This window comes from Dipodomys merriami, unplaced genomic scaffold (genome assembly GCF_024711535.1).
Source record: "Dipodomys merriami isolate MVZ:Mamm:240054 unplaced genomic scaffold, mDipMer1.0.p SCAF_261, whole genome shotgun sequence".
Lineage (NCBI taxonomy): Eukaryota > Metazoa > Chordata > Mammalia > Rodentia > Heteromyidae > Dipodomys > Dipodomys merriami.
The window spans coordinates 669,252-741,340 of NW_027204060.1; positions in this window are offsets into that span (position 1 = coordinate 669,252).

The following is a 72,089-nucleotide window of genomic DNA, read 5'->3' on the forward strand; positions in this document are numbered from 1 at the left end:
ATCAGGAAAACACTGAAGGCACAACTTTAAACCATTCAGCCTTTCAAACTCATTTGCAGAACCTCAGGGTACTTAGCATAGACTTCTATCTGTGGCTGAGTTGCTTAATTTTAGGTTCTATTTTGAATTCTTAAATAAAACTCATTAGCAATTAGCATGCCAATAAATGAGGCTGAGTAGATGCCTGTCAGGCAGACATTTAAATCAGGTTTTTTACTCATATTCTTTGATATGTTAGGTCTAATCCTATAATGACTTGTTTCTTTTTCCCAATGTGTGCCTTTTTAAACTAATGAGGACTTATGAGAACATACTTAAATATAATGCAGAATAAAAGGTCAAATAAAGAATAAGTGTAGGGGCTGGGAAGGTGGCTCAGTGGTAGAGTGCTTGCCTTGCATGCCAGAGGCCCTGGGTTCAATTCCTCAGCACCACATAAGAAAAAAGAAAAAAGCCAGAAATGGCGCTGTGGCTCAAGTGATAGAGCGCTAGCCTTGAGCTGAAGAGCTGAGGGACAGCGCCCAGGCCCAGATTTCAGGCCCCATGACCGGACACACACACACACAAAAAAAAGAAGTGTAAACATTAGTTTTACTGGTGGACCATAGATCTATCCTTAAATTTTAGCTCTTTCTAGAACTCTGTGAATTGAAAACATTGTAATAACATAGAAGCAAGAAACAAGGTTCTAAGAACTAGCTTGCACCAGATGCTTCTGAAATCAGTTTCCCGAGACACTTGGTATAATTCCATTCCTGTCTACTCTAGCAGCGGTCATAAGAAAACAAGTGATTGGTAACTGCTGACAGTAGCAGTTTCTTGAGAGAACTGTTGTGAGGGTTCACTGAGAAAGCACATGACAGAGACACAGATAAATACTTCCTGCTGGCATTCCGGTGGAAGCTGTAGAAGAAAAACCCCAATACAGTTGTTGACATTGTGTGAACATTCAGCCAAGGATGGGATCCACAGAGGACAGGCAGCAGGTGTCACAAAGCACCGGCTCCCCTGGGAGGGAGCGAGCATGGACATGGCCAGGCAGGGCAGGGTGGAGCCAACCAGGGCTAGGCTCAGGCCGGAGCCAGCGCTGGAGGACAGGACGGGTAGAGACATCAGGGCGGCAGCCAGGCCCAGCAGGAAGAGAGGGACAGCCAGTCACATGGGAAGACAGAGGGACAGCCAGTCAATCACTCAACTTCTGGTGGCTTCTCACAGAGCAAGACCAGGAAAGCTGCTGGAATTCCCTCATGGTTAGCTACCAAAATTAAATTAGATGTGGCAGTTTTCTAACACATGCATTTTATATAACTCTACTACATGAGGATAATTGTTCGTAAAAGTTTCATGGAAGGGTGGTAAGAAGTGATTATATTGTAATAAGCCATCTGGGAAAGCCACCATGAGGTAGATGTATTTTCAATTCAGATTCAGATTGAAGGTGGGAGGTTCAGAACTGAAATAATCTACAGTAACAGTAGCTCCACAAACATACTATACTTAGGGGTTGGTCGTGGAGTTTGTAGCACCTCTCGGGAACCATTGTCTCCCTGGGATTTCCCGTCTCCTCCCTGTCCCTTCAGAGAACACGGTGTGACCTGGGCATGGGTTGCTATGTGGAGGACAATGCTTAGCAGAGCAGGAGTTGACTTTGGCTTCCTGAAGAGCTGACATCTTGGGAACCTGTGGACAACCACTACTGTTCACCTGCACACGCCACTGTTCATCTAAACATACCACTGTTTACCTGCTCACACCACTGTTCATCTATACACACCACTGTTCACCTGCACACACCACTGTTCATCTATACACACCACTGTTCATCTATACACACCACTATTCACCTGCACACACCATTGTTCACCTGCACACACCACTGTTCACCTGCACACACCACTGTTCACCTGCACACAACACTGTTCACCTGCACACAACACTGTTCACTTGCACACACCACTGTTTACTTGCACACGCAGCCAGCTCATTTTCACAAAGCTAATTTGAAAATGAAAAAAGAATGATGAAATACTGATCTGATTTTTAAAACATTAAACATTTGGGAAACCTGTTGATACAGTTACTCTGTTGTGTCCTACCCAGAGATGAACAAGAGGGACAAAAGAACATTGTCAGATTGCTCCTGCATGCTTCAAACACAAGTATGGGAAAGAACATACCGGCGTGAGGCTCAGGGGCGGGACCTCACCAACACAGCCATCAGTGTGTCAGCTTAAAACCAATGTCAGCCATTCCCTGGGTCTCTGCAGGAGTCCAGCCAATCAGAGTGGTGGGGGGGCAGACATCTCTCAGATTCAGCAAGTTCAGCAACAAGGACAGGTGCAGGCATCTCCCACAAGCACACACACACCAAGGGAAAACAGCCAGCCCAAGATTCCTATCCACTCTTACTGCTGCTTACCAAATCAAAACCGACCTGCTGGCATATATGTGGTTAGACTCTGATTAACCTGCAACTTCCATAACATTAATGGGTGAATACGCTAACATCATATGCGGTATATCTGCCAGCTAACACAACACCTTCACACACATAAAATTTAGCCAACATAATGCTGTGGGGTCTGTATTACCTCCTGGAGGATTCCATGCAAGACAGAGTTTAACAGGGACTCAATCTCTGAACTATTCCGTGGCTTACATACTTCCATGTATACTGAACGTGTTATAAGGATGTGGTCACACACATTGTCACTTAAGCACCAGAATCGACTACCATTGCACCCATTTCACCACCTCTCAAGTACAGCCAGAGTTGTGAGTTATTTTACTTTAGCACACCTTCATTGCGGAAATAAAAGGGAAAGTCTCAAAAGGATTTTGAACTGGCTGGCAGTTTGCACAGTTGTGCAATTTCCACATTTGCACAATTCTCTTTGCACAATACTACCCAGGGGTCCCAGAGACCCTGTGGTGCTGCCCCAATCTCTGCCCCCTGCAAGGACATCTGCTTAGCTAGGCTTCAACACAAGATGGAGAATTGCAATAATTAAAAGTATCAAGGGTTGAAATTCAGAATGACAACTGAAAAAGCATGTATGCTTTATACCAAGTCCAGCAGAAGACCTGAACATAGACCAAGCCAAAACACATCACATATACCTGATCTAGAACTAAGCAGATGGAGTGTGTCCACACTGCAGCTAATCCACCAACCTCTCAAAGTCGGCGCCTCATTACATCACCCTCATTACGTCACCCTCGGGACACAGGAGAAAATCTGAAATGCAGCTCATTTGGGGAGGAGTCCCAGGGTTTGAAGTGAGAACATCACACTTGCTGGATGTGATGGCGTTCAGTGACAGCTGTGGCACTGTGGCACTGTGGTTTCTTCTGGTCAGTCGTGGGGTAGAGTCTCAGTTTTTGCATGGGCTGAAATCCTCTATCTGGGCTTCCTACCTGTCTGGCATGGATGGAGTTTTGCAATTTTTTTTTGTTGTTGTTATTGTTGTTTGTTTAGGCTAGGCTTGAAACATAATCCTCCCGATCTTCACCTTCCAAGTAGCTGAGAAATACGGTGAGATCCAGCAGCTCCCAGCTGAAATCTTTTTCCTTTACTTACAAAATTAATGTTAAAAATTCTGAATGTTGCATCATTTAATAATAAATGCATTAAAATATAAAAGACTAGAGAGTTATTTTAAACCTCTTACAATATAAAAATATAATTAGGAAAATCCAGTTGGGTAGGGTATTTTAGAGAGTTATACCTCTGTATAATAATCTGAAATTAGAGTATATGCACATCTTTATTATTAATACCATGAATATAGATCAGGAAAGATGCAATTCTGCTTTAATGTAACAAAATTACACATGGTTGCTTATTGTATTCAGTGTATTGATTTTACTTTTGTTCACTGAGATGTAGCTTTGTCGCCTTGATAATTAATCAATGTAAACATTCCTGTGCTTAGTGTTTAAGTTTATGCATTGGAGCTCAGTTTCTATTGTGATTCTTTTTAGTATGCTATTATCCAGAGAGAAAAAAAGAACACGTTAGAAATATTCCATAAAAATGCTAATATAAAGTCTGGCTTCATCAATTCAATATTTATGCAGTTTATTTCACGTTGACCGTACGTGGTTAAAGTCAGCTGAAAGATTTGATTTGCTTTCATCTTTCAAAGTTCCATTTCTTACTTAGAATTCTGAGCTATGATGGCAGAAGATGGCACAAATGGAAGCAGGGAGGGTGGAGGCCAAACTCTCCAGTCCAGGGAGCAGGGGTGGAGTGGGAAGAGGCCGGGCTCTCCGGTCCAGGACTCTGGGGCTGGCATCAGTGCAGCCTTGCGCCCCTCCACTGTTGCATCCTTCCACTGTCCTGGCGGCTGGGAGGAAATGCCCACTCTGGGGCAGCGGCTCCCACAGACCACCCATCCACCAGCAAGGCCGCAGGGTCGGCCTGTCCACCTACCCTGCCCAGGCCATGGTGGACACAGACGCCCATTGGCAGCAGCACTTGCAGGGTCCTGCTGAACAAGGCTGGCAGCTTTGGGATCAGCTACAAACTCCACAAACAAGCTTTGCTTTGTTTCCAACTAAGCTCGGTGACCATCTGGATCGAGTGCGGGGCCTCCACTCAGTCTGTTTGATGTCAGGGCTGTGAGCTTATTAGACTGGTGCTCTACTGCTTTCACCTCAAATCCAGCCTGCTTTTTTTCCAGTTATTTTGGAGATAGAGACTGCCCAGAATTTGAGCTCCTCCAGATGGAGGAGGAAGGATGACAGGTAGATATCAGTCTCCAGCATCTGGACTAAACCAATGGTTTAAGTAGGCCATGATTGGGAGGAGGAAGGAGGGAGGGACAGGGCAAGAGGGAGGGGCAAGGGCACAGAGAGTGAAGACATATCTCAGCTCCACCACTGCCTTACTACGTGGCTGGCGAGCTGGGGTTTTCTAGTTGGGGTTTTCTGGTTGTGGCAGTACTACCTCCTTCTTCGGGTTCAGCCTGTGACTTCTTTGAGGCCTGTGTGAGGGGTGATAATACCGCTGGTGTGGTGGTGTGTTAACACAGGCAGAGCGAGCTACAGCACACAACCCACGGTGACCAATGCTGTCCCCAGTGAAGATGGTTGAGTAAGAGACTTTGCTCATCCAGAGAAGAGGAAAGAAGGACCGCGTCCTGAGTGCCGGTGGCCAGGGAACTCAGGTAGATCCGCAGAGGTCTAGAAACCAAGGATTTTACCACAAGTTCATGCTGAGAAAATAATCACAAATAGGTCAGGTTGGCTGCCGGTCGATGGCCAGATGGCCTGGAGAGGAACATTACCTGGCCTCGGCCTCGCCCCAGCAGCTCAAACCAGGCCTCTCAGGACGGGGCCTGAAGCCCACACCTGAGGAGTTCAGGGGCCACGTGGAAGGCTCCACTGGGGAACCTGGGGCATCAGTGCGACACCGAACCAGGGTTCTCCGTCTGGGGTTCTCCATGCAGACCCCACGCTTGGGGGTTCTCCATCTGGGGCCTCCATGTTCTTGGGGGTTCGCCATCTGGGATCTCCTTGCTCTTGGGGGTTCTCCATCTAGGGTCTCCACTACGACCAACCAAAGAATTGATTAGACTTTATTCCAACAGCATTATCTAAATGTCCATAAACTCAATAAAGAAAATAAAAACAAACTCTTGCTCAGTACAATTCCATTTCCTTAGCTATTTTTCAATGTTTTTCTGAGTTGGTGCTGACGTGAGTCATATTTCAGTCACAGATTTCCCACCTTCTCCCTGCTAAAATATTAGAGAGAAGGAGGGGGAGAGAAAAAGAAGGAGAGAGGGAGAGAAAGAGAGAGAGGGGGGACTATTTGTTTGGTTGGCTAACAGCCTCCAAATGCTGTAGAAATGAGTAACTATGACAACGGCTACACCACCTCCCACTCACGTCTCCAAAGAAATACTGATAAAATATGTTGAAAAGCCAAAGAACAGAAGAAAAAGCAGACCTGACATTTGGTTGTTTCACATTTGAGCTAGTTAGTGAGGGCGAATAATCTCTTGAATTGTCCTCTATTCCTTTCAGTCAGGTGTGTGTGTGTGTGTGTGTGTGTGTGTGTGGTGTGTGTGTGTTTGTGTGTGTATGTATGTTCCTTATTTCTACAGTATTTTCAGAAACCTTACAGAGTTTTGTTAAAACACTGCTGGAACACTTGAGCCCCTAAGCTCACACCACTCTTGTGATTGTGATCTCAGGTTAATGTCTTTAATTCACTTACCAACCCAAAGCATCTCCTTTGCTTTGATTCAAGAAGAGGGAAGAAACTCCAGTGTTTTGCATAGAGAAGCCTCTCGTTTAATACCATTATTCATTATTTCAGACCGAGGACCAAGACAGTAGATGGTTTTCCTGTCTTTTTCAAGATCACATTGATAGTTTCCCACCGTGTTCAAGGACTTGGAAACGTGTTCGTGGCGAAGAACTCAGTGGCTCCTGGTAATAAAAGGCTCCACTGCAGCAACGCTCCAAGTCTGTTCAACCACTTTTTTTAAGCACAATATTCACTTTTATACCTGCACTCACGAAAACCACCTGAACGTGTCATTTCCCCAGACTTATGAGCTCTTATTATGAGGAGATATTAGAATAGATGGGGGTTGGGAGGATTGGGTGGGGAGGGGGGGGGAGGAGGATGGGAAGGGATGGGAAGGGGAAACAAAGGAGGAGGCTACAATGCCTTGATAAGAAATGTACTCATTATCTTGCCCATGTAATCGTAACCCCTCTGTACAGTATTTTCACAATTAAAAAAATTGCAAAAAAGGCAAAAGGACTATTGAATAAAATGGAAACTCATGTGACCTTGGAAAAAAAAAGAAAAAAAGAAAAGATGTACATGCGTCTGCTCCACCAGTGTTTAGAGAGTCCAGATTTCCTAAACCTGGGAGCTCGTTCGCTCGGATGTATCCTTAACGGCTAAAGAGGGAAGGGGTCCCCCTCTCCTCCGTGCTCCTCCCATGCAGATATGCTCTATCTGGGACACAGAATGCCCACAGCTCCTGGAAAGCCTTTCCTCCCTTTATTTCTCCTTTGCCCAGAGTGCCTGCCATCTCCTGCCTGATATATTGTCATTAGAGAGTCCTTCAGCCAGCCAGGCTTTGCATCTTCCCGAGTTCTCCATCAAAATGCAAATCGGCCCCTAGGGGCTGAGGCTAAGAGGCTATTTATTAGGAGACAGGAGGTGGGGGGTGGGCTTGGCGAGGATCCCATGCCTCTGAACACTTCCTTACATGCAGAACTGAATGTCTCCTGGGGGAGGCGGTGAGGAATGCTCTGCAGGGCCAGAGACCTAGCGCAGGGAAGCAGCCCACAGCAAAGGGGAGGCCAGCCGGTGGGCAGGCAGGCGGGCAGGCAGGCTCGGGACTCTGCCCTGGTCCCAGCAGCGTGAACACACAGGCCACCCCCAGAAGACACTCCTCTTTGAGGCTTGGGCAGTGAGGCTGGGTGGAGATGGACACCTGAATCCGCCAGACCTCAACTGTAAGAGCCGGGCCTTGGGGGTGTGAGGGAGGAGGTGTATGTTTTAAGGTAGCTTGCATTAATTTAATTGGCTGTACAAGAGAGTTTCACTGTTGTTCCCATACGTGCATTCAATGTGCTTTGGCCAAATTCACCCCTCCACCCTCCTCCTTCATCGGCCCGTGTTAAGAATAACACGGTTCCCATATGATTCCCTGTAGCATTTTCACTAGGCAATGACACATGGAACCCATCCACCTTCCCATCCTCTGCGTTCATCCTTCCTCTAGACCCACCCCAAACAGAGGCACCTGTGACCCACGGCCTGCTCACAGACAGCAGCAGGCTTCCCTGTGACAATGGTAAGAAAACTGGGACAGCCATAGAGCAAAGTGGGCAGTGAGGGCCACGGAGACCACGGTCCCACGACCCCAGTAGGGAAAGCCACACCACTTCTGCAGTTCGGCCTGTGGTAGTGACAGGCATCTACTCACCAACACGCAGGCCCTCGACCTCTGCCACCCTTCCTTCAGAAGTCTACAAACGCAGAGCTCAAAGCCAGCATCATCGATTCCTTCTCAATTCAATTCCCCCAAACCACTGTGCTTGTGATTCACTCACAGGCATGGTCCTTAAAAGCCTTCATCCATTATGAATCTACCTGCATTTTCATTCTAGGTAGTTCAATTTTGAGTATTTTTTAAGCATCATCTATTATTAATTCAGTGTTGAGTGATAATAAGACTTCATAAATAATAACTCAGACATCAGCTTTTAATAACTAATACCTGATAATAGGAGCCTGTCCCAGAGAAACTGAAACTATAGCGGACATTGGTCAGGGATTCCAATCCTGACTCAGCCCTAGCATTGGCCAGCGAAGCGGACGGGAAAGGGGCATGGAAGGTGATCTACAGCCACATGACCCATTCAGGACAAACAGCCAGCCTGGCACAAAAGACGGTCATGCTAAGATGAAATGAAAATGATCTGATGCTCTGGACTCGCCATGGTGCTTGTTACGAACATTTCACAGACGATGACGGCTGGAACGCTACCTGGCCTGGCTTGTCTCTGGGACAGAGTCTCCTTGTGCTCCTCTCCCTCTGCTGCATCTACATCTGTCAAGGATTGTATAGTGCTCAGTACTCACCCGCAAGTATTTGCTGTTCAGTGCTCACCCAGGAGCACACAATGCTCAGTACTCACCCAGGAGTACTCGGTGCTCAGTACTTACCCCGGAGCACACAGTGCTTAGTATGGACCCAAAAGTACTGAGTGCTCAGCACTCACCCAGGAGTAGAGAGTGATCAGTCCTCCACACATCTCTACCCCTCTTTATTATGCAGTCATTACCTCCTGGAACCCTTTTTGGCAGCTTGGATCCCAGGGTCACCCCACTTCTGCTGCTCTCTGGGGCAGCTGCTGGGTGCTTGTGTGCACACTGCCCTGCAGGGAGCCCTGTCACGCTGCCCATGCAATGCAATGAGGCCATCACTCCTGCTTCTCCACAAACTCTGGGACCACAGGTGCTGCACATCTCCACCCTTCACTCCTGGCTTCCTCTTTGCCCTGTGCCACACCAATCAAGATAACATAGGCATTACTGTAGGATGCACCATAAAGACGCGGATCTGCTGATCACATGTGGATAGAGTGAGTGATAACTTAGAGAAAGACGTGGGCAACAGAACCCAGAGCTGAGACACGGAGGCCCAGATGCCCACACAGCAGCTCACCCGAAGTCAGCCTCGAGACCTCTGAGCACATGCTAGTACCCACCCGAAGTCACCCTGGACACCCCTGGGCAGACACTGCAGGGCCTTCACACCCCCAGTCACAGCACCACGAGTATGAACTCTCAGGGTTCAGTTCTCACACATCAGAATATTTATCTTCACCTTCTCTTCTGTTTTCCCTTTATGGGAAACAGTATGTATCAGTCCCATTTCATTTTATGAAATCCCAGAGGCACTGTGGCTGCTTTTATAGTTTATTTGAAGAATCTTTTTTTTGTACTTGTATGTCTAGTGGCCCTATTTATTCTCACTAATAGTGTTTGCCCAATGTTCTACTTTACATCTTTTGTTTTCTGTTTGATGTACACACACGCACACTCACATACCCATATATATGTATATATATGTATATATATGCACATATATATGCACACAAATGACATATACACACACATGCACACACATATATGTATGTAGGTAATATTCTATCCATCAAAAGTTCTGTGCATTAGAGATAGTCTTTCGATTTTCAGCTTCCCCTGTTTACTATAAACCGGTAGGAAATTTGGCTTCTGCTCTTGTCTTCACATGGATGGCTCGAAGCACAGAAATGCCCAGAAATAGAACTGCTTGGTCGTCTAGTTAGAAGCTTTCCCATGCAGAGGCCTCGCAGGACCTTAGGCAGAAGCAAGCCTTGAAGATGACTTTCAAATGTCCTCCCGTTGCCTTCCCTGGATCTCCAGGCAAAGTTCCCCTGTCGAGTCACACGCAAGGCTTCCTAGTGTGCTTTTAGGGTAGTCTTTCTGTCCACACACTATATACGTGATATGAATGGCATGAAAGCACATTTAATAGTTAGAAAACCTGAATGTAATGCTTGATTCAGAGAACACAGAAAGCCTTTAGTATCTAAATATACTTTATGCTTGAGTTCAAATATTTTTCTATATTCCCATTTTATTTATATTTTACACTTAGAAAATCTAAAAAAAATAAGTATGCTATCTTATTGCATGAAATCATTTGCTATTAAACCTTCAATATATTCCTTATTCTGTTTCCATGACAACTGAAAACTCAAAATAAGGATCACTTACTTCCTGACTACTTCCTAGTCAGAGTCCACAGCTACTTAGCTGTCGATGCTCTGTAATTAGCTATCATCTTCTATCTGTATCATCCATAATAAAGATTATTTTACATCTCATTGTTGCAATGGGTCCAACCTTGCCCATGTAATTGTAACCCCCCTGTATGGTATCTTCACACACACACACACACACACAAAAGATTATTTTAGATGCTAATTAGCAAAGGGTTTTGTGGGGGTATTTTTTCTTTCATTTTCCATTAATGAAGGCCTTTAATTGGACAGACATTTGTATGTTTAATTGGATAGATGTTTCCTTGCTGTAATCACATGAGGAAAGGTTGTTCTAGATCTCCTTTCTAGACTACAAGTGATTCAGAGGCACACAGTCACTCCCAGGGTGACATTCAGGGCACAAGACTCACACCAGTCCTGAAGTTGACACATCCCTGGTACTTCAAAAGTCGATCTATAACATCCAGCAAACGAATGGTACGGGTTCCTGAGCAGGGGCAGGAGACAGGAAAATGCGGGGTGCAGGCAGGGACCTCAGATGGGTGCCTGTAGCTCAGGCTCTGCTCCCAGCCTGGGGCCAGTAGTTACCACATCACGATAAACAGAAGATGTCTATAATAAACATGGGGTTTCTCATAAGCTGGTTTGAGACAATAACATTTTTTAATATTCTTCTTCCCATACATATTCTTTGTAATTGTAGCAATCAACAGTCTTCTAGAATTATTTTGTAAATGAGGAATTGTTTATCTGGTATGCTTCAAGAAGACCAGTATACATGTTTTAAACTTAGGATATTTTACTTGTATCACTCATTTTATTTCTGTCGGTGGTAGCCCTGGGGTTTGAACTCAGGACCTCACACTTGCTAAGCAGGAAACCTACCACCACCACTTGAGGTATGCTCTAGCGCTGAAATTTATAGAATTTTTAACATTCTAAGTAATTTTGACTTCCTCATTCCACACAGATCTAGTCAGATTCTCCTGTATGCAACAGCTTAAGTTCATAGCAGACCAAAAATATTAACTCAACTATGGGCCAAAAGGCTTCCCCTCCTCTTTAGGGAGAGAGAGGAAGGGGGAGGGGGTATAATCCACACATACCAGGGAGACAAGAAGGTAGGTGGAGAGACAAAACTGTCCTGGTTTGAGGGAAGAGGACTAGAAGACCAGACCCCATTTATTAGCTTAGCTCTGAAAGTCTTTGCAAACTTTGATCAACTAATATGAACTTCTTAAAATATAGTTCATATAATTTGTGAAACAAAATGAATGAGCATCGTGCAGAACCACTCACAGAAATGAAAGCCTAAAGATTAAGAGAAGTATTGCCTAACACCTCTGTCCCAGAGCCTTGCTCTTGGTGCTTTTCAATGTTACATTCAGCACTCAAAACAAGACCGACTACGGGGAAAGGGAGCAGGGAAGACGTGCGGGCATGAGCATGTGCAGGCATGAGCATGCAGGTGTGAGCATGTGCAGGTGTGAGCTGTACAGGCGTGAGTGTGTGCAAATGTGAGTGTGTGCAGGCGTGAGTGTGTGCTCTTCTCCTCCAGGGCCACTTCCTTCCTTCTTTGATAACTTTGTGTCCAGACTGGCATGGAGTGGCCCATCTGGTCCCTCCCTTCCTTCCTTCCTTCCTTCTTTCCTTCCTTCCTTCCTTCCTTCCTTCCTTCCTTCCTTCCTTCCTTCCTTCCTTCCTTCCTTCTATCTTTCCCTCCCTGAGCGGTGGGTGGGATGTAGGAGGGAGAACACCGTTCAGTGAACTCTCCCCCAGACAGTCCTCATGTGAAGGACAGAGAGAGAGGCTGGACAACCCTGGGACTTGCCCCCAGAGGACAGGCACCCACACAGCCTGGGAGGAAGGGCTCCATGTGGCCAGAGGAAGACTGGTCCCAGGCGGCCAGGGAGGATGGCTGGGAGGCGACTTTCAACCCAGGCCAACACTGTACTCTCACAGACCCCTGCGCGGCTCTACACGATAAGATGACAAACTTTCCCTCGTGCAATCTCTCTCTGAGAGAAGCAGCGTAAAGGTGAGCTTCTAAGGAAGGGATGAGAAGAGTGCAAGTTTATATGACTATTGCTGAGACTCTCTTTCCATAAATTTGAATTTTCCTATTGGATATAAAACCAAGAATAATATCTACTGAATCTCTTGATTCTATGACACAAGATGCGAAGAATAGGATACCTAGGAGACAAGCAATAATCACATTGAGAAAAGTAAGCCCTATTTACTATACATTTGCTTTGAGATTTCTTTATATGAGAAAATTAAACTTCAAAAATATCCAGTCTAGGGCTGGGAAGGTGGCTCAGTGGTAGAGTGCTTGCCTTGCATGCATGAGGCCCTGGGTTCAATTCCTCAACACCACATAAACAGAAAAAGCCGAAGTGGTGCTGTGGCTGTAGAGCACTAGCCTACCTAGCAGGTAGCCCTGGTGAGCCCTCTAATGGCACACGTGTGTGTGTGTGTGTGTGTGTGTGTGTGTGTGTGTGACTGTTACTTCATGAAGTGTGGGGTGCACTGTGTACACATTCTGTCAGGAGCACTTTTAGATCTCCACACATTTTATGTAAAGCAAGAGTGTTTCCATTTGCACAATACATGTGTTGTTTAGTTTTAAAAACAATTATTTCTGCTAGTGCGATGAAGATGGGATTTAAAGTAATTAATAGTGAAGGCTGTGAGATGTTTATTTATGGAAAACAGCAGAATGCTAGATTACTTATGTAAATATGTCTGGATGCATGCTATATACATATCCAATGTGAAAACAGTACACTTATTTTTTCCAACCCAAATAACAATAATATTTCAAAAGGATTTCTTTCTCAAGTTGAAGGTGCTCTCATGTGTATAACTTAGAAGGGCGGATACTAATTTACATAAAGAAGCAATTAAGGAACAAAACTCCTATGAGAGATGTCAGTAGGAAGAACTGTGGAAACGCCCCTTGCATACTAAAATAAGTTTTGTTGCATTGACCAAAGCTCCTTCAACCTGCTGCGCTGTTGCAGGCATTGCTCCTGACTGAGAATTCTGTACTGTGAAGTGGGTCCCAGGACCACGTTCGGGTTCACACAGCTGGGCAGACGTTGGTCTCCAGTGAGGAAAGTCAGAAATATATTGGCTTAGCCATAGCATTTTCCTTCTGCACAGAGGGGAGGAGGTGGGGGGAGGGGTGGAAACGCAATCAAGTAGAAGCTGGTTCTTATTTGATATTCCTGCTCCCTGTAAATAGTTGCAAGTGGTTTGACATCTCCCACCCTTGCTTTTGTAGCCTTCAGCTCAAGATGGAGATTGTCACTGCTGTAAGACTGTCGGAGGACTGATCAGGAGAACGAATGCTGGGCTCTGTCCCCTCTGGGTGGCCTCCACCTTCTCCTCCTGTTCATCAGCCTAGCCCAAGTCTTACAGCCTGAGCCTTGGCATTCCCTCCAATCCCAGGTGAGTCACAGAGTTCGAGGAGAGGCACCGGTGATCAGAGTGGAATTGCGGGTTTACCTGCCAAGATCCCACTCGCCACTCACAGACCACAGGCAGATGCTCATCTGCACCCACCGCCCTCGAGTGGGCAGCTCCAGGCCTCCATGCACAGCGCAGGGCTGCTGGCCTGTCCCAGGCACCCAGGAAACACTGAACACCACACCTGGAGAACACCAGATGGGGCCTGAGAGCGCTCCTGCCACACACACACATACACACACACATACACACACACGTACACATGTACACACATGCACACAATACCCACGTGCACACACATATACACATACACTCATACACACATATACACATACATGCATACACATGTACACATGTACACGCATGCACATACATACACACGTACACATATACACATACATATACACTCATATACACACAATACACATGCACATACATACATGCATATATACATACACACATACCCACATGCATACATACACACACATACACAGAGCTCACACCCCAATATTTTAAAAATCCAGATGCCAGTTTTTTTGGGTGGCAGTCTACTTTCCCCTTTATGGATACAGAAGGTAAAATATTTTCCTTTGAAAGTTTCTGCTTTTGCATAAATTTGGGCATGTTTTCAAAAGGAAGAAAAAGTAGACATTCTAAGAGGGAAATTTTGGCTCCTGAGCCTTCACTAAAATTGGCTGTTGTTTCTGAATAACAGGAACTCTAAACCCGCTGGGGAACTCCCCGGGGACGCAGGGAACCGTGAAGGGTCTCTTCCAGAGGGCCGGAAGGGGTGAGGGTGAAGAACAGACAGTCTCCCCTCTAGGCTCTGTAGTAATGGTGGCTTTGCTCCGGGGGGACATGGATCGTGTTCGCAGGTTGTTCTGGGTATTTCCAGCAGGATAGAGGGAAAGGGGGAAGGCAGCACTGGCGTCTGGTGGGTACAGACCTGGACATGGCTAGACACTGACCATGCGGCCAGGAATTCCCAGGCCCAGGCAGCACTGGTATTGACAGGCCAGCCTCTAAGACCCCTGAGCACTCAAATTTGAGCTCGACGGGAATGCTAGATGGAATTAAGAAGACGGCTGAGAGGAGTCTTGCTCACATTTCAACCTAAAATAAAAACCCACACCAAACAACTCCTTACATTACAGCAATCTACATCTTCATCCATGAGAAGCCTACGTCACACATTTGTTTGGATTCTCTCTGGCTGTTTAATCACTTTGTGGCATATTCACAAGGTAGCTGGCACTGACAGCTTTTGTGTCTCCTCTCTGAGGCTGCTGTACAGACGTCCACCTGCATAGTCCCGCGTGATCCTGACCTGGGTGTAACTCTGTTTTCTACATCCCCCAAGATGGCGTCAGTCAGCCTCCCTGGCTTTGTGGGCTGGCTCACACCAGGCCTCTCATTATGTCAGGTGTCTCATTTCCTTCCAGATCTTCTCTGATTGAAGACAAACAGACTTTCCTCCCAGAGAGCTGGGTCTGGAAGATTCGCCCGGTGGTGGGAAGGGTGGGAATCCATCGGCAGAAGGTGCCGGCAGGACAGCAGATGTCAGTGGAGGTGAGAGGAGGAGGAGTCCTCCCTGTGAGCATAAACCAGAGCAAGCTGAGCTCCACCTGCCTCAGCCCCTCCGCTCTGACAGCATGTCTTTCGTTAAAGAATAACCCAACATGTGTATCCCTGAGGAAACCATTCAGTCATGGGTTTTCCGGCTTAACCCAGCTGTGGTAGGAGAAAGCATCAAGGACTGCCAACTCTGTGCTCGCTGGCCAGACCGGAGGGGCTCAGCTATGTGTGTCTTGCACAGGTATGTAGGATCACCACTGAGCTGTGGAGAGAACTAGACACACCCCACTGGGTGTGGGGGGATTGGGGACACCCGGCAAGCCATGGGTGAATTAGGGACACCCCAGTGGGCAGTGGGTGAATTAGGGGCAGCTCGGTGAGCAGGAGAAGCAGTAGCCGTGCAGAGGACACTGGCAACAAGAAGGGCAAGAAGACCATCATTCGAGGAATGACTTAAAAACTGGAGATGTTTCTTTGGAAAACAAAAAGTGGTGAGTGGTCAGGGGGGTGGGGGGGTGTTGAGGGAAGGTCTACATGGCAGCAACTGGAGAAGGACTGAGTAATTTGATCATATCTGATCTATCCTATCAATGATCGAAAGATTTCCTTGCCATGTAAGTTATGAAAGAGCAGCCGAGAAGTAGAGCTGAGCCATTGGTGACCAGCCACGACTAAGTTGGAGCTCAAGGACAGATTCGCAGCATCACTCAGTGTGGGCACTGAAGGAGAGGAGAATTCAAGCCTGTGACTGAGTTTGCTTTGTCACAGAGATAACCCAAGCCCGAGGGTAATTGTACTGAGCAATAGTTCATGGTGAATCAAGAGATTCATGCTTTGCTCTCCTTAAGGGAGATACAAAATGTAAGCACGACTTCAAAAGAGAGACTAAAACTTTGATTGTGAAGTAATCTCTGTGGTGATGCAGAGAGGCGAGGCATTACAGATTGAGAGAGTGAATAACTGATGTGTGGTGCAGCGTGGTCCTCACACAAACCAGAGTTCTTTGGTTTAAATGACCCCGGCTCTTGTTACCCTGGCTGGTATGCCCGTCATGGTACCGGGAGCCTGCCCAACCCTCTCCACCATTCCTCAGATCAATTCACATGGGGGAGAGAGGGGAGGAGGGAGGAGAGCACACTGGGAGAGGGCTCAGCCTGCTCCACTGGCCTTTGAGGGGAGAGCTTGGGGACTGAGCACTGCCAGTGCTGTTCCAGTGCTTCCTACCTAATTTTTGAGTCCCAATGCAAAGACCAAGGTATCCAATGGATAAACAAGTCTCTCGCCACAGATCTGCTGTCTGCCGTTCTTTCTGAAGAACATCTTTCATTAATTCTTTAGTCAATGTCTCTGAAGGGTACGTTCTGTATTTCTGCAAACATTCTTTACTGTTACCTGTAAGTGACAATTCAGCTGTGTAGAAATGATTCTCAGTCGGCATTTGCTTCCCTCTGCTTTCTGAAGACACCCCCTCTTGCTGATGGGTCAAGAGCAAATCATCTACTTTTTCTCTTTGGTTCGATACCTTTATCATTTTTCCATTCGCTTTTTGTGGTCTGTTGTTCTCCTTCACTGTGTCTGGCTGGACAGGTGCTTACCTATTGTGTTTTGTTTTGGACTGAATGTGGGCTTTGTTAGTGTGACAACTCACATTTTTACATCGTATTGGTACAGTTTTTTTTTTATAAACGTACCTTTTTATTGTGAAAATACTGTACAGAGGGGTTACAATTACATGGGCAAGATAATGAGTACATTTCTTATCAAGCATTGTAGCCTCCTCCTTTGTTTCCCCTTCCCATCCTTTTGCATCCTTCCCCTGTCCCCCCCACCAAAGTTGTAAAGTTCATTTTTCGACATAACGGGTCCTCCTGTATCCCTGTTTTAACGATTTGTTTTTTCCCTTCCCCTGTATTGGTACATTTTTATAGCATTCTTTATTGATTGAGAATTCTTGATGCATTGCTTTTCTCCTGTTCTTCTCATTCTGTGGTCAATCTCTCTTAGTAACGTTTGCTTTCCATCTCTCCCTATGGAGAGATTCTGAGTCACCTGGTCCAGTTAGCCTCCCAGCTGAGCTCTGCTTAACTGTGGGAGACACCCCCTATTCAAAAGAATATCAGCTGTAGTTTTGTTATACATAAAGTTCCACAGGGATGCGTGGATTTACAGAGTTAGAGATGCATGCTCTAGAAGATATCTTTATAAGGTAGGGTCTCTTTTTGTAAACATTAGCCATAACACATGAGGTATCACCGACATAAGTCTCACTTAATGTACAGACCCTCTCTCCCTCCCATCTTCCCATATTCTATTTCCTTCTGTATAAATGCCCACACTTGCCTTGATGATTGTATCTCTGTGGACATGTTTGGTATGTTCATTTCTCCTCTGCAGTTTCTTCTCGTTGTTGCTGGTGTTTTGGTTTGGGCAGCACTGTGTTGAACTCAGGGCTTTGTGCCTTCTGGGCAGGTGCTCCGCCTCTTGAGCAATCTCGGGTGCATGCTTTGCTTTCATTCCAGCAGACAAACCAGGCAAGCGGTACCCACCCCCATTCACCCTGCCTTAGCCCTCCCTCTCCTGCCCTCCCAACAGAACCTGCCAAGATATTTAAGATCAAACAGAAACTTAGAAAAGACGCTCCAAGCAAATGAAAAGAACAACACAATGCAAAGATTGCTTTGGCAATGTTCCATTGGCCAAATGAACTTGAAGGAGAACATGGGGACGAGACGCCAGAGTGTACAAGCAGCACTCGAGTGCTCTGGTAAGCCGTTACTGAATAACAAACACTGAGGTGTGTGCACAAAGAGCTTCAGGGCTTTTAAAAGCAAACTCAAGGATCCACTGATGAATCCCCCATCAGAACATGATCTTCCTGAATCCAGCACTCAATGACTGACGTGTTACGTGGATAGAAAACCAACACAAAAACGTGCAATTTACGGTCTGTCATCGTCATGGAAATGCAGTTTGAAAACTGCATTGGGATGTCATCTCTATCCAGTGGGGATGGCTGCAATGAAACATAAACTATTTTAAAAATGTCCGGCACTTGTGCTCACACTGATCACCGTGGTGTTTTGAGCGGCTGAGAAGGGTCTTCATTCCAGCTCATCCCAGACATTGACGACCACAGGACCCAACCTCAGTCAGAGAAGCTGTGTGTGGTGGGTGTGATCACGTAAGACATTTTTAAATTCATTTTTAACATTTTTCATTACATTTTATGTTGTTGCAAAGGTGCTGTGCAGAGAGGTTACAGTTATGTAAGTAAGGTCATGAGTACGTTTGCTTCAGAACATTGTCACTCCTTCACTTTTCTCCCACTCTCGCTGAACCCCCATTCCTCCCCCTCCCCCACTAAAGTTGTAAAGTCCATTTCCGACATAGTGTCCTGTGAGTATCACTGCTGCATTGGGTCACCTTGTGTCCTAGTTTCATCATTTAGTTATTCCCCTTCCTTCCCCAAATCAGATAAATGTATATGCAAGATGCAGGGCTCCAGAATAAAAAACAGTGACTACCGGGGTAAACCAAAGGGAAACGTAAAATAAAATTAGAAGAAAGAACTTGATATACTACAAGGACAACAACAAAAAAGAAAATGTAGTACATATACACAATGGAATTCTCTGCTTCCATCAGAAAGAATGGCATTACTCCCTCCATAAGGAAATGGAAAGACTTGGAAAAAAAATCATATTAAGTGAAGTCAGCCAGACCCAAAGAAACATAGACTGTCTAGTTTCCCTCACTTGTAATAATTGGTATATTCTAGGGTAGTCCTAGCAGAAGATCATGATAGCTCAGTAGCTATGTACATATGACCATATAAAATGATTTTAATCTAAATGAACTCCAAGATATGGACACAAGAGATCTTTTCTTTACCTCCAAAGAGAAAGCTGCTTACTTACCAAGTAGTGCTAAGTAGCACATGGTAGCAGTTTCCTTGCATTCCTTTAAAACAATATGGTGCTCGGGTAAAGATTGCTTGGTTGTTCAGATACTGCAGACACATGGATGTTTTAGGGGAGGGCTACAACGGTTGTCCTCCGGCTTTGTCAGTTAGTGCAGGTCCTGGTGCAGTCCTGTGACAAGAGAGAAAGGCAGATACACGTCTAATCTGTACCTGCACTTTGTTACGATACAGGCCTTGCCCCACCCAGGCTGTTTCTCATGCTTTGTGTGAAGTTCACGTGTTTGGAATTTAAAACACATTCGATGTGGACAGAGCTTTCAGTGGTTGTGCACACACAATCAGGTGTGCACATGCATGTGCATGCATGTGTGCTGCAGTCAGCTGCGTGATGCATGGTTGGGGTGTGTGCATGCAAGCATGTTATGTGTTTGCATATGTGTGCATGTGTGCTGCAGTCAGCTGCGTGCATGCGTGGCTGGGAGAAGCACGTGTGTGCAGGGTAAAGGCAAAGGCTGTGTGTGCAGATTTGGAGACTCCTTTCTCTCTGAGAACAGATTGTTCTTATCAGTGACATATTAGAAGGGGGGAGGGGAATGCAAGGGGAAGTTTTCCAGCTAGGCTGACTCTTCTGTTTTCTTTGTTGGCTTTGCTTGTCCTGATTTAACTGGAAGGACAAGTGACATCTGGGCGGTCAGCTGAGGCCATCCAGCAGACAGCTGTCCTCGGGCAGCAGACCTGGGTCAGCCTGCAGACGGCAGCATGGGGCGGGGTGAACATGGACCTGTTCCTGAAGCTTGGGCTCTGGTCCCGTTCTGACACAAGTCACAGGTATGTGTGTGCCTGTGCACTAATAGTTTCTGCACACATGTGCACTGTTCTACGTGGACGTGTGTGCATTGTACTTACCATAAACAGTGAAAATCCCAGAGCAGTGCACAGGTCATTTCTATGGTTGCCTCCACAGATAGAAGTTGAACACACAACTTTCACTTTCTAAATCCTAAGCCTCTATTATTAAATTCCTTTTATAATCAATGTTTGTTACTTTCTATTATAAACGCATACCAGATGCTTCCTTTACTTTTCAGTTCCCTTCTGAGCCCCAGAATCATTGGAGGTCTACACAGAGGGAAGAGGGGAAGCCACCGTGGGTACACGTGTCCACGGACTCCCCTGTCCTGGCTCCTGGAGCAGCGGGGCGCACATGCGGGCGTGCCGTGGATGTGCGTCAGCCCCTCACCACCGGGCACGTGGAATGGGACGTCCGGCACATGTCCGCAGGAGCTGTGGTTAAGCTCTGCACACCCTATTTCCCCTCTTCACATGGAAGCGCGGCTTGGCGTGTTCCTTACTCCCCGTCCCACCACAGGGCTGAGCACTGCCTTGCAGGGCTGCTGCATAGTGAGCATTTCCAGAACTGAACGCTCTCAGTAACATGGGTGCCCCACTGAAGAGAGAGAGACCCGTTACTATGGAGGTAACAGAAGCCTCCAGCAAGAGGGTTGCATTTGATAACGCAGTTCTCTTATAAATTATATATACATAATATGTATACCCATACATATATGTACACACGCATATGAGTTTCTATCTCAACAAACAAGCCAGGCATGGTGGTTATGCCGGTAATCACAGCTGTGCAGGAGGTGGAGGTGGGAAGATCACAGTTCCAGGCTAATACAGGAAAAGGCATGATATTCTAGGGGGAAAGCCAAAAGAGTGGAGGCATGGCTCAACTGGTAAAGCATTCCCCTAGTGAGCACAAGAGGCCCTGGGTTCAGAGGAGAACAAGATTAAAGAAAGGAGAAGGTGGAGGAGAGGAGGAGAAAGAGGAGAACAGGAAAAGATGGTCAGTTTTGTTGCTGGCTTTGTCATTTTTCACTGCAGTCAGAATGTTTTCCAGGTTTGAAGAACTGAAATGTCATTTTTATTAAAACTGCCTCTGGGGGCTGGGAAGGTGGCTCAGTTGGGCTGGGAAGGTGGCTCAGTGGTAGAGCGCTTGCCTTGCATGCATGAGGCCCTGGGTTTGATTCCTCAGCACCACATAAGCAAAAAGAAAAAAGCCGGAAGTGGTGCTGTGGCTCAAGTGGTAGAGCGCTAGCCTTGAGCTGAAGAGCTGAGGGACAGCACCCAGGCCCAGAGTCCAGGCCCCACGACCGGACCCAAAACAAAAAAAAAAAAACCTGCCTCTGGGATAATGCAGTCTAAAGAGGTAAATATTAGATTTAGGCTTGATGGACACAAATGTACACACATGTAAAAGCATTTTTGAAGGAGAAGGGGTGATGAGGGTTCACATGTTTAGGAGCTCTCAGATACTCCTCAAGATACAAGCTAGACTCCTTCGAGTTTCAAAGCCTACTGCACATGACGGAGCTGCAACTCTGTGTGAAGTTACGCAGGGTTCCTCTTAAATTTCGTGGATCTTTTCCAGTGTTGTGATAAATGCTAAGCCTCCTGTGTGTGGTCATTATAGTAAAGCCCACACTGTAGGACGCCACTGTGTTATCAGGAAGAAGGCTGTCCTTCTCCTCCGCGGGTCTGGGGCTTCCTGCCTCCACTTCCCCACTTCCTTTCCTGACACAGGCCTCTCTTCCCTTCCCGACCATTCCCAAGTTGAGGGCTCAAAATGGCCCTGATGGGAAAATACCCTCCTCCCCCTGCCCCTGCCCCACTCCCTCTCTGATCATTTCCGGGCCTTCCTGTCCAGTCCTGTTACTTCTGTAAGGATTAAGTTGATGCTCAGAAAACCTCTCGTAGCTTTTCAAAGATGCAGATGGAGCTCTTTTCTATATGTTAAAAGGAGGTGCCATGCACATCTTATCAAGTCATCTAGCAGATGTAGCATAACTGAGAAAAGAACAAACTTTATGATCAGCGGGCATCCTCATTAATTCAAAACACGGAGGCCAGCTCTGGGGAGGGCTCTGGGAAGGACTCTGAGGAGGGGATGAGCTCTGCCTGTCCTGTCCTGTCCTGTCCTGTGGCTGGCTGGCTGGGATTTGAGCCGCTGTTTCTGGAGATGCACTCAGCAGAGGGCCGGCACTCTGGAGATGCACTCAGCAGAGGGCCGGCACTCTGGAGATGCACTCAGCAGAGGGCCGGCACCCTTCCTTCACAAGCCAGGGGACCCCACTGCCCAGAAGGAGGGGCCTCCTGCTGGCTGTGTCACCCTGTGGTGGGGGAGCCGGGCCAGGTCCACCGCCCTCAGCCGAAGACCCTGCCATTAGCAAGGTGCCGCTCAGCCTCAGCGTCTGAACGTTTGATTCACAGCTAGCTCTGTCAACTACCAGCCTGTGCTGCCTGTCTGTTAGTTCGCATCTCAAAACCTCAAGGGCATTTAAAAAATTCTCTTCCAAATGAGTGCGGTGGATACCAGAGCTGTCCTCAGGGTGGACTTGGGAGGTGACCGGACGTGGGCAGAGGTGGGGGGGTGGGGCTCCAGAAAGGGAAGGGTCCTTACGGCAAGACCCACGGGGATGCCTGCCTGCCTTCACCCCCTTTACCCAGTGAGGACACAGTAAGATGGCAACTGCGTGGTGCCAGAAGGAGGCCCCCACCAGAATGAGGATAGAGGACAGAGGATAGAGGCTCTCACTGCATAGAGGATAGAGGCTCTCACGGGGGAACCAAGCTCGCCAGCACCTGGACGCCCGGCCATAACCTGAGAAGTAATTGGGATATTCTGTTGGAGTCCCTCGGCTTGCTAGGTGAGGGCCCTGCTGCCTGGGCTTCCCGCAGTCCTGACTGCTGCCACTCTTTTCCAGGTACAGTCTTGCCTGTTTGCCACGGGTCTGTCTCAGACCTCAATCTTCCTGCCTGCGGCCTCCTCCACAGCTGGGATCGCAGGCTCGTAATACCGTATCTATCTTGTTTGTTGATTTGGGGTCTCTTAACTTTTTCCATGCCTGGCCTCAAATCTTGCTCCTCTCAATGTCGCCTTGAGTGGCTAGGGCCACACCACCACTCCTTCTTTAAACTACACAGTGATTAGAGGGGATTTGGTACAGTGTCTGAGCGAATAAAAGGTAATTTAAGAAAATGAAGAAAAAAATGTCCTAAATTACCAAATGTGACTGCTTTCTTCAAATGAGGGTGGGCGTGGTGGCTGGGTGATGCTCTGGGCTGGATCTGATCCTCGGCTTTCCCAGGTCCTCGGCTTTCCGAGATCCTCAGCTGGACACTCAGGTCACCACCACCAGAGGCCCTGCCAGCCAGCGGGCCCGCAGACCTCCAGTGTGAGTGAGTATTTGAGTCATCAAGGGGCCGGGGCTCCACGGCATCCCTCCTGAAACGTGGCCTTTCCCGACACTGGCGCCCCTTTCCCCAGCTCCACCGGAGACAGGGAGAAACACGCTCCACGCTCTAGTGGAGAGTAGAGAAGGCTCATCCCTGCAGGGGAGCAGAGATACGGTTTTATTATGCAGCAGGCCCCACCCATCTCCACTCCTTCTCCCAGCAGGTGTCCTGCACCAGGAGGCCCTGGAAATAAACCCAGGGACCAAATGGAGGAGCCCTGGCTGGGTGCTGCGCATTTACAGGGGCCTCAGGGGAGAAAGGCACAGACGCAGCTTGATTCCACCTCTGTCTGTGGGCAGGCTCTGCCAAACAGCCAAACTGGCCACCAAGCATCAGGAGTTTCTCATGGGCAGCGATGCCTGCCATGTGCATGTATGGGGAGAGGGGCGTGGGGAAGGTTTATGAGGAAGAAAAAATGCACTCTATGGGCTTCATTCTGTCCTCCGGCTTCCCATGGTTAACAGCTGGTCAAAAGGAAGGGGCAAAAGAAATGTTCAGCTCCACGAGCCCTCATGGTGCTCGCCAGGGCCTTTGGGCCCAATCAGCCTCCAAACCTCTAGGTGGTTTCAAGGAGTGGAAGCCTGGAAATGTGCATTTGTCACATGTTTGCTGGTGACCTGAACACGGCTGATCTCAGGATCACGTTTTAAGAAGCACCAGGCTAAGGAAAGAACTCTCCACAGCCTTTATCCAATAAAAACACATGTCTGCTAGAAGGAATGTCTAGCTTGCTACTCAAGACAGAATTTTCCAGACCTCAATCTTCCATCGGCACCAGGAACAACCCTCTTGCAAAAAGTGAAAATATGTCTTATCATTAGAAAGTGACGTGGTGCTGCCCAGCCAGCAAAGATAAGCAGGGAAGGCAGAAACAGGAGACGTCCTTTCTGTCTGATATTTAATACGCCAGGCATGCTGGGAGATAAAGCGGTCAGCATCAAAGGAGGCTGAGAAAACAGCGCCTTCCGTTGCTCGCTCTCAGAGCCCCGAGTGGAACTAGAATGGGTCTGAGAACGAGGCCCTCGTGCAGCCAAGCCGTTAAGAGCGTCACATTGTGTCTACTTCAGAAACCCTGCAATCAGCCCTCACATATTCGGGAACCTATTTAACAGCTTCATACTATCATTAATGGAAAACTGGCACTCACTTAAAATACAAAAGCATGTAGCTGCTAAGATGTGGTTTAAGGAGTATAGCACCTGCAATGCCAAAAGGGAAAAGAAAAAATTATATAGAAGCCAGCATGGGGCTTGTGGGGGAGGTGTGTAATCAGTGTGGGGGGGGGAAGGGGGAGAGTGTGTAATCAATGCGGGGGGGGGGGGGGAGAGGGAGGAGAGTGTGTAATCAATTGCACAGAGCTGCAGTCACCTGAGGTGAGATTTCCGTGCAACCCTTTGAAGGATGTGGATGAATTTCGGGATAAAGCACTGTTGAAAATAGAGGAAATGACAGGCGATGCATTGACAATACCCACCAGAACCAGTTACAACCAGTCCTGAATTCTCTCCAGTCTGTGTCATTCTCTCCAGCGGCTGCATCTCTTTGAAAGAACTCAACAAGTCACAAAAATGTGTGTTAACACTGAGGCCAACTAACCCTCTTCAGAGGCGATCTACAGGATTCCATGATCCTGCAAACCTCCTCTAAATTCAGCATTGCTTTTCTCAGAGACGTGGAGCCTTACAGGTAAATTCCCCCATTAAAAGGCAAAAGAGCCAGTTGGACAAGCACAAAACCCAGCTTTGTGCTTGCTTCAAACCCTTCCCTTGGTTGTGACCTGGGGCTAAGAATTAATGCTTTCTAACCCGCACTTGTGGAACGGAAGGTCATCCCTGGCCAGGGGGCTCTGGGCCTCTAGTCTTCAGGGCCCGACAATATCAGAAGATACTGTCAATTGTCAGGACTGAAGCAGAAAGGTGGTTACTGAAACCTTGGGAACAGGGACCAGAGACACGTCTGAACCCCTGAACTTCATGACACCTCACCCCGTGGAGGAGGAGCCCAGGCAGAGCATTGAACCCCGAACTTCATGACACCCCTCCACATAGAGGGGGACCCAGCATTGGCAGTGGGCCTGGGACGACACTCCTGGGAAAGCCTGGGAGGAGAATTCAAGTTGAGGCTTCCCAACAAGGGAGGGGCAGCCTGGCCCAGTGCGTGCTCACCTGTGCACGTTACCTCTAAGCTCACCTGTGCAAGTTACCACTGAGCTCTCCTGTGCATGTTACCACTGAGCTCGCCTGTGTACATTACCACTGAGCTCGCCTGTGCATGTTACTTCTGCGCTCACCCGTGTACCCTACCACTGAGCTCGCCTGTGCACATTACCACTGAGCTTCCCAACTGAAAAGAGAAACTCCTGCCACAGGCTTGGATGTACTTCTCCCTGAAGAGCAGAAGAGCCAAGATGCAGAGTGAGAGTCACTAGCCAGAGGTTCTCACTGGGCCTGGCGGGGAGCTCCCCAGCGTGGTATGTGGCCGCAGTCTCCAGTCTTCACTGCTTCCCTCTGCTTTTCTCTGGCCTTGCTTAATTCTTGTTATCGCTTCCTGGAAATGACAGTGGGTACCTTGACCTGTGTGTGGGAAATAAAGCCTAATTCATATTAGAAAGTATGTGGTGGAACGAGGAAGTTGAGTGAGCTCTAGGCTACGGTTCAGTATCAGCAGCTTGAGCATGGTAATCCTCTCTTTTCAGGGATGTGTGCAGGGTGACATCAGGAGACAGGACACGGAGGCGAGGCAGAGCGCTGCCCTGCACCCACTCTCCTCCGTCAGCCCCCAGCCCCGTATGAGGGCTCGAGAGTCCGCTTACTTCCGCTTCCTTAAACAACTGGCCTCGAACTCCAGACAGCCAGCCGCAAAAATGTTTCTTTGATGAGCAGTGTGTTCATGGAGCATTTCCACCAATGGGGAGATGAAAGCAGAGTCCCTCCCCGACGTGTTAGAAAATTCAATGGCCAGAACTAAGTCTCAAGTGTTTAGATAAGTCCCTGTGTGAGGCCGGCACAGTGAATCACCTTTAACCGCACAGAAAACTCTTCCAAAATGGTAAGCTGAATCTTCAGAGCACTGAAACGAACAGACGAGTGGCCAATTGGAAAAGAAATTCAAGATCGCCGCAGGGACAAAGATACCTGTTCCCTGGAATGGGGCAAAGGCAGGACAGGCATCACACACCAAGCAGACTGAAGAGACTGTACAGGACAGGGAAACAGCAGCATGCAATCAGGCCGCCTGGAGAACGCTGACGGAAGGCATCCTCCACCAATGCCTCATGGACAGCAGACACATTTCCAGGAAGACAGTTCAAGTCCTGCACCATGAAGTAGATCTTCTAATTTTCTTAGAAATCTTAGAAATGATAGCATGTCACTATTCTTTTTCTGATGATCATGTTTTGCTGTATTTTTAGAAACATGAAGCTCTTTGAGACGCTCTCTACAATCACAGTCAAGCATGGCTACTCTGCTAATGATGGCATTTAAGGCACCATGCATACATGAGAAGAAAAGTGGCGAACAGTTTACTGGATAGCAGGTGCAGTTAGCTGTGACAAGCACACACAGAGACCTCTGGCTGCCTCCCAGCATCGGCTCCCCGATCCCTGGGCGGCCGATGTAATAAACAGGACTGAGAACCAAAGCAGACACGGAAACCTTGCTTTATTAGACAGGGGAGCCTAGGAATCGGAAAAAAATGCATGAATTTCCCGATTCAGAAACTTCAAAGTTTACTTAAACAGCAATTGTCTGATAAGAGACTCTGGGATAAACCTAGCCTCACATAGAAAAGTTAAAGGAGGGCTGGGAAGGTGGCTCAGTGGTAGAGCACTTGCCTTGCATGCATGAGGCCCTGGGTTCTATTCCTCAGCACCACATAAGCAGAAAAAAAAAGCCGAAAGTGGCATTGTGGCTCAAATGGTAGAGTGCTAGCCTTGAGCTGAAGAGCTGAGGGACAGTGCCCAGGCCCAGAGTTCAGGCCCCACGACCGGACCAAAAAAAAAAAAAAAATATATATATATATATATATATATATATATATATATATATAAGAATAAAAAAGTTGAAGGAGAAAACACGCATGAATATGTGGCCACAGGTAAAGCATGCACACGCCTCTTTCACAGGGTATTCAAATGGAGTATTTTTAATTTAAAATGATAGTGCTACTTTTCACTAAAGACAGTAGGCACACTTTTGTTTAATTAGTATGCAGCCTCATATTTAAGCAATGGAATGGGTCATCACCAACTAGAAGCATGCCCTGAATGCAAAGTGATTGTGTCGTCCAATGCCTCAGAGCCGCTCTTCTCAATGCTCCTGAAAATGGAGTCTCACCTGTATCCGCCCTCCCCCTCTGCCTAGCAACCACTCACACTCAGTCCCAGTAGCTCCAGACAAACTCAGCCTTGGTATTTTTGAGTCTCCTTCATGATCTGCACGTCACCTGCTCTGCTGCAGACGAGAGGGGCAGGCACTTGTGGTCACCAGGGCAATGAGGTCAGCGATGATGGGGGGGAGGGGAGAGGGAGGAAGGGGGACTGCACCAGGGTGAGTGAGACAGGACAGGTGACAAAAGGCCAGCTTCCTCCACAAGACTCTGCGAAAATGGGAATAACTTGAAGGGTGTAAACAGTACAGGTTGGAAGGGAGCAGCCCTCCAGGTGTGGAGTGTGCGTCCGCGAGCAGAGCCACGCGGAAATGCCAGCGAGAACCCCAGGTGCTGCTGCAGATCTCCATGTTGACCCACACCCAGACAATCGGTGCACAGGGCAGTCTACCTCTTCCAAGGACCAGAAAGCCTCGAGAACTTACAAATACCTGGAAAATACATCATCCACTCTTCATTCACCCTTCAACTTTCCTCAACAAATCTCCAGAACATTCCCTTTACACCTGGTGGAGGTGAGGCTCATAAACATTTGCACAGGCTAGCCTCCAATCATGATCCTCCAAGATTCTGCCTCCTGAGAAACTAGGACTAGAAGCATGAGCCACCACACCCAAATTTACAGTACGTTCTTAGCTCCTAAATATAATATTTAAAGACATGTCAAAAAATCACACACAGAGCCGGGTGCCAGTGGCTCACGCCTATAATCCTAGCTACTCAGGAGACTGAGATATGAGGATCATGGTTCAAAGCCAGCCCTGGAAAGAAAGTCCATTAGACTCTTATCTTCAGTAAACTACTCAGAGAAAGCTGGAAGTGATACTGTGGCTCAAGCCCTGAGCACAAAGAGGTTCAGGGACAGCACCCAAAAGTCAAGCCTGAGGACCAGCAAAGAGAGAAAAGAAAAGAAAGGAAAAAAAATCTTATTTGAGCACATCATACAGACACAATGTTCTCTATCCATTCTGGTGTGTTCCAAACTCAGTGCCAAAATAGCATGGATTTTATCTTGCTTAGCTTCACTCAAAGTAGACTTTGGTACAGGAAGAAAGAAAAATCCTCCTTATACACACATTTTAAAATTAAAATTAATGCCTCATAATAAAAACAGAAGTCTCCCCCCACTTTTCTCAAATATTTTGTACTTTGTGTTCAGCAAGTAAACAAGCACACACAAAAACGTTGATAGGTTGAAAGTAGGAAAATCGTGTCCTTGTTCTTAAGTCCCATTATTGCTAACATTCTATAAAGGTTCAGGGTATTCTGTTGCTCAGAGTGGTCTAAAAATAAACATCAGGAAAACACATCAGAAAGAAGGATAAAGACATGCAAGAAGTGTGAGCAAGAATCACGCGGCCCACAAATGGAGGACAAAGCCCTCTCTTTGTTCCATGGTGACATTGTCCTGACGCGTAGGCTCTTCAGCAGCAAATGAAACCATGCTCATATTCCAATAAGAACCAAGAAGATGTCACTGCACCATGCAAAACCAAATTATCACTTGTTTCTCGATATTTTATGTCTGTCCTACGGGTAACAGATGATTTCTGTCCATTGTCTCATGGCCTCTCAGTAAGAGGATCAAAACACAGATAAATTAGACTGTGAGCATTGTTGAGAGTTACCTTGAAATGCATAAAAGAGAGACTGATGTAAGACAGAGGAGTAACATGGAGAGGTTGAGAAATGATGCAAATAGAGTAAGACACTAATGACAGAATATATTGCACATACCAATGTCTGGCTCATGCCAATCGCACAGCAGGGGAGGCTGTGTGAAGATGAGGCGAGGAGCAGACGGGGTCAGGGACCAAACGCCAAGGAAGGCCTGGCATCAACCACAGCTGGAGGAGGCTGGAGGCGTCTGCCGAGGGCTATCACAGAGCCTGACCTGAGGATGCTCTCAACTCAGACTTGGAGAGAATGAATTCCTGTAGTTTCAAGACACTCAATTTGTTCCAGCGGCCCTTGGAAACTATTCCAGCATCTGTTAAAACTCCACCACCAATGGACATGGAAGGATGAGTCTGAGCCCATCTGGTCTAAGACTGAGAGGCGGGCAAGGAGGGCTGCACTAATCCTGTCTGTAATGCCGAACTGGGAACAAGTCAGGCAGCAATCAAGGAAAAGCAGCAAAGGTGCACCGACAGAGCCCTGCAGTTAAATGAGTGAGGATTACCCAACACAGAATACAACCTTGACTAAAATATCCCAAGGAATTTGGAAGAAAAACACACTACTAGAGCTGGTAAGTGAATGTGACAAGTTACATAAAAACTAAGAAATGGCTAGAAATGTTTAATACAATATTTACACAAAAAACTACTAAACATTTCTGAGAAAAACTGGAGCAGACTTACAGCAATGTACAGACACATCATTTCTCTAAATCGGAAAATTAGTGTAATTAAGATAGCAATCTACCTTGTGTTAGTCTATCCATTTGAGACAATATCAAATCCCAGCAGGGGTTTTCTATGGAAAGATATATTTCCAATTTACACGAGGCCAGAGAGGACCTGGAGAAGCCGTATGTGTTTAGAGAGAACGAGTTGGAGGGCCGGCGCTCTGGAGTGTGAAGGTGGCGCTGAGGCTCCGGTGAGGACCGAGGATGCTGCCAGGATCCACAGGTCCATCACGGGCAGGATGCTACCGGGATCTGCATGCCCGTCGTGGGAAAGCAAGCAGACACCACCTGTTGATTCTCCCAGGATTCGCCGATGTGGCTCAATGGGAAAGGACAGGCAGGCTCTCAACAGAAAGCACTAGAACAACTGGAGACTTGTTAGGGAAATAATTAACCCAATCCATAACTCACTTCACACAGACAGTAACTCAGGTTGGATTAGGGATCCGAAGCAGAAAGTTGCACAGGAAACCACAGAACTTCTACACAAGCTGGGCTGGACGATTATTTCTTAGAACGCAGGGAACACTAACACACAGAAGCAAACAGAAGATTAAATAAATGACGTTTAGGTGAATAAAGAAACACATCTAGTCTAAAATTAGAACACATCTAGTCTGAAAAATGTTGAATGAAGCCAGATTCTGAAGGCTTGTGCCTATAATTCTAAGCACTTAAGAGACTGATATCTAAGGCTAAGGTTTGTAGTTGGAGGACAGCCTAAGCAGAAAAGTTCATTAGGTTCCATTCCCAAAATAGCCAGCAAAAGTAAGGCTGTATTCATGGCTCAATGGGTAGAGCACCAGACAAGCACAGGCCAAAGCAAACAGGAGGCCCTGAGTTCAACCTCCAGTCCTTCCAAAGATGTTTGAATGAATACGAATGAGCAGTGACCTCAAAGAGGATTCAGGCAAGCAGATGAATAAAGTCAAGAAGCCAGTCAAGATCTCAGGGGGAAGTCAATGACTCAGACAGGAAATTCCAAAGAAAGTGTTCTGGGAAAAAAGAGAGAGCAAATCCTGGAAGGAAACCAAAGTAGTTCAATGAAATCATCCTCAACAGAGTAAACTAGGCGTGAGAAAGAGTATCAGGAACTGAGAAAAGGTGGAGGAATGACTACATTCAGATGTCAATAAAGCAAGTAACAATAACGAATGTAGTATCCAGGGGCCGCAGCACACAACACGCAGGATCTCCTGCGCTTGCTAATAAACACAACCGTAAGAATCCCATCATAATTTATAATTTCTAGCAAAGTCACTTCTTCTTTTCCTTCCAATCAGAGAATCACTTTAGAAAAAGTGAGTTGCCTCTTCCTGGCTAGCTCCCAGATCCTTGAGTACCAAGCTAAATTGTGTAGAAAGCATAAGTCATGTTCTTGTTGTCCTAGGAGAACAAACTAAGACTGCTCACTCTCAGGGACAGGCATCCAAGGCAGGAGGCACATGGTGACCTGTGGGGACAAGCATTTTCCCTTCATCTGAGTTCATCTGGGTTCTCTGTTGGTGAACTGGTTTTCCTAACTTTTTGCCCATTTTCCACTGGTTTTGTTACCTTTCCCAGTTGAATGCTACTATCCTCTTTTTATATATGGCAGGCAGGGGACATCACCATTGTTGTACTTTGCACTACTATTTGCTGTTTTAAGTGTATTCCTGATGACTGAAGTTGCCTAGAGTCATTGAGGGTAGATGTTTCTGCCTACAGTCCTGTTTATTAAAGGCTTAGCGTTTGGTGTGAGTACGGAGGCATCATCTGGTGCAGGGTAGTGTGCTCTGTCCAGTGTGCTAGTTATAATGGAACAAACAAGTTAAAACAATCAGCTTGCCTTTTGTCAGGTAAGGGCCTTGTCAATTGATTTAACAGGGCTCTTCATATCTCTTCCTAAATTAGCTAATTTGGGAGATTATTTCAGAGAGACTTCAAGTTATGCTAACCACTTTTCTAAAACAAATGTATTCCTTTGTCAGTGCAAATTGGAGAGAATTAAAGGGCACATTAACATACAAAGTGTAATTAAAAAAAAAAAAAAAAACAGTGCTGAAAAGTCAAACCGTCCTGTGGCTTATCCTAACAGGAAGAGCTCCACAGAGGGGCACCTGGTGTCTGTTTTGCAGGTAGTCGAAAGGTTAAACAAATGCACAGTAAGGATGAAGCTGGCCCTCCAAGTGACTCGCAACTCAATTTTTTCTGGTACGTCAAAAGAAAACAAACATGTTCAGCAGTTCTTTCCTTCAGGGCAGAGGTAACCTTGCATTTTTGTGGCTGTTGAATGTTAAATATTGAGGGTTATTTTTGATGCTGTTGTAGTTTTGCTCACGTGTGGAATCTCCAAAGTGTCGAATTTGTTTGTTTTGTGAGATCTTAATTACATGAGATGGGAAGCTATTCAGAATGTTCCATAATTTGTATTCCTAGAATTCCAGAGACCATATTTTTAATTTTTTTCAGATGGAAATGCTTGCTTTTAGAACCAAGTGTTCTTTTGTAATGTCTCATCGCATTTTGGTCGTATTCTTTCCCTCATAAATTTGACACAAAATATCCCTTCTACTTTTTCAGTACAAACTGTCCAGTGACCTCGCTGATTAGCGGTGCCACTGTCTACACAAGAACTATATTCTACTTCTTCATCCCATCTGCCTGGGAGAGGTTCGGTGCGCATGCGCGGGGTTTGGGGGGGTTGGGGAGAAGAGGCTCGGTGCGCATGCGCGGGGGGGAGGGGAAGAGGTTCAGTGCGCATGCGCGGAGGAGAGGCTCTGCGCACATGCGTGGGGGGAGAGGAGGCTCAGTGCGCATGCGCAGGGGAGAAGCTCGGTGCACATGCATGGGGGCTGGAGCAGGCCGGATGGTGGACTGCGGGCGGGAGCTGGTAGAGAAGGGTCAGCTGCGTGGCATCATGGTGGAGAAAGGTTCTCCAGCAGCTCAGCCGCCAATCTTCGCTGTCTTCAGCGTCTGCCCCACGGCTTTCCTACCTGTGCACGCCTTCTTTCCACATACAAATCTCATGCACACACGTGACCCATAACCAGCTCATGAAACTCAACGCCATACGTGCCAGCGCCACACACCCCATGGCCACAGGGCACTCTCCTTCCAGGAACAGGCCCACATTCCTCCCTCGGGCCTCTGGTCACAGTAGTGCACACAGAAGCCGGGGTTCTGTGTCAGCGATAAATGGTGCACATGCCTCACATAGGGACATGCTAATACTAGACCATTCGGAACTAGGAACTAGATGGTGATCAAAGGAAACTGCAGATCTCTTCAGATTTATAGCTATATTTTGTAATGCTTCATGTAGTGCTAAAAGTTAAGTGATTTTGATTTAAAAGTTCAGTAATCATTGCCTTTAATTTACCTCCTAGTTTAAAGAACAGTTTTGAATGCCCTAGAGTAGATTACTTTTTCCAAAAACCATTTTTAAAAGTTGCTGCTTTGGGGGCTGGGAAGGTGGCTCCGTGGTAGAGCATTTGCCTTGCATGCCTGAGGCCCTGGGTTCGATTCCTCAGCACCACATAAGCAAAAAGAAAAAAGCCAGAAGTGGTGCTGTGGCTCAAGTGGTAGAGCACTAGCCTTGAGCTGAAGAGCTGAGGGACAGTGCCCAGGCCCAGAGTTCAGGCCCCACGACCGGACCCAAAAAAAAAAAAGTTGCTGCTTTGATGTCTTCTGTACCTGCTAAGGTCCACAGCTCTTCTGCGTTCTTGTGGCCCTGGTGACACTGAGTCTCAGGGGCATGGAGAGACCGCAGCCTCCACTGTGCTGGTGCCTGTGCTGCGCAACACAGATCCTGGCTTAGAACACCCACTGCCAACCTGAGTCTGTGAGGCAGAAGTCCCTTCGGGCACGGCTGGCAGCTCAGGCTGGCCACAAAAGGTTAATAGCAAGAGAAATGACACAACACACCCAGGTCGTGAAGATGAAACTACACCAGGCTGAAGGGTCGATGACTGAAAAAGTCAGAGGGAATTCTCTAAGTTCCTAGAATCCAACAACAATGAAAACATAAACCTAGCAGAATCTCTGGGATAAAGCAAAGGCAGTGTGCTAACGTGTGTCACAACATCCCACAAAGCAAAGGGAGCTCAAATACACACCAAGGTGATGGAGCTCAAGCTCCTAGAAAAGTAAGAACCAGCCAAACCTAAACTAGCAGATAGAAAGAAATAATGAAGACTAGGGTAGAACTCAATGCAACAGAGACAAAAAGAAATAAACAAAAGAACAGCAAGAACAATAAAACTATACCAGAAGAAAAACAAAAAGTTGATGATTCAAAAAGCTAAACAAAATGATCCACCTTCAGCCCATCTTACTAAAAAGAGAAAGAAAGACATAAAATTTAAGATGAAAATGGAGATATCACAGCAAATGCAAGTGAAATCCAGAGATTGTGAGGAAATTGTGTTGAAAATCTCCACTTAAATAAAATGGAAAATCTAGTAGAAATGGATGCTTTTCTAGGCTGATAAAAATCAAATCAAGAGGATATAAACCACATAAGTAGATCTATAACAAGCAATTAGATTGAATTTCTGATGAATGTCCCAACAAAGAAAAACCCAGGACACAACTGACTCATGGCTGAATTCTACAACCTTTACAGAATGAACCTCACCACTGCTCACACTTTTCCATGAAATAAAAAGAGAAGAATCACTACTGAACTCACCCTATGAAGCCAGTATTAAATTCTAAAACCAGACAGGGACACACAAAATAGGAGAAATATAGACCAAAATTTTTTATTAACATAGATGCAAAAATCCTTACTGCGATACTTGATGGCCAAATTCACTTACTAATCATAGATGTAGACTCTGGTAAAGTTAATTTCATTCAGGCATGCAAGATTAGTTCAACATGCATAAATCACTAAACATAGTATACTGCACAAACACAATCAAGAACAAGAATTGCACAACCATCTCAGCTGACATAGAAGATACTCTCACAAAATTCAACATCTTTTTTAAGACAAAAGCTTTGAAGAAGCTAGACATAGAAGAAATGCACCCTAATACGATAAAGGGTGTATGTAACAAACCTACAGACAACATCATTCTAAGAAAAACCTGAAACCATTTCCTCTAAAGTCAGGAACATGGTCCATTCTCTCCACTTTTCACTTAGTATAGTACTGCAATTCCTGGCCACAGCAGTAAGACAAGAGGGGAAAAAAAGGGACAGATAGGTAGATAGATCAATTGATTGATTGATAGACAGACATGGTCTATATGACTGAAGTATAGGTTATGTGGAGATGAGGTGATATAGTGAAATGCACTTTAGCCAAAACAAACATTAGGAATTTGAAATGTGTCTTATCTGGGCAATACGTGTGAGTGTGAGCAGGGTATATGAACAGAGAGGGGAAAGTAATATGAACAGTGTCAAAGCACCTTTCGCTATACAGGACAGTTGAGCAAGGAACACTGATCTGGCTGCTGTGGAAGGGAGGGGAGGGGAGTCAGAGATGGGCGTGGCCTCCTGAACAGAAGTGTTCCTATGTAACTCCCCTAACGAAAACTCCTTTTACACCTAATTGATGTTTCAACTACTTGATAGAAGAAGTATGACTTCATTTTCTGATACACATTTTCATGCACAGAGAAAAACAGCTGGAAAATATAGACATGTTTTATTCACACTTCATTCTGGAATTTTCAATTTTTTCTTTGTTCATCTGTACTATAATTTTCTTCAACAATCAAAAAGTATGGCCCACTTTGATTCAGGAAAAACAACTTTTTAAAAATTCTAATAAACTCATTAAAAATCTAAGGACTCTATAAAATATATTTCATCGAGCAAATATGTGTTTTTGGCAATAATTTTTGACAAGAAAGGAATTACTTTAGGAGACTAAAATCTCTCAAACAGCAGGACCCCCTACATGTGGCTAGAAAGATAGTCAATAAATACTGCATGAATAACTCTGCACACAAAATAGCTGAAACATTAATGATTCTACTCATTGCTTTTGTCAATAAATAGCTCCCTTTCATTTCTCTATAACATGAGAAGACATAAAAATATAGAAGCCGTTGTAACTTGTGCGTTTTTATTCTCTTTTCAAGAATAGAAGACACTATAGGGTACAAACCCAAATAAGAGCACCATAATAGCAGAAGTATGCAATTCATCACCCACTTGGGCTCCAACGTGAGAGAAAGAAGAGCATATGGCATGAGACAAGGCAGGAGCGGCCGGTTCTGAGGACTGCCTGTTGTTAGTCTGGCGTCAGGGGTTTCTGATGGGCGGCCCCTGTGAGTACCTCGTCTGGAAATGACTGGAATAAGAAGAAGCTTCACGGTGCTTACACGTTGCTGGGTGTCTTTCTGGCCTTTCACGGCAGTGCATGGCTCATGAGTCAGCTTGCTCACTGGTGAAATATCAGCTGACAGAGCAACTGAAAGTGTGGGTGGCTGGCATGGCGGTGGCTCGGGAGTTCAGGTCCTGGGTCCTTAGCCCCGCGGACTCTGGGCCCCTGGCAAAGCGGAGCTCTTGGTGAGGATGGTGGAAGAAAGGCTGCTCTTCTCGTGGTGGGCAGGAAGCAGAGGGGGAGGAAGGAGCAGGGATGCCATCCTGGTGACCTGACTTCATCCCGTTCAGGCCTGTTTTCTAAAGTCCCAAAACCTCCCAGATAGGGTCATGGTGAGCAAGTGTTCAACCCTGAGTCTGTGGGCACCATTCCTAACCAAACCACTTCACGCCATCCCTCACCCCAGAGCCCATGGCTGACTCCTGATGCAGACACAGCCATTTCCAGCAGCCCTCATGCGCCAATGGCTGCCACGCTGCCCAGAAGCACAAGATCAAAGTCTCCCAGACTCCAGGCAAACTCGGAGCTGTCAGCCCCCATATACTCCAAAAGAAAAATACCTAACTCCAATATGCAGTGGACCAGCGCGAGCATTCCTTCCCTACAAGGAAGGAGCAGGAGGGGAGCACACAGATGAGGAGGGGGAGCAAAGAAAGATCACAAGCTGGCCAGCTGGGTGAACAGTAAATCTTGTCCTCAGCATCTGACAGCTGGTACCCTGTAGAATGAGGCTGTGGGCAGCCTTGCCCCTGATGACAAGAATACAGGAGCAAGGGCAATTACTCATAAACAATACCATCACGAGCCTTTGTTCTAGAGGCCTCTCTACGTGGTGGTGCTGAGTACAATCAGCCTGTGTGACACTCCCTCCTCTACCTCAGATCTACAACAGGAGCAGAGCAGCTATGGGCTGGGTTGGGCTGGGCTGGGTTGGTTCTTTGGGAGTGTTCATTGTACCTGAGCACCTGTACAAGTTCCTGGCTAACACTTCTCTAGCCAGATCTTGCTTTATTTAGTTGCAATACAATGGAACCAATGAGAAAACTCTTTCTTGCGCTCTCTTATTGCCTACACACTAGCCAAATTTCACAAGCAGTACTGGGATTTTTTTCTGGCAGGAACATTTAAAGGAGTCCGGACAGCTGAATTCATCTCGATTCCCTGATCCTCAGGCAAACACAGGGCTCTGCCTTTAATGCACAGATAGGCTGAGGAGCATTTCCACCCAGCTATTTCAGAGGGTGGATGAGTGTGTGCTGGTGTTACTGCCTTGAACTTCTGAGCAGGGGAGGACCTCGCTATGTATGTAGCATCTAATTCTGGGTCTGAGTTCATCTGAGGCAGGCTCCGTGCTGACCCCCAATCACAACATCCTTAACCTTGTCTGAACTCTAAAGGCAAGCTTTCATCTTCTCTTCTATAAAGGCATTTTCAAGCAGCAAAGACATATAATTGCTAGACAAAGAGGTATTTCTCACAGGAATTTGCAATATGTGTAATTTGTCTTCTCTCCTCCTTATAGTATGTATAATTTATCTTGCAGGACAGGGCACAGCAGTCTTTCGGCAGCTTGGTTATTAGTCACAGCTTATTAATACCTCATTCTTCCCAAGAGAAATGGGGAATTCTTCAGCATCGTGATATCAGAGTCTCAGGAGGAACTTGCCTAACACTGGCTGTGTCAAGTGATCCGATGTGCATATTTAAAGTACTGACACGGTAGTTGTGTTTTACTACTCTCTCAGAATACACTTCATTACAACTGATCCAACTTCCTAACAGTGAGCTAAGAAGTGCTCTTAAACAAGCGAAGGATCTGTAAGCAAAACAAAGGCTGTTCACAAGCAACGCGTGTCTGGGTGAAAGTCTTTATCTGGGACGTCTTCATCTAATAATTAGATTTGTATCATGTTGACTATTCAATGTAAGGTGACTTCATGAAGATAAACTACAAAATAGAGTTCATCTCTTAACACCTTACCATTTAACTTACACTGCAGTGACTTCTAAAATAAACGCATCACAATGAAGCCCACTGAAGATCAGTGAAGACATTAGCCTTTTAAACAAAATTACCTTGGAGATGCACATTAATTCAGCAAATAGATTTTTTTTAATTTTTGCCATCCACCCCACACTATTGTAAGTACAGAAAACCTAGCAATGAATTTAGCTAGAAAACTATCCTTGTCATCAGGAAATTACCCTATTTTGGCCTATACATACGGAAAGTCGAAGACGTAACAAAGATGGCACAGGTCCCTGTTTACAAATGCCACAGCACCTAGTGTCAGCTGGTGGAGCCAGGGTGTCAGTGAACGCAGAGAGCTAGATTTTCCTGATGCTAGAGAAGGCTCACTTCCTCATGTGAAGCTCAGGTCGAATGTACTTCAGACTTCAACCACTCTGATCTTCTACAAACTTACCATAAATTTTAAGCTACTAACTACCAAATCTTATGTTTAATCCTATGTGGTCATTATGGCCTAATTCCATGGCTGCTCACTGGAAACACTTGTGTTTAGTGAACACAAAAATCTCTTGAGATGATTTTTCCAGGGGAAAAAAACATCAATATGGGCCAAGCGCCGGTGGCTCACACCTATAATCCTAGCTACTCAGGAGGCTGAGATCTGAGGATTGTGGTTCAAAGCCAGCCCAGGCAGGAAAGTCCATGAGACTCTTATCTCCAATAAACCACCAGAAAACCGGAAGTGGTACTGTGGCTGAAGTGGTAGAGAGCTTACCTTGAGCTGAAGAGCACAGGGATAGCACCCAAGCCCAGAGTTCAAGCCCCATGACCAAAAAAAACCCCAAAAAAACAAAAAACAAAACCATCAATATGGTATTTGAGTCTTTAGTTTTAGGATGCCTTGTTTCATCAGGAAAACATACAGTTTTAGATTTATGGACTTCTTGAAGTATTCTAAGAATTTTGTCATTCTTAAAAAAACTTTATCTGTGTTTCGTTGTGAGATTCCCTATGGGAGAACGAGGAAAAGTCCTCTGTGAGTCGTAGGCTGTCACTTGCGTTGTGCCTACAAAATCACATCTCAGCTAAAATCGGCATCAGAGACAAATGGCCCACATTAACAAGGGCTTTTCAAACATCTCAAAATGCTCCATTTTATAATGATCTCCATGCCTACATGTCTCAATTTGCAAATGAAGATAAATGCTAGAATCATTTCTACAATTCACAAATGTGAAATGGAAGAGCGATCTAAAGTAACTTCGCCGTCTAATGTAGGAAAGAAATGCTTACTACCCTTTTAAGACAAATAATGTTACCTAGTTAGACACTCACTTCAATTTCTCTTTCATTTATTAAAAACAAAACTGATCAAAGCATGTGATCCTGCCAAGTCTTTGGTGTGTCTTTGGATCCAGAGTCAGACAGAGTCAGTAGATTCCTTGCATCCTGCCTGATGTGTGGAAGGGGTGTGAGGCAGGAAGGGTGCCAAGGAGAAACAGAGAAAGGTTCCAAGGTCCAGCCAGAGTCCCTTCCCTCTCTCCTGTCTCTTCCCACCGCCCCAACTTCCTTCTGAGTCAGAACCTCAGTTCCCAACACAGGAGCCTGAAAATACTTAAAACTCTGAGCTGAAAAAGATGAGGGCAGCCGAGACACAGTGAGCCAGAGACCACGGCACCGACTGTCCCTGACCACTTTTCCTACCAGAAATAATCATCCACCTCTCTGTTTGGTGAAGTCCTGGTAACTGAATTCCTGCTACGTGCCGACGGGCCAGTCCCGCTCTCCCAGTTGCGCACTGGCTCTCCTTGACCATTCGGAACAGGCTGGAAAAAAGATCCCTGCAGAGGGATACACTGTGCTCAGCGCTTCTGATCTCCCAGACCTGTTTGATGATCACACATCTGCCGCTCCCTTGTGCACGGGCTCTCTGGCCACCATGTTCACCACGGGCCTCCCAGCCACGCATCTGTAGCCATGCCATCAAGCCATGCGTTCCATAGTCGCATTTTGTAGTCATGTGGTTGAGCCACGCATTCTGTAGCCACATCATCGAGTCTCTAAAGACAATGTTCAAACTGTAAATGCCTCAATGCCATCACCAGTGATGATTACTGACATAAGACAGGGTGCTATGTGCACACAGCCTCTGGGTGCTTGCGTGTGTCAGTGGCTTAGTACAAATGACAGAAATAACAACAAACACCGCTGTAGGTCAACACGACTCTGACTTGTTGGGGTATGGCTGTGGGTCCCAGTGAGGGAGTGGGTTTCTCTGATTCTTAAAGAAACGCAGACAGGAGGACACACGGCCAGCATTCTCTCCTCCTGGCAGCTGGCCCTCACCTCCCAACGCCTCACAGTCCACTGAGGAACGTTACTTGACCTCCCCCTTCTTACACACACAGGCATTTGTGTCAGCCATCAGCCGGTGTCAACTACAGACTAAGGCACTAAAGACAGGAAAATGCTCTGCCAGAACTGATGTCTTTCAGCTACGCATACCTAGATGTGGTCTTCATCCTTACACACAATGCCTTTTCTGCTTCATAGGAAGCAAAGAGGAGCCTCAGTGAGAGGTTCTGACCTCTGTTCATATTCTAAGTGGAGAGGAAGTACTCAGAGAAGATGATGGAGACAATGTGCTTTATTGCTTGTACTTAAAGCTGAATAGCAACCTCCTCTTCCTCCCTCTCCTCCTCCTCCTCTTCCTTCCCCTCCTCTTCCTTCCCCTCCTCTTCCTTCATTTTCTCCTCCTTCTCCTCCTCCTTTGTTTCCTTCATCTCCTCCTCCTCCTCCTCCTCCTCCTCATTCTTCAGGCTGGCTCTGGGGCTTGAACCCTGTCAGGGCCTGGGTACTGTCCCTGAGATTTTTCACTCAAGGCTAGTATGCTACTCCTGGAGCCACAGCTCCACTTCTGGTTTTCTGGTGGCTCATTGGAGATAAGAGTCTCATGGATTTTTCTGCCTATGTCGACTTCTCATCATGAGCCTCAGATCTCAGCTTCCTGAATAGCTGGGATCACAGGTGTGAGCCACCAGGGCCCAGCTAAAAGTGAATTTCAAATTTTTGTAATTATATTTAATAACTTCATGTTCTCTCGGTAGCTGTTTTAATAAAAAAAAAACCAAGTTACTTGTAAAATATTGTTCTTTGAACACAAGTACATGTTGACACTGGGAATTGGCCACATGTCTATACGGTTCTGGCACAGCATGGCCCTAACAAAGCTGCCTGTCCTCTAAGCCAGTCTGTAAAGTTTGGGTCCTGGGGGAAAAGATTCTACTAAAGAATAAGTGAGATGTAGAAGAGGAAGCCAAGCCAGGGCCACCAGTCCCTCCAGAGAGCAGCTTCGTGCTGGCAGGAGGGGGAGGGCCAGGCCTGGTGGCAGCCACAGGAGCTAAAGCCAGGGATTGTGGACAGTGAGGAGAGTCACGGGCATCGGGCTGCGGACAGCTTCGGGGCTGAGCACGGCCCCTGGGTGGACAGGACTGGCCAGCGTGCTGCCTGAAGCTAGCAGAGGAGGAGCTGTGCCACCCATGGGGGAAAAGGAGGAGGAGGGAGTGCCCGCCGGGGTATTCAGACAACCCCCCGGGGCACGTGGAGAGTCTGAAGAAGGCTGCCGTTCCTAGGACAGCACGGAACTCTGAACCTATTTTTTTTCCTCTAAGACCACTCTAAAAATAATAATGTCAGGGGGGAAAAAAAAGAAGCAGTGACATATACAAAATTTCTTTACGTGAAATAGATCCGAGTGACTCCAGAGAAGATGACCAAAACCATGATAAAGCCTAGACGGGAAGAAGAGCAGTGTGCGGGCTAAGTGCGTGTGCCTCACACACTCAAACCCTCGAAGGCATCCGTGGAAAGTGACCGTCGGTGACATCTGAGGGGACTTTCTGTGAACATGAGCTGCTGTTGGCCCTGCGGGGAGATGGTGGGTGACATGGGTGCCTCTCCTCCCCGCCGCAGGGGCGTGGCGAGCTGGGCACATGATGCAGAGTTGCTCCCAGACCAGAAGGCGGGGAAAGCAGAAATAAAATCAGCATGCGAAATCTTGTCACAGTGAGGTCAGGGGACCACTGAGCTTCAAAAGATGGAAAGACAGAGTGGTCTCCAAACAGGCAGATAGAGCTCCCCGAGAAATACGAGTTTTGTGGTTATTAGACACCGGTGGTCTTTTAGCACCTTTTAATATCTACCGGATGACTTCACGAAACCAAGCTGAAAAATACACTTTGAGAATGAAAAGGAATCTGTCCGTTGGTAACCTTTTCAAAGCATAGAATAATGTGGAGTGTGATCGATACAGACTGTAAAACTAACTCACACGGCACAAACACCTTGAGAGACAAAGAATAAAGTCGCCCAATAATGTTTGGGGATGCCAGCTGAGGATTTATTCCAAAAGTCTTATCAAATGGAATCTCCTTTTACAAAGTCTCCTTTATAGAGCCAGTGTAACTGTGTATTTTTACTTCAGCAAGTCCCCGTGGTTAGTCGTTCTGAGAGGAGAGGTGCCGGCAGCCGCCAGGGGAAATTGCTTATGGCCAGAGGAGGGGAATTGGAGATATTCTCAGCAGGAGAAATGGCATGTTCTGCCATTTCTGGATTCTGGCTTCTCCTTCCACGTTCTAGTTATACTAATGCTGAAAAACCAATCCACTAGTTCCCCAGCACACACAAAAAATGGAGTGAGCATGCTGCTCCCGGACATGGGGTTCAAGTGCAATGTCCACATCTCAGCAAAGCCTGGAGCCAGGGCCGATCGCATAAAGAGCAGCCAGCCCCGCAGGCCGGCTCTGGAGGAGGCTCTCCATCGTTAGCCAGGGGCCGTCCCACAGGACTCGATGGCTGTTTCAACGTGGGTCTCTTAATGTTCCCTGGAAGAATCCTTATTAGTCTTTCGCTGGTTTATTTTGATAGTTGAAAATGAAGATAGTGCATCGCATTGCCTAGTAGGTCGTGTGGAGCTCTTAAAGTTCTGGGGAATTTAGATTTATGCCTTTCCTCTACCTCTCACTCCTATGAGCTTCCCTCTTTCCTAAAATAACTCCTTTAACCTAAGAACAATGCCAAGCACAAATCATTCAACCCAATTACCCAGGCTCAGTTCCTCCTTGTTCCAGTGTGAGCACGCGGCAGTTCAGCCGCTAAGATAGCGCTTTTCAAATACTCTACGTGATCACCGCTGGTAAGAATTTCCACGTTTCATTTCAACAGCAATTGGTTTCTTTTTCCTCTTGTATTATAGAGCGTGTTTCTTTAAAAGTGTTTTTGTGCCATGAAGTCTTGTGTCAGCTAAATTTTGAAATTTTTAATCTTTCCATTCTCTTTCCAATTTATTCTTCCTCAAGTTGGCACTGAGGAGGAAATTATGCAATTCCAGGGGGAAACACATGCAGCCCATCAGGTTTCCAGAAATATGACTAATGCTGAGCGGACGCGGGCGCTGTCAGGAGTGTTCTAGCATCTCTTGTCAAGCTGACAAACACTCAGCAATAACAAGGCAAGGAAGGGTGTGTGGAACGCCATCGTCCCGAGAAACCAAGCCAACATCTCTGGCTTCCCGACAGAAATGATATCCCCTCACAATGAGGTGATGTGGGTGGTGCAGCTTGGTGCACACGCTCCTTTCTGTCCCCGCTGGTGTGTCCTCAGTGGGCACACACACAGCCTTCAAACGCTCCTCTGCCAGGACTCACTTCCAAACCTTGAGTTTTTCCCCAGACTCATGTTTGACTTTGGAAGAGAAATCTGTTTGCTTTAGCAGCCTTCCTTTGTTTGCTTTGGCCTGGTGACATCTGAGCAGAGGGAAGAAGAGAAATAACCAAGTGTGAGTCACGGACATGCGGGAAGCCTGTGTCACAGAATGTCGGAGAGCCCAGCACACATCACGTTCAATCATCCTCCCCGCATTTTTTCCAGTCCTAAGAACTGTACCCAGCAAGCACCCTGCATCTCAGGCCCTGTGCCCTGTCCCTTTGTTTTTGTGTTTGTTTAGAGATAGGGTCTCATTAGCTTTGTGCAGACTGGCATCAAATCTCTGACCCTTCTGTCTCCAGCTTCCAAGTAGCTGGGATCAAAGGTAGACATTGCCATGGTTGCGTCTCCTGATCTATTTTTAACAGTTGTTCTCCACTTTAAAACCTGCTAGCTATTGTCATTTTCACCATCACTATTTTATATTACTTACATGTAACTGAAAGAAAAATGTACTATTACAATGTCAAGGAACAAAAACATACACTTGGACATGATAAATCGCACTGGACTCTAGACATTCACACAGTGAGACCAAAGGAGGATTTTCTTAGGAGAGGATCACAAGGGTTTCACAGGTATGGGCCTCTGATCATATACAATGATGTTTATTGAAATGAATTTTTAAAAAAAACAAAAATAAGAGGTTTCGTGTTATTATGTTTCTTGGTTTTTTTTCCTCCTTTGTCCCTTTTTCTGATTTCTGTACCTTTTGTCTTGTATATAAGTTTATCTGTTTGGGGGATGGTAAAGGGGGAAGCACAGAAATGGAGGGACAAAGGGTGAACCAATGCAGCAGTGATACTCACTAGATACTGTGTTGAAAATGAACTACACAACTTTCAGGAGAGGGGAGGGAGGGGAAAACTAGGAGAAATAGGGGAAGAGGCAACACTGTTCAAAAAGAAATGTACTCATTACCTGACTAACCCCTCTGTACACCACCTTCACGATAATAAGACATTTTTTAAATGTTAAGGAAAGACTATCTTCATTTAATGTTGAGGGGATTTTGAAACCGTTTTTCTCTTATTGTACACAGGGATTATGTGAGTTCTATTGCATAAGACTCCTAATCTGATTCTGAGTAGTACTTAAAAATACAAATATCGAAAATACCAAAATATAAAAAATATCAAAATATATCCAAAAAATCGCATTCATGCTTGCAGTTCTTCCCGTCTGCCTTCATCTGCACACCAAAGCCCCAAAGGATGCGGCACCTCTGCTCAGCAGGAGGAAGAGCTTGGAGGCCCTGGTGTCTGATCTCAGCCCTGTCAGCAGGATGTTAGCAGTGAGAGCAAACACCAGGCTTAGGAGAGCATTGCTGCCAGGGCCTCGGTCCTGGCACTGCAGGTCTGGCCTGGCTGCAGATGCTCTAAGACTGTGGAGCAAGACCACACCCACCCATAGTCACATCTGCCTTCGCTGGCTCTTGCTGAGCACGTGAGCTGGACCCCCTGGGCAGAGCTCCTCCCACCCAGCAGCTGGCAATGCACCAGGAAGCCTGGCAGGGTCCCCTGAGCTCCTCACTGTGGACAGGGGGCAGATGGACCAACGGACGGACAGGTGGATGGCTGAATGGACAGATGGACAGTTTATTTTATGTCATATGTTTGAGATATGATAGCTTGGCTTGGCACTGATGGCTTGTGCCTGTCATCCTAGCTACTCAGGAGGCTGAGATCTGAGGATCATGGTTCAAAGCTAGCCCAGGCAGGAAAGTCCATGAGACTCTTAGCATCTCCAATGAACCACTAAAGAGCCCAGAAGTGGCACTGCGGCTCAACTGGTAGAGCTCTGGCCTTGAGCAAAAAAAGCTCAAGGACAAACACCCAGGCCCTGAGTTTGAGCCCTAAGACTAGTATCACAAAAAGATGATAGCTTGTATTCAGTTTTATTGTAGCAATAGAGAACTGATATTTATATACATAGATAATAAACACATATATAATATGTGCATGCATCATAATATAAAAATATACAGAAACATGCTGCAAGTTAAAAACATGTTCCTGAACACTTATATGCAGCCTTTATTCTTTTATGACTGTAACATTATATATATATGTATGCATATATATATATATATATATATATGTCATGGCAAATTTAGAAACATGATGTAAAAGTCACAGAAGAAAAACATAAAAGACTGTTTTTCCTAAAGGCATTTTATCTAAAACCCCTTTGGTTTTTAAATGTCCAAATCCCCTACACCACTTTTATGTCTATTTAAATGATCTGTTCTCTATTTTATTTATTTATTTTTTATTTTGCATTTTAGGACAAATTGGGTACTTTATTTTTTCAAGAAGTTTTTAATTATATTTACCTAATAAATGTTAAATTCAAAAAAATGGGAAACATGAAATTTTCTTTGTTAATTTCATTTAACATTTTATTCCATCTATAATATGTTAATATGGAAGTAGACAGCAAAAAAACCCTTTTGATTAAAGTGATTATCAATCAACTTCTGATACTAAGTCATTAGTAAAATCAACTATGGCATAAAAAATTGGTAAGAGTTGAATTATAGATTATGCTATGAATTTTCTTGTGTTTGTTTACCCATCTCTATGGGATACATACATTAAAAACATTTTGCCTCATTAACATACTATGAACTTGAAACATTGGATATTAAATATTTTTAGTTAGATATTCAATATTTTTAATTAGCTAATATCTTTTCAATGTTCAAAAATGATGGGGGCTAAGACGGTGGCTCAGTGGTAGAGTGCTTGCCTTGCATGCATGAGGCCCTTGGTTCGATTCCTCAGCACCACATAAGCAGAAAAATATGGCTCAAGTGGTAGAGTACTATCCTTGAGCTGAAAAGCTGAGAGATAGCGCCCAGGCCCAGAGTTCAGGCCCCATGACCAACAACAACAACAAAAAAATGAGTATCGTGGAGGAAGAAATAAACAGCGGCAACTGTGTCTGCAAAACACTGTCCACGTGGCAAGCAGTGCTGCAAATGTGTTGATGCGAGCTCAAACTCCTCTCTACCCACCCTGCTGCCGGCTGTGAGTCAGGGCACAGCTTAGGAATAAAGGAAACTGGGGTGGGGCCTCATGTGTATGCAATTAATGGCAGAAATGCTAAACAAAGCACAAAACAGAAATGCAGCACAAAGGACCCTTAACTCAGAACGGCTGATGTGGTTATTTTCTCACGTGCTCACAGGAAGAGCTTCCCTGCTTGGGAAGAACACAAGTCCCACAGAACTTAGACAGAAATGCACACTCTCAGTCTTGCTTGACAAGGTATAGTTTGTTTCAGATACTCAAGAAAGCCAACCAGTAACTGCCACCAACATTCAGGTGATACAGTTTAAAGTTTGGGGCAGATGTAGACGAGTTCTATTCATTTGGGAGGAACAGTTCACATCAGCACAATTTCCTGGGGCACATCCTCCTCACCCTACGCGAGACACACTGGCTGCAAGACATGGCCAACATTGGAGATTACAGAAATTCAACCAACTCATAAAGATGGTGTGCAGAGGAAGAGCGGAGCAGCCTGGCCACATTCAGTGGCAGAGCTGAGGCTGAAAACCACAACGGAGGCACGAGTCCTTGGAAGCTTTTGGAGAGCACCTCGCCTGGGGCCACGCTCAGCTCAGCCAGCAGAGAGCCAGCCGACCCCAGCTACAGCCAACCTCAGCTGCAGCCCTTTCAGCAGAAGCTCTAACCGGATGAAATGGGCGCTGAGCCTCGGCCCAGAGTGAGTGACAGGTTTTATCATCTAACTTCAAAACTTGTGATGTATTTTCCAGACAGACAATTGTTTCAGGAATGTTCAAAAGAAAACAGAGCCTAAAAAGGACTAGAGAATGCATTTTTCCATCATGAGAAAAAGAAAAAATAAACGTGTAAATGTATTTTTAACAAGACTACATCCAAGTTACAAAACACGATGAACACAGAGGGTGCCAACAAAACACTACATGCAGCACCCAGGACGGATCATACAGTTAAAACACAAATGCGCAGATAGGGAGTTCCTTAATTTGAAACTACACCTGTTCTTGTCTCTGCCAAATAGACATCAAGGACATGGCAGTTCACCGTTATTCTCTTCACTGAGAGTTCATGTAGCAGGCAGATTCTGCGCTCTTCACCAAGGGTATGGTGTAGCGGATATGCTGTATCACCAAGGATACAGTGTAGCGCTGATATGGTGTGTCACCAAGGGTATATATGGTGTAGCACTGATACGCTATATCACCAAGGATACGGTGTAGTGCTGAGAACATGGTGTGTAGCACTGATCTGGTACTTTCCACTGTCTGATGCATTCTTTTGACATCATCAAGGGTAATGTATTTTTATTGATATTGTCAAAGTCGATGTATTTTTGGTTTCAGGTTGCTCTGTAGTTGGTCATTCTTCCTTGTCTTTGCTTGGGGTAGTTCAGTTGTGATGGAGTAGGAACGTTTTGTGCCTGTTCGCATTTCTTAGTACACCGAGTGGGTTCACAGCACTTCAAGAAACTGAATTCAAGTTTTCCAACATTTTAATTTCCAATGTTGCTTCAGCTTCGTCCATGCTGCCTTCTGCTACTTCAGTTATCCACAGAGAACATGCCCAGTATGTCCAAGTGTCTTAAGATCCTCCCAGATTTTGCTTTCTGAGCTTCAGTCTTCCCTTTATCCAGGTACGTGGATATGCTGCTAAGCACATCTGTTGAGTATTCAGCTATATTTCTCATGCTGTGATTCTTCTTTGTAGAGCTCAGGCCTTTCGAGTTAAATTGTCCTTGCTCCGCTCACTCACTTTGAACTTAGGAATTATTCATTTAAAGCCTTAGTTTGTCTTCTATAGTAGTTTTCAGCCATGAAACAACTTGTTTTTCTCCCCCACTGGACCTGCCTCCTGATGTACTTTGTAATATTTAGGAATTCTAGCTATCATACGTGAGAAACTTTGAAGAGCTTTTGATGATGATTCAGCAGACAGTCAGAATTCTGGCAAAGAATCTCTGACTGAGACCACCTATGGCCTCCAATAGAACAAGGTTTGGTAGATAGAGATCTCCCTGTGTGCAAAGCCCACACCTGACACTGGCCAGCCCTCTCCTTCCAGAACATCCTTCTCCCAGCCAGGAAATGGAATGCCCTTCTCCAGTCAGGAAGCCAGATGGCTCACATCTTGGCCTGGTTTTCACTGCTCTTGTTCTGGGACACTTTATGAATGAACAGGGGTCCAGACAATGCATAGCTCACTTCTCCCAGACCACTTCCAAGAATCTTGGACCTCACACCTGGCTACACTCACACGTCTACACTTCCAACTTCTGTCTGCTAAGCCCCGAGCACCTGACGCCCGCTGGCCTCGCAGTCCCCCAGCCTCACCGTCCCTTGGCCTCCTCGTCGTCCATTAGCCTTGCCATTTGTCAGCATCCCCATCAGCCTCTTCCTCACCAATCCTGAGCACTAGCATGAGTGCCGTGCCCAGTGCAGCACACAGACGGCAGACACCTGTTTTAATTTCAGAAGATCTCTGGCCCGATTCTGCTTTGTAAGACACCAACAGCAACTCGAGCCCAATTGGGAACATGGGTGCATGTTTGTATGAAATCTCAGTGAGTTGTGGGCATGACTTGCAGCACGAATCATAGCATGGATGGGTGCTCACGAGCGTGCAAAGGGAAGAGAAGGGTGCGGTCAGTGCTGGCCGCTGCTGGCACCCACTGGAAGTGGCTGTAACGGACACCGCTAGTTACTGTGCCATTTCCGGGACTTCACTGATGAATGGATCCTGCCAACCTGTGGACAGTCTGGGTGAAAGCCAGGCTGCGGGGGGCAGAGTGTGAGCACAACTGCAGATAACTTACAGATACACTTGACCAGGTTGATCACACAGACAGGAATAACGGTAGTCAGGCAGGCTGCTTGTACCTGCACTAGCGCCACAGCAGTATTAAATACATGCCTAGCTTGCACAGCCCGGCGTGAGGGAAGACAGAGCTTCCTGTGTTCTCACTGAACAGAGGACGCAGGGCCAGCTTTCTGTGCATCTTCTTAACTCCACAACCGTTTGCTTGTCCACCCTACTGCATGTTGGTAGAAGAAAGGACATACATTCATCTGTGTTTTATAGGCACTTGCTGCTTCTGTGGGACAAATGATATATTTTTAAAAAGTACTCAGCCTCACCTGCTGAGACTTCTACAATGTACACAAATGTGGTATTCTGTACAATTATACCCCCTCCTGTCCTGAACATGCCTCAAAAATGGAACTCCTTTCCTGCTTAAATAGAAAGTTAACTAAGCATGTTTTGAGCAAAACAGAACTCCCACTAATGGGAATTGTGGTCAAGAGAAATGAACTGCGCAATGCTGAGTTCACCCATTTCATTATTTCCTGAAGGAAGGGAAGAGCTACAGAAATTCCCTTTCCAGCCCATTCTAGACTTTTTGTTCCAAAGGAGGTCAACATTTTTTAAGTCACACAAAGTTCCGTTTGGGTAGAGCTGACATCTCACCCCATTTGAATTAGGATCTAAGATTATACACCAAGGTCCCGTAGACTCTTTGCAGCATGTGTCAGGATTACCCAAAGCACCAAAGTGAGCTAAACTCATTGGAGACAAAGCTAGTGAATCAATGACCACACAATTTGGTCAACATAAGCTGAATTTGAAGTGAACATCGTGGAAAACATTAAAGCAAGGAAAAAATTCTCAAAAGTAATTATTTTCCAAATAATGCAGTAGCCAAACTCAATGGTATTGGGAGCTATAGATAGTTGACAAGGTCTGAAGTACTGTAAGAAGCACACAAGAGTACACTAAAAATAAAAGGAAAGGGACTATGTGCCGTCTCCTCCATCATTTGTGTGATTGATGAATGTGTCTGCAACACAGGGGCCACCAAGTTCCTCTGTGCTTGTGCAGCAGCATTGCTCACGTGCCGGTGCTAATTCCTGCACCTGCAAACCGAGTGTTAAAATGCTGCTTGTTAACTGGGTGGAGAGACAGGGCTTGTGATGGTTGTGTCACTGAAAGAGAAATCCTTCCATCTGTGCTCAAAAATGCAGCCCTCTCAAATTTAAGAAAAGCCACACAAGAGAGTAATTTTAAAAAAGGGATAAAGTAACAAGAAACTATAGCGAAATTCTATCTATGATGATAATTTTCAAAGGGAGATGATGCTTGAAAAACACAAAATGTTATGATTTTAATGTTGGCATCTTATATAACAATGAAAAATGAAACCTTAACCTTTTATTTGGTCTTACATCATCAGAAATCTTCGTTTGGTTTATGACTGTTCTGCAGTAAAATTAGTGTGCATTTGAAATTCTTTAGTAAATGCCATTCGTGTTTTACTTCTCTACCCATATATTCTCAAGGAAGCCCTTGAAATATAAAACTGCAGAAATTACATAGAAACTAAGAAACTCATTCCTCGGTCCACACTTACAATATACCTAACACTGAAAGCTAACCACGTTTTCTCAGCATCTCTTTATAAAGTATCATGACTGTATTTCACTAGCTGTACAAAGGGCTTTCCAATGTGCAAGTAGGTGCACTGTGCCCTTTGATCTGCCCCTCCTCCCCCCCCACGTCCCCAGGCATCCCAATCCCCTGTACTCCTCACATTTCTCTGTGTGCACCGTGAGCATGGTGAGTGCAGCCACCATTCATCTGCACCCCTCCCACCCCCAGCTCCTGCAGACAAGACATGCTTCAGCTTTAGGGGAACCATTTAGTTAAACTGTCCATTGACAGTTCCGAGGTTACCAGAGACACTCATCCCTGACCACACCATCCTCCAGCCAGCCTGGTCACGTAGCCATGCATTTGGCCCTGCCTGTCTTCACGGATGCTTGTATTTCAGATCAGATTTGCACGTTTGCCACACAACCTTGTCTCTGAGATGAACTTACTTCACACAACACAATTTTTCCAATGCCATCCATCTTCTGGCAAATGGCATACTATCATTCTTCCTGATTCATGAATGAAATTCTGTTGTAGGTGTATCTGTGTGTGTTTCTTCCTCAGCTCGTCAGTTGTGGGGGACCTAGCTGTTTTCCATAGGTTGGTCATTGTGAACAGTGGGGTGCGCGGGTGCCTTTACTGAATCTTGACTTGTAATACTTGGGGGTAAATGCCCAAGGATGGTGTCATGGGAGCACAGCACAGCTCCGGTTCTGGTCTTTGAGGGACCTTCACCCTAATTTCCTCTCCTTCCCATCATAGGGCATCCTGTCTGGGCCTGTCCTCCCAGAGCTGGCTAGTGCTGGCACTGATGATGTCTATTTTGGAGGACGTTCCCTGGGCTGTTGCAGGGATAGGATCAATGCGGCTGCTGCACGGCACGTCCTGTAGCTGTATGAGAGGGCCAGTTGGTCCGCCATGGCTCCTCACTCTGCTCTGTCTGAATGACCTATCCATCGGTGACGGTGAAACACTGAAGCCTCCAACCGTCACTGAGTTGGGGAGCCTTTGTTTCAAGGTCCAGTAGCATTTAACACAGTTGGGGCTTCGGCATTTGGTGCATAGATATTAAGGATCACTATGTCCTCTGGATGGAGAGCCCCTCCAGGGTCTGGTGGTCCCATCTGGCCAGCATGCCTTGGTCAGTAATAACGAGGAGCAAGGGATGCAAATGTCCTGCCAGGCCTGGAAGCAGAGAAGTCCAGGGAATGGGCCCTTGGTGGACAGGGCCCCAGGGGTCACAGGACCGGCAAACAGTTTCCCACCTCTTCCTGTGAGTGTCTGGCGTTGTGAGACGGCTTTGAATCCCACCTCTGAGCTATGCAGTGGCTGTGGATGTTTTGAGTCATTAGGAAGGTATTTTTTTGGAAGTCCCGGCTATCCCTCCAACGATCATCTGGCCCCGGAGGAACCGTGCAGCCGTGAAGGGGAACGGCTGCATTCGGGAATGACAAACCCTCCGTGACAATTGGTAGAAAGGACTTAGCTTTGCTTTTGTGGGAGTTATGTTTTCTGGGTTAATGGATGGGGAGCTGCAGCCCCAGCCTGAGGCCAGGAGGCAGGGTGGAAGCCTGCCCATCCCTCCCCACCACAGCCCTCCTTCTCCCTGTTGTGGGGTGAGGGCCCAGGGGAGGAGCTGAAGGCATCCTGTGTCATCATCCTGCTGCTAAAGGCACAGAGGAGGGAGGCTAGGGCTAGTGTCCAGCTGTCACTGACCTGTCTGTGGCCCAGCTCTTGCCCCCGGCCAGAGGGAAGAAAGATGTCTATTTCAAAGTCTGGCCCTTACATGGGCATGTGTGACATACCAGCTGCTGGCTGGGGTCGAAGAAAGAATCACCTAAGGAGATTTGGTGGAACTTTGTACTGGACACGCTAGTAGGGGTTTCAAGTCACCCACAGCCTGTTTACAATCTGAATCTTCTTCCATCCATCTCAAAGATGGGCTTGACAGAAAGCAGGGCAGGGGAAGACCAGCCTGGGCGAGACAGCATGACTGTCCCAAAACCAACACAGAAATACACACAGACACAGACATAGACACACACACACACACACACACACACACACACACACACGCATACATGCACACATGCAAACATGCATACACACCTCCAGAAACCTGACTCTGATCAGAACCAACTTCTGCCAGACACTGCTGAAGAAAGGGTATGGGAAGCAGGTGACTGAGGAACTAGAAAGGTGTTTGTTTATTTCTCAGTCCTAAAATCTAAGCCTGGACACTAGGGCAGGGCCTAGCCTTCAACTCCGTCATTTTCTGTGTCCTACACACAACACAAGGCTGCCTGCTTGCTATCAATCTATGCCTATTTACTCATGAATGTGCAGGCAAAATGAGCACAAATTCAGCTAACGAGCTTCTTGAATGAAATCCTTTCTTGTTTTCTTCCCTGTGAAAGGCAATCAGTTGTTTGGTTGATGTTTTCAAACACTTAGCTATGGAGATGCACTTTCCACTCTTTATTTTGTTGTGTTAGACTTCTATATAAACTCAGCGAAGGGCTGGGATGTGGCAAAGCGCTTGCCTAGCAAGTGCAACATCCTGGGTTCGATCCCCAGTACCAAAAAAGAAAAGACAAAAAAAAATACAGTTAAACTCAGCGAAATGCCTTATGGAGAGTAAGCACTTTCTCAGGAAAATTATTCAAGGTTTAAATAGTTTACCTTGAAGCAGATGTGGATTCTTCAAATTATGGATGGATAGTATGAAAAATGGGAAATATTTTAAAGTTACATCTATCATTTCAATTTTCTTCTATCTCTTCCTTCAAATCCATTCCTATGCATCTGTTCCCATTAATATGGAAGAGACATCATGTCTTCTTTCTCTTTCCTTTGGTTTCCAGACACAGGGGACTGTGAGACTGAATAAGTCATTATATATTCCACATGAAATTCTCCTGTGACAGTCTCTCAGAAAAGAATTAGGAGCCTTGAATATTAAGTGTCAGCAATCCATGACGAGGGTAAGGTCAGTTTCAAGGATGAAGACATTTTTGAATTGAGTAGTTTGTTACACTCACATGAAAAACAATTTCAGCAAGAAGCCTTTGTTATTTGTGTATCTAATTTATGAACAAAGCCACTGCCCTCCAGGAGCGGCATGTGAAAAGAGCCAAGGTAGACAGGACTCCCTCCCCACTTCCTCTCCCTCCCACTCTTTGCCTGTGGTCTCATCATGGATTTCAATGCCAGTGGCTTTTAATCCACTGAAGACAGAACTATTTACACATAACACACTCAAACATAGTCTGTGGATAAGGTTTTTACATTAGCGTTGATTTTCCAAGTGGGAACTCTTCATTATTGCCAATGGTACTCCATTTTACAGGAAGAGAATTATAAATCACACAAATGTCTTCAGAGTCAGAAAACAAGCTCTCTATATACTTTTTTCTAATGTTGTTAAAAGTATGCATACATTTGTAAATGATACATTAATTATTTCTTTATCTATTAATTCCTATGAGTTTACTTATAAAATCTTTGAACTATAAGTAGTCTAAATGCACACCAGGCAATCATTAGAGACATGTAACAGTGTTTCTGAGTAGTAAAAGCATCTGAATCATTTAGTGATATGTCTGTATTTACAGATGCATACTGGTATAAGTCAATAAAGCAGGTGTGTAATATCATGATGGTTAAATATTGTGGATAACATGTATACAGGTGTCTCATTCTGTGTGTTTGAAATGGTTCATCATAAGACAGAAAATCAATTCATTTGCTCCTATCAATCAACATCTTTCTTTATAACAGAAAACTTTAAACTTCAAATACAGAAATTCAATTATCTAACAATCCTGTAGTGTCTATACTGGTAAAGTTTGAAAATATATCAAAATACCAGGGCTGGATCGAAACCCAGAGGAGTCACAGAGCTCAGCCACAGACTCCAGTCGATAGTGTGACTACTGAAGAAATGTTACTGTCCCCTGTTAATATTTGTTTATTAAAAAAAAAACCTAAAACACAATTCCGATTCCTTGTCTTTGCTGCTAAGTGCTTTATTTCCTTTTTATTTTTTTTCCTTTTTTTTGGGGGGGGGGAGGGGTCCAGTCATGGGTCCTGTACTCTGGGCCTGGGCGCTGTCCCTCAGCTCTTCAACTCAAGGCTGGCACTCTACCACTTGAGCCACAGAGCCACTTCTGGCTTTTTTCTTTTTGCTTATGTGGTGCTGATGAATGGAACTCAGGGCCTCAGGCATGCAAGGCATGCACTCTACCACTGAGCCACCTTCCCAGCCCTATTTTTTCCTTTTTTAAGCAAAGTCTCATCAAGTAGCTCAGGCTGGCCTGGAATCTGGATCCTCCCACTTCAATCTCCAAGTGTTAGGATTAAACAGGTGTGACACTCCTTTATTAGCTGAAGCATAGGGACAGAAGTCCACAGAGGGCTGTCCATGCAGCTCTGACTCCTGCAAGCCCTCCCTTCTGGCCCTGCCATCCACCTGCTCATGCGACCTGGAATCCCTAGGTCGCCATTCCACTATTTCAAATGTCCTGTTTCTCTGATTAAAAAAAATAAAAAGCCAACCAATGAACTAAGCTGCTCATCTTTGAAGAATCCATTTTCTGAACCTCTCTGGAAACACTTACTGTTTCTGTCACCCTATTGTTACCTGCCCTATTTTGCTGAAGGCCGGGGATGTGCCGGTGTGATACAGGATCTAGAAAGACAACCTGTGTATTATTATTTTTCCCTTTAAAACACTGTTGATCCTGTTTTTATTATCTGTAATCCTGAGCATTCTATGAACTCACATATCATCCGGTGCAGGGTCTGAACTACTCTTCTCTGTCTCTTCGTGTGCACAGCCAAATGCCGGCCCTATGCGGCTCTCCCAACACACCCCACCTCCTTCTCTCAGGGTCTGCGTAATACACGGCGAAGGGGCCATGGCAGTAGCAAGTGGATGTCGGTGGCAGGGGAGAAGCCTCAGAAAGGAAGGGCATACCTGCAAGGAAGCTGTGGAAATAACGAGCAACAGGAAGACCCGGCTCTAGGTGAGGAAGCCTGTGCTTCTAGCTTCATGATGTCATCCTAACCTGTGGGTGCCTTCTCCCAAGACGTCACACATTCCTAAGTCACCACCATTTTAAATATTTGCCAGTAACCACCATTTTAAAACAAATGAGTAAAGAATACGGAAACCACCGGGACCCTCCGTAAGCACCCAACTTTGAACCTCTGAGGATTAGATTTAAAGAATAGCTCAAACCCACATGGCCAGTGAGTGGGAAGAGGGCACACAAAGCTGTCCAGACAGAGTGGGGCTCCAGAGTGCAGGAGGGGGTTGGGGACTGCGGCGAGAAGACCAACACGGGAAAGGAGAGTGCTCAGGACCAGACCCACCAGGGCCACATAACACCCTGCGGTCTCCCAGAAGTCCACAGACACGACTCTCAGGCACCCCGAGGAGACCACGGAAACAGCACAAGACAAATTTGGCCCTCTCCTTACAACATTCTGGCATGTGCATACATTTTCCAGGATGGGGTCAGTCATCTTTGATGCATGGTTATACAGTTGCGCTCTCCTTCTGCCCTCTAGATTCTCAATTTCCTAGATTCTAGAAAGACAAGGTGAAAGTCCTCCCTCTAGCTCTCTCCAGCAGGTAGGCGCAAGCACGGACAGCCCACCAGGCCCCATCTCCTGTCTAACATGACTCCATGCACGACTCCCTTTTCTGATTTCCAAAGTCATTATTTCCCTGTGAGGGAGGTTGTAATAAGTCTTTTCATATGGTGTGTGTGTGTGTGTGTGTGTGTGTGTGTGTGTGTGTGTGTGTGTGTGTGCACATACCTGTGTATGTGTACATGTATGTCTTGATATCTGAACAAAATTCTGGGTGGAGGCAAAGCATCACAGAGCGTTTCCCCGGTAGCTATGTGTGCTGGTCCTGCTGGGTGCAGAAAGGGGCTGGGCAGCTCCTCCCTGAGGTTACTTTATATGCAGGCCGACCATGGGCATTCAGACAGGTGCACCTCCGGTGGTTAATTTGCTTAACCGAAGTAAATGTTGACAGTGAATTAATTGTCACTTAGAGAGTAATGAGTCACTAGGATTCAAACCGTTCACGGCATATTAGGCTCTGTTCTAGAATGCCTATTACAGTTAATTCATTCAATAGTGAAAAGGGACAGTAGTGAACTTTATAAAAGCTGATAATTTTGGATGAGGAATGTATTTCCTAAATTACCAAATAGAATCTATCACGATGCTCGCGAATGGTTTTCATGACTGGACATATTCGACCATCAGACCCTGTGGTTTGTCATGTGGTAGATCTGAGTGGGAATTTCTTGATTCTAGGAAATGTTTCTTCTTAAATATGAAATGTTTTCATCTTTTCTAACAATTCTGTCATGTGTAAGCATAGTTCTAAAGAAAGGTTTTCAAATATCATTGGAAAGAGTGAACCAAAGAGCTAACTAGACCGGGGCAGGAGAACCCATAAAAAAAATCTGGATGTCAGATATATTCACCTTTATGCTCCTGGAGTAATCAGAGTAGATTTTTCTCTATATAAATTCAAACATATTAAAACATTATCAAAACCTACAATTACTAAAATATTCTGTTCATCCCTGTGATGGTCCTGGGGCTTTACCCAGAGCCTGGGCACCATCCCTAAACCTTTTCACTCCAGGTTTGTGCTCCACAGGCTAGATAATTAGTACTTCCTTCTGTCTATGAATGGTAACTTTTATTGTGGAAGCTATAAACCCTGTTGCTAATTATAATGATGAGCTGGGTCAGTTACCACCATCAAACCAAGAAGTCATTTTATGAAAGGGTCCCCGTGATCCATTCTGACACAGGTGTGAGCTGAAGTCACTAACTCCAGAGTTGCAATTTGGATATTCTTACTTTACATTCAGTGTTGTCTGGTAAGACAACAAACATGTTTGAACTAAGACTAACAGATACACACACACACACACACACACACATGTGTAAATGTCTATACTCCCCTGTTTGACTCCTCTTCCTTGTGGTTGGCACCTCACTGAAACACATGCGTGCCCGACTACACAATCAATCAATCGCCAAGCACAAGCACAATAAATACCAAGCACACAGGTAAAATTTGAATTTTTTCCCTTAGGACTTCCTTTTCCCACTCAAGTCACTTATACAGAAAGCTTTTCCACGCTACAAAATGACTCCTCCTTAACTAAGAACAATTATCTTGGACTAGCATCCTAAATTGGCGATCTTTCAACACCTGTCACTACAGACGTTTGCTGAACAAAAGACGAAAGGTCTGAGGACAGCGTAGCTGGCCACAGTCCTATCACTGGAAACGTCTGCCATTTCCCCTCAGTGGAAACACAATTCCAAAACCACCTGTCCGATAACACCGTGGTTCTTTGCTTTGACCAGCACAACCGACAGAGTAAGTTAGTAACCATATTATAGAAATCTTCATATCAGATACTGTTTGTGTGTGGTCTATTCCTGTGCCTTCCTAAATTTTTAAAAAATACTTTATTCTGAGAGCATAATTCTGTGTATTTGTAAAAAAAAAATGTGATGAAAAGCATAAATAAGAGAGGCCTGGAGCAGAAAATTGGGAATAGATATTTATAATGCATTGTAATCTTCATTCCCTGTTCTACGTCAGTTATGTTTGCCTTGTAGCCAAATAACTCATAATTAAACTTTACTGCAAATATAAGTTTTAGCAAAATGGACTGTCTTAGTCAATCAGTGTTTAGAAAAAAATTAATCAAATCCAATTCCTTTCTCTAATGAACTTCATGCACTGTTAACCTGAGCATTCTGCTTTGAGTGTGGGTAAACAAGTGTGGAGGGGTGTGTGGGCAGCCAGAAGAGGCTTCTCGCTTTGTTTTGGAAAGAGCCAGTGTTCAAAAGCATGCAGCCTACTAGCTCGGGCGGGGGGGGGATTCCCTTCATCTGACAGCTTTGGGAACCATTCGCTTACCCAGCGTCTGGCCTCAGAGCATCGGCGTGTGAGATTCAGTACAGTCGCAAAAAATTCAGATTCAAAAGTGCATCTCAAGAAATCCATGGAGCAGCCATATAAACATGAGCAGAGGTTAGGTTTGAGTAGCTTTAGGTTTTTCACACATCCACATGGAAAAGCACTAATAAATAAGTGTTCTGTTCTGAGCTTGGCTCTGCTGCTTATGAAAGATGTAACTTCAGATGAGCATTGGACATTTCTGTATCTCCGTGCTTTTATCTCCCTAGGGGAGGAACAGTGCGCACACTCTGGCTTTTCTAGGAGAGTCCACACAAGTCCTGACACACAAGGCCACCACTCAAGCACACACCGTGTTCCTATAGTAGACCATTTTCTGATGGCCACAGTCAAGAGTCAACGTGTGATGCTAAGCTATCTGCCAGACCACACACCCTCGGCTCACCTTCTAGAACCAACTTCCCAATTTCCCATCCTCTATGACCTGGGCTGCTTCATGACAGCCTGTCCCCCCAAAGTCCCGCAGTCCTGTCCCTTTTCTCTCTTCTCTCCACCACTCTGGGGCTCCCTCTGGAGTTCACACAGGTACTGACACTAGATGAAAATGTGTCGCGTGTCTGTTGCAAAGCCGGCTCGTGTCAGAACCACGCTGCAAACCACCCTGCAGAAGACGAGAACAGCTACTCACTGAATGATGAGGAAGGCAAGGTTCCCATCCACATGTGAATCTCGCCAATCCAGATGGAGCCTGATTCTAGACCTCAAGACAAAGCCAGCAATCCCACTGTCTGTTCTGCTGAGCAATTGGAGGGAGTGGACTGAGAACAGACATGAAGACGAAGTGGAGAAGTCACGGTGGGAAACACTCCCGCTTCACTTGGATGAGCTGTTGAAAGAGAGCCGCTGGCAGTCGGAAGCAAGTTTCCTGCACTGTCTCTGTCCCACAGCACCTTACTCTCTTGCTCTTGTGCATACACACTCACTCCCTCTCTCGCTCACATATTTGCTCCATTATCTGCTTCTCACGCTGCCATTTTAACCCCTGATAATCCTGGGTGTCTTTAGACTTGAATGGGAAAAGGCTGTGCCTTGATTTTTATAGATCTGAATAACCCATGCCATTTTGGGTCAGTGCCTGTGTCACTTGACAGTATTTGGAGTGAGCACTGAACGCTCACTGAGGCTTAGAAATAATTACTGGACGCCTGGACTTCATCCATCTCACGATGTGAACACCATGTACAGTGCAAACGTGTGGGGAAGGGGCTTGGCACAGCAGTTCCCATACAAGTGGTTTCTTTATAATTTATGTGTTTTACTTCATAGAAATAGCACATTACTCCTATGCACTGATTCTTCCATTCACATTTTTAATTTGCATTGGGAGAGGGAGGATTAGATGTTTTGGGGAGCTAGAAGCTTACAGCCAGTGGAATCAAGAGGAATCATCACAAATGTACTAATCCTTTTTTTAAATTTAATTTTCTGAACTTTAACGGTTGTACAAGGGAGGCTTACGACTTACTATGTCCATCTAATTGCTGGGTGCTTCTTGGTCAGTCCCTCCTTCCATCTTCCCCCTTCTCCCTGTCCACCCCATCCCTAATTCTTCACTTCAATCCTCCATCTAGAAGCCAGTTTGGCTTTCTTTCTGTCAGACATGATTTGCTGATGCAGAACAGGGGCCATGCTCTCTGCCCGTCACGATTCTGAAGTTCCTCTTTAACAGTGGGGGTTAAATCAACATCGGACACTGAAAAGATATAGCTTTTTAAAACGCATCAGCACATAATCTTGGGAAGGTATTTTTCTGAAGATAAAAAGAAAAGAGGGCTCTGCAAATCTGTGAGTTAAAGAGCCGTGAGGTCAAGCAACAGCACATGACCACACAGGCAGAGCTTGGGAGAGCTGGGATTCCTGACTGGATGGCTGAGCTGTCTTATCCACCAAACAGTGCCATGAATTGTACCACACAGCTACCTGCCCAGCTGTGTGCACACATGACCCCTTCAAAGTCCATGCAAACAAGTGGCTCTGTGTTGTGAATGTGCAGTAGCCACTGCATGCAGTCACCGAGATTTTTAGAATCAAATCTCCGAACATTTCCACAGAGCTCCCACAGGGACAGCCTCCTGCTCAGTCATTACTACTTTAGTGTGAATCGTTTACGTGCAACCCACTGCTGAGGGAGCTCAGAGGGAGTTCACACAGGTACTGCCACCAGATGAAAATGTGCTGCATGTCTCTTGCAAAGTCGACTGTGTCAGAACCAGCGGCAAACCACCCTGCAGAAGACGGGAATAGCTACTCACTGAACGATAAGGAAGGCAAGGTTCCTGTCCACGTGTGAATCTGGCCAATCCAGATGGAGCCTGATTCTAGACCAGCAATCCCACTGTCTCTGTGAGAACTGCCTAGAACATCCACAGATCCAGACCTCAAAGCCTCTAGGAACGCACAGGAATATGATGCTGACAGTGACCCCAGGAGAATTTCAAACCCACCGCCTCGGAACAGTCAGCAGGCACTCGGATGAGTACTACTCCGTAACTGTGTGGCCCAGTAAGAAGCCTGTCATTTGCCTCCTGGGATGTGAACTTGGGTCCCTGGAACTTCCTGCCTGGTGGGAATGTGCTTGTTTGCTTCGGGTCTTGGGCCAGCAGATTGCCCAATGCTGAGATTCTGGACGTTTCGACCTCCGGGGTAAATGCAGGCTTTCACCTGGCTTCGAGGAGAGTCTGGACGCTGAAGGCCATTGGTGGGTGCAATGTACAATTGAGACCCAATTCTAAAGACTCTCTGGGCACTCAGGGCTCGGCTGCACCTCCCTGTGGCTGAGTCCTGGCATCGCATCATGGCAGCTGCACCTGATTCCAGACTTCTGTAAAGTTTTGCCTAGGTCTGTATAAAAGTGAGTGTACAATCGCTTTCCCAGTGCTTGTTTCACCTCGTCCACACTCAATACCAGAGAGGTAGCCTGTGGTTCTGAGCACACAAGGATCCCTGTGTGGTAAGAGCAAGATGGATGCTGGGGTTGTATTTGTTCTGCAAGCATTCCCTCCCTGCTGCCCAATGGACACAGGGCAGCCCCACGAGGGTCCTCTCTCTTTGTTCTGCAGCTGGACCTCAGGATAGGCTACACATGGGAAGGAGGCAGAGCACACCCCGTCCACCACAACAAACCAGTTGGCCATACAGATGCATCCCATCTACTTATGACAGAGCAGAATGGCAGCTGGGCAACACTGATTTCTGAAGTGGTCAGATGGTGTCTGCAGTGGTGTGAGAAGTTTCCAGACCGATGTCTGCAATGCCACGCTCCTGATGGAAGGGTGAAGTCTCATTTGCTTGTCTTGCCTAATTAACAGCAAGTGCCTCCATTACACATCTGTAAATTAGAAATGTCTAGTACATGATTACGTGAGAATGCTCAGTGTCTCCATGCCCGGAAAGTCTGTTACTACAGCCTTTTTCTGAAGGCCTGAGCCAAAGTCACTTTGAACTGACACATTCTAGGTACCCTGCTGGACCGCCAGTGATTCCCCAACACCCAAACCCAGGGCAGACACCCACCCTTCCTCCCTTCACCCGTCATGTCAGATGTACTGTTTTATGTTACATATCACCCTGAGAACACATGAAGTAAAAGAACATCAGAACTATGAGACAGAACAGTATTTAACAAAAAAACAAACACGGACCGAAACAAGTAAATTTCTTTTTTTTTTTATTTGTGAACATACTGTACAGTGGGGTTACAATTACATGGGCAGGATAATGCGTACATTTCTTACCAAGCATTGCAGCCTCCTCCTTTTGTTTACCCTTCACGTCCCTTCCCAGCCTCCCCCCTCCCCCCCAATCCCAATCCTTCTCCTTCCCCCCCTTGCCCCCCCCCCGCACCAACGTTGTAAAGCTCATTTTGGACATGACAACTTGTACTTCTCATTGTTGCAACAGGTCCACCTGTATCCTTAAACAACTGGTTTGTCCCCATCTCCTCCTCAAGTTATACTGACATCTATAGTGAAAGCAGGGGTTATACTGTGGGGGAGGGACATACAAAGCAACAAAGAAATAATCTTATAAATGCGTTAGAAATACATGCATGAAAGAAAAAAACCTTAAGATACATATCTAAGGGTTCATTTTCCTGATATCATATTATCTGACCTTTTCCGCTTGACTCATACATATACTAGATATTGCAAATAAGGGAAACCATGGGACCTATGTTTCTTTGGGCCTGGCTTACTTCACTTAATATAATTTTTTCCAAGTTTTTCCATTTCCTAACAAATGGGGCAATGTCATTCTTTCTGAAGGAGGCATAGAATTCCATTGTGTATATATACCACATTTTCTTGATCCATTCATCTACTGAGGGGCATCTGGGTTGGTTCCATATCTTAGCTATGGTAAATAATGCTGCAATAAACATTGTTGTGCTGGTAGCTTTAGTGTGGTCTTGTTTGTAAACATTCGGGTAAATGCCCAAAAGTGGGATTGCTGGGTCATAGGGGAGTTCTATGTGAAGTCTTTTGAGGAACCTCCATACTGCTTTCCAAAGTGGTTGAACAAGTTTACATTCCCACCAACAATGAAGTAAGGTTCCTTTCTGTCCACATCCCCTCCAGCATCTGTTGTTGTTAGAGTTCTTGATTTTTGCCGTTCTAACTGGGGTGAGGTGATATCTCAATGTTGTTTTGATTTGCATTTCTTTTATGGCTAGGGATGTTGAACATTTCTTCATGTGTCTTTTGGCCATCCTTCTTTCTTCTTCAGAGAAGTTTCTCTTTAAGTCTTTCGCCCACTTATTTATTGGGCAGTTGTTTCTTTGAGGATTTGTTGTTGGGGGGGTTAATTTTTTGAGTTCCAAGTATATTTTAGATATGAGACCCTTGTCCGTTGTATGGCTAGTAAAGATCTTCTCCCAATCCGTGGGCTTTCTATTGATCTTGCTAGCTATGTCATTTGCCCTGAAGAAGCTCTGAAACTTTATGCAATCCCATTTGTCCAGCCTTTCTTTGATTTGTTGTATTTCCGGGTCTCTATTCAAAAAAATTTGGCCTGAGCCAAGGAGACCTAGGGTTTCTCCTATTCCATCCTGTAATGTTTTCAGAGTGTATGCTTTGACTTCAAGGTCTTCGAAACAAGTAAATTTCAACTAAGGCTATAGAGACATACACATAACCAATTTAATTCTAAGTATGTGGTTTTTATTATCTTTAAGTAGTTGACAAAGGAGTTCCAATTCAACATGTCTGTGTGTATGATATGTCTTCAGCTGAGTCGCCCTCCTCCATTCTCCTTTCTCCTCCCCATCTAGTCTAACTTGGCTGTATTTTCATGCACCGTTGTGGAAGTTTTGGGCATGGCCTTGGCAGCCCTGGCTGTGGGTCTGCAGTGGGTTTGAGCATTGTGGGGTGAGAAGGAGCAGCAGAGGCTGCTCACCTGGGCTGGCAGGAGGCAGGACAGAGGAGGGAAGAAGCAGAAGAGGCTGCTCACCTAAGCTGGCAGGAGGTGGGACAGAGGCAGCACTGGGTCCAGTATAACCATCAAGGGCACAGGTCTGAGGCCCACTTCTCTACCCCCCAAAGGACGCACGCCACCCAAACAATGTCACCAGGAGTGACCAAATGTTGGACACAAGTTGCGGGGACACTGCGTGTTCAGACCGTAATGTCAAGATGTTTATCCTAGCTCAAGATGGAGACTCCTGAGCATTTCTAACGAACGCTGCTGGTTTTTACTAAAGATTTAACCTCTTCTCCTTATTAACACAGCCCCATTTTATTCTGATAATGATGTCGATGAAGGGTACATGGAGGACTGAAAGTCGTTACATTCCTCTGTTGACCCTTAGTGTTGGACATGTGGGTTGGGCCTGGGGAGGAGGCGAGGCATCCTCCTCCCTCAGGAATGGAAGTCCATGCTCTGCTAAGCAGGGCCATGTGCATTTGCCCTACGCTCCTGTGTCTGGAAGATACCGAGACTGCTGTCTGTGAACCCTCGCTGGAAGCCAGAGTGCCAGTGCCGTGGCCCGGTGCCAGGGCTGTAGGTACAGGAGACACGTTTCTGTCTGTTCCACCCAGGCCGTGATGTTGGCCCAGCACGACCAGGACATGCGTGGTCTCGTTCTCTTTGCCTGGGACTGGATGCTGGTGGCTGCCATTCTACATGAACTGCCTGTGCCATCCTGGATGCTGGTGGCCGCCATTCTACGTGAGTTCCGTGTGCCACCCATGCTGGACACGGGTTATCAGCATCAGCAGGAATGGGCAAAGAAACTGCATGTTTCATTCTGTGACCCATCACAGGTGGAGGACATTGTTGCGTGAGCTGCCACACCAGTGTGACTGACCCGGCCTGAGGATAAGGATAAGGGTGACACCCAAGGGCAGGGACAAGGTCAGGAGCTGTCGCATCCCCAGATGCAGACCCCACCGCCCCAGAGCCACACGCTCCCTCTCTGGCTGACAGTGTGCACTTGTTTAGTAATCAGGAATAACATGAAGACAACAGTAATCTACGCAAAGAATGCCAGTTCTTTAGGAGAAAAACGAAAGGTTCTCTAGAACCTTAGCAAAGTGTTTTCTTACCTACACTTTCAGGTGAGACTTCAGAGACAGAGCAGCGAGCCCTGGACAGGATAAGATCTCCACCTGCTTCTCTGTGGGAAATACATGGGAGAGTTTAACAAGAACTGCATGGTAACCTGTCTGCACACATTCAGGACACTGTCTGCACACACTCTGGACCCTGTCTGCACACACTCTTTATCCTGTCTGCACCCACTCAGGACCTTGTCTGCACACACACTCTGGACACTATTTGCACACACTCTTTATCCTGTCTGCACACACTCTTTATCCTGTCTGCACACACTTAGGACACTGTCTGCACACTCAGGACCCTGTCTTCACATACTCAAGACCCTGTCTGCACACACTCAAGACCCGGTCTGCACACACTCAAGACCCTGTCTGCACACACTCAAGTCTCTGTCTGCACACACTCAGGACCCTGCACAAACTCAGGACCCTGTCTTCACACACTCAAGACTGCACACACTCAAGACTCTGTCTGCACACACTCAGGACCCTGTCTGCACACACTCAGGACCCTGTCTGCACACACTCAGGACCCTGTCTGCACATACTCAGGCCCCAGAGGAACGGTAGAGAAGAGGAAGCAATCAACCTTTCCTCCCACTGACTCTACCCAAAGGCTCATTCCAGCAATAAACGTGAGCTCAGAATATACTGAGGTGACATGGGGAGCCCTAATTTTCCTCCTGCAGTGAAAATGCAAGTAGCACTATTTCTTTCATTTTTGCTTTATTGGCATCTAGTGGGAGTGCTTTACAAATGGTTGTTATGAACTGGAAAATATATACCAAGAGAAACTTCCCAGCAAACTTTTACCAAGTCATCAAATGAAGAAATACCCAATCCGATGCTAGGATGGAGAAAAAAGAATTATAAATTCATTTCTCAACACTATTCTCAGGATAACCTCATGGTTGCCTGACAAAAACCAATTCTGCACGAGTGACATATAAAAGAATAAAACATGTCACTCTCTTAGTGCCTAAGAATTACAACTTTATTTCTCAACATCTCAGGTGAATCTGAAAATAGTCAAACAGATCATTTAATCTAGAATGTTGGTATGATTCTCTTTGTATCTCACAGAGCCTCGCACTTATTTGATGTGAGTTGATTCACAGTCTATATTACTAAATTGGGGCAAATTAGGAATTCGTATAAAGACCTTGTAAGTATTATGGTTTGCTGAGATTGGTGATCTTTCCTCAATGTCCTTGAAAGTCTCTTCTTTTTTAAAATTCATCCAGGAAAATACTGATTTATTGTTTTCTCCACAAGGTATTGTACTGAATCCTGGTCCTGCTCATAGATAGGGATTGTTTCAATCCATGAATATTGATAGAGCTCAGGCTTAGCCCTGGACAGCCTGCCAGGCAGTGAATGTGGAGAGCTAGAGAAGTCATGGTCCTCTGCCTTCAAGAAGCTCAAAACTGGGACTGGGAAGGTGGCTCAGTGGTAGAGTGCTTACCTCGCATGCATGAGGCCCTGGGTTTAATTCCTTAGCACCACATAAGCAGAAGAGGCCAGGAGTGGCTCTGTGGCTCAAGTGGTAGAGCACTAGCCTTGAGCTGAAGAGCTGAGGGACAGCGCCCAGGTCCAGAGTTTAGGCCCCACAACCGACAAAAAAAAGTTCAAAGCCAGGCTGGGGGGGGTGGCTAAAGTGGCAGTGTGTCTGCCTAGCAACTGGGAGGTCTTGAGTTCCAATGGGGGTACCACCAAAAGGAAGAGAGAAGTGGGGGAAAGAGACAAGAGATGGAAGAGGAGAGGAAGGGAGAGGGAGTAGCATGCCGTGGGTAGATGAGCACCTTTGATAGAATAGGAAAGCCTTACCAGTAAGATGGATAGCAATTGCTGCAGAGGAGTGCTGTTAGAATTTAGGTGGGACATTGATTCACTCTGAGCAATGAGGCTAATACTCAGGGATTGTATCTGCAGAATAAGTGGATCATTTGTTGTGAACTTGATCATTTACGTGAAGAAACTATTCCAGTTCAATGATGTGTGTGTGCAACTATCCATTTGGCAAATGTGTGTTCTTTGTGTACTCTGTTTGAACCATGGGGTCTAGGAGTTGGGAAGATGGTAAAAAAAATGAAGAAAAGTTAAAAACACACAAGTAGAAGACTAGGACTGAGGACCTAAGAAACCAACAAAACTGTGCAAGAGGATAATATAAAAGCAGAGCTGCGAATAATACATAGATTATAATGGAAGGCCAAGTAAAACATGACAAGAACACATTCTGGAGAATGTGTGAGCCGACAAGGAGTATGCCGAAAGTGTGTCTGATGCATGTGAGCTGCTTGCAGGGGCAGCTGGGCCTGGCCTACCAAAAGATGCTCAGAACCTTTACATTCACCTGGAGTTGGAGGAAACTGTCTAACACAAAGCTTCCCATTAGAAAGTGGTGGATGGGGCTGGGAAGGTGGCTTAGTGGTAGAGTGCTTGCCTCGCATGCATGAGGCCCTAGGTTCGATTCCTCAACACCACATAAGCAGAAAAAGCCAGAAGTGGCACTGTGGCTCAAATGGTAGAGCACTCACCTTGAGCTGAAGAGCTGAGGGACAGCACCCAGGCCCAGAGTTCAAGACCCATGACCGGAAAAAAAAAGAAAAAAAAAGAAAGTGGTGGATGTCTCAGAAGTTGGATGAATGCTGTGGTGAAAACGAAAATCACAACTGATATGGGCTGGCCTCACCTGGAGCCAGGGACCGTGGATGGAGGTTGGCAAGAGTTTTGACTGGGCGTTGGTTCTATTACAGGTAAAACGAGGGAGTCCAAACAGTCTCCTTTCCAGGCTCTGTCTTCCAGCTGTAAGCGTGAGTGGCACCACACCCTCTTTCTCCCCATCCTGGGCCTCGAACTCAAGTTCTCACATACACAGAAGGCTATCAGGAAATAAATTGGCTCTCAATCCTAACCTTTCTCAGTTACCATGACCTGTCGTGAGGGCCGTTTGACTCCAAATTCATGTCTGCTTAACAAGTGTTCAGATCACAAACTCACTCCACATAACTCAATAAACAGGGCCTATAGATCAAATACTGTAGTGCACAGGAACACACACCAACAGATAATCCAAACAGCTCGAATTTAGCAATGAGAAAACAGAAGCCTAAAGAAGCCAGTGGCACTTCTGGGGGTTTTGCAGGTCTTGTGTCGAACACAAACTTGGGTCTTGGTTGAACCTTTTCCTTTCTGTCACACCCACCTCCATTGGTTCCTCAGAGCCACAGTCCCCACAGGAAGAGTTCTGATTGGCTACCTTTATGACACTCAATTTGTGATAAAGCAGAGATCATCTTTTCCCTGGAAACTTCCCACATAAATCCTAAAATGCCCTTGTCTTTTTCAACCACAACTGACGTCTCTCTTACTGTCAAAAGGAGTATGTTGTATGCACAAACTAGCATGTCTGTTAATGCTGAATCTGTGTAATCAGTGTACTAAGAAATGACTCATAGTGTTTGTCTCACTTTTTTTTTTCAATTTGATCAATTAAAAGGCAACGACCAATTGCAGTGACAAAATGAAGCTCAGACATATGTTGAACAGTGCTAGCCCCACTCAGTCTTCAAGGAAGAAAAGCCACATCTGCTTCGTCTATAGCGTGTTTGGGGGTAATTATTCTCATGAGAGGAACACCAGTCCAGAAATCTTGTGATTTTATGAACCAAACCAAATCAAACAAAAGAACCCATTAGCATATCTTTGAAAAGAAATGATCGCTTGTTTCTCTGTCTGTGTTGTATTCTTTGAAGAGTAGGCCAATTTCAAACTATTTAGTCTGTTTTCTGCTTAATTAATATGCTTAAATATTAACAGTATCCCAAGGGTTTTCTACAGAGGATTTACAATATTATACCAACTGATCTGAAAATTTACAATCCTCATTTAATTTTAGAATTCAATAAAAAAAAAATTTATGCCCTAAATGTGAACGTGCGGTACTGATGGAGCAAAAGCGCACTGGCAGGTCACTGTCTGTGGGCAGTGTTATGAGAATTTCCAGAAATGTCACCTGATCATGTGCCAGGTGTCAGCAGCTCCGGCCTGTACTCCTACCTGCTCAGGGGCTCAGAACAGGAGGACCACAGCCTCGGTGCCAGGCCGGCCCAGACAGAAAAGTCCCAACAACCCATTCTCAGCTCGCAGATGGGCGCAGAGAGCCGTGCCAGGCACAGCTGCAGGAGAGGTGAGACAGGGAGAACTTCAGATCCAGGCCACTGTGGGTAGAAAGGTCCGTGGGGAAGCTGCGCACTGTGGCACAGACCTGCGATCCCAGCAGCATGGGGAGATCTAAAGTAGGTGGCATGGCTCGTGCACACACTGAGGCAGAAAGTGAGACCCAATCCCAAAAATAACCAGCAAGAAACAGAGCTAGAGGGCAGACCTCCAGGCCAGCAAGCAGGAGGTCCTGAGTTCCAATCCAACTGGAGCCAAAGATAAGAACATAGGTGATCACTTTTATGGCTGGGTATATATCTTAAATTCAATGGCAGGAGGTCGATTGGCTTCGGGTGAGAACTATGAGACCCGGAGAGAACATAAAGTTCTCAGAAAGCTGCTAAAGAAGCAGCATGTTGTCCAGAATTAATTCTCACCCTTTCACACCCTAGCATGCCGAGCCTTATTTAATTCTTCTTTTTCCATGGTCTAGATGCTGTACCTTATTTAAAATTCTACATGTTCAAATTGAACTCCAATATGTTCTTGAATGAGTGAAGTGTGTAACTGATTGTGAAAATTAATTCAGTGCAACACAGGACTGCATTACTAGAGGAATGTTGTTGTCCAGATCCAAGGGGATTGGTGGCTGGCTGTACTCAAAGAACACCGTGAGCCGGCTGTACTCAAAGCACACCATGAGCTGGCTGTACTCAAAGCTCATCACAAGCTGGCTGTACTCAAAGCTCATCACAAGCCAGCTGTACTCAAAGCACACCATGAGCCGGCTGTACTCAAAGCTCACCATGAGCTGGCTGTACTCAAAGCACACCATGAGCCGGCTGTACTCAAAGCTCACTATGAGCTGGCTGTACTCAAAGCACACCATGAGCCGGCTGTACTCAAAGCACACTGTGAGCAGGCTGTACTAGAAGCACACTGTGAGCAGGCTGTACTGGAAGCACACTGTGAGCCCGCTTTACTCAAAGGTCACCACAAGCTGTACTCAAAGCATACCATGAGCCAGGCATCCACGGCTCATGCCTGTATCCTAGCTACTGAGGAGGCTGGGATCTGAGGACTGTGGTTTGAAGCCAGCCCAGGTAGAAAAGTCCATGAGACTCTAAGCTCCAACTCACCATCAGAATGCAAGAAACAGAGGTGTGGCTCAAGCAGTAGAGCACCAGCCTTGTGTGAAAAGCTGAGGGGCGCGTGAGGCCCTGAGTGTGAGCCCCAGTGCCAACACCAAAAGGAAAAGGAAACAGATTGCCCGACAGCTGACTGTTAAATACAGAACTTATTTAAGAACCTGCAGCCAGGCCTGGGATGCCCTCCAGGTCCACATTCCACAAAGCAGACAAGGGAGGCAGGACAAATGGCCAAAGAGATGCAAAAGGAGAACTCACCTTGCTGTGGGGACTTGAAGGACAGGAGCGACA